General features: G+C 33.6%; 7 protein-coding genes and 1 long non-coding RNA gene across 11 annotated transcripts in view; 2 read left to right on the forward strand and 6 right to left on the reverse strand.

The window, feature by feature from the left end:
• The window catches only part of LOC133290814 (CBL-interacting protein kinase 2-like), a 3454-nt gene extending 2271 nt beyond the window's left edge, over positions 1 to 1183 (reverse strand). Inside the window, exon 1 of the mRNA XM_061488929.1 lies at positions 970 to 1183. The gene's annotated coding sequence lies outside the window, so the exon portion shown is untranslated. The remainder of the gene's footprint in view (positions 1 to 969) is intronic.
• Positions 1184 to 2547: 1364 nt separating this feature from the next.
• Positions 2548 to 6934, reverse strand: LOC133290813 (uncharacterized). Its single transcript, XM_061488928.1, has 6 exons — positions 6846 to 6934; positions 6232 to 6330; positions 5117 to 5262; positions 4502 to 4696; positions 3761 to 3820; positions 2548 to 2895 (listed from the first exon to the last, which is right to left on the reverse strand). The coding sequence occupies exons 2-6, from the start codon at positions 6323 to 6325 to the stop codon at positions 2731 to 2733; spliced, it is 660 nt and encodes a 219-aa protein (XP_061344912.1). The 5' UTR covers positions 6326 to 6330; positions 6846 to 6934; the 3' UTR covers positions 2548 to 2730.
• Positions 6935 to 16539: 9605 nt separating this feature from the next.
• Positions 16540 to 19153, reverse strand: LOC133290810 (WEB family protein At2g38370). Of its 3 annotated transcripts, XM_061488927.1 has the most exons (3): positions 18972 to 19153; positions 18040 to 18257; positions 16540 to 17940 (listed from the first exon to the last, which is right to left on the reverse strand). In XM_061488927.1, the coding sequence occupies exons 1-3, from the start codon at positions 19137 to 19139 to the stop codon at positions 16737 to 16739; spliced, it is 1590 nt and encodes a 529-aa protein (XP_061344911.1). In that variant the 5' UTR covers positions 19140 to 19153; the 3' UTR covers positions 16540 to 16736. The 3 variants fall into 3 exon arrangements, with proteins under 3 accessions (XP_061344911.1, XP_061344910.1, XP_061344909.1); XM_061488926.1 differs by having other exon boundaries at positions 16540 to 18254; XM_061488925.1 differs by having other exon boundaries at positions 16540 to 18257.
• An 18231-nt stretch (positions 19154 to 37384) lies between these two features.
• On the forward strand, positions 37385 to 37921 carry LOC133290808 (uncharacterized). Its single transcript, XM_061488923.1, has one exon. It carries the CDS (start codon positions 37385 to 37387, stop codon positions 37919 to 37921), a length of 537 nt encoding a protein of 178 aa, XP_061344907.1.
• A 1333-nt stretch (positions 37922 to 39254) lies between these two features.
• On the reverse strand, positions 39255 to 45194 carry LOC133290809 (aspartate aminotransferase, mitochondrial-like). The gene is made up of 10 exons (XM_061488924.1): positions 45027 to 45194; positions 44827 to 44915; positions 43612 to 43818; positions 43429 to 43534; positions 43042 to 43146; positions 40222 to 40394; positions 39858 to 40017; positions 39659 to 39754; positions 39455 to 39549; positions 39255 to 39351 (listed from the first exon to the last, which is right to left on the reverse strand). Exons 1-10 carry the CDS (start codon positions 45192 to 45194, stop codon positions 39255 to 39257), a joined length of 1296 nt encoding a protein of 431 aa, XP_061344908.1.
• Positions 40480 to 42814, forward strand: LOC133290812 (uncharacterized). The gene is made up of 3 exons (XR_009748742.1): positions 40480 to 41053; positions 41826 to 41916; positions 42437 to 42814. It is a non-coding gene; the product is annotated as an uncharacterized LOC133290812 (long non-coding RNA).
• Positions 45195 to 47730: 2536 nt separating the features above from the next.
• On the reverse strand, positions 47731 to 50149 carry LOC133290806 (cationic peroxidase 1-like). Its single transcript, XM_061488920.1, has 3 exons — positions 49934 to 50149; positions 49407 to 49601; positions 47731 to 48279 (listed from the first exon to the last, which is right to left on the reverse strand). The coding sequence occupies exons 1-3, from the start codon at positions 50147 to 50149 to the stop codon at positions 47731 to 47733; spliced, it is 960 nt and encodes a 319-aa protein (XP_061344904.1).
• Positions 50150 to 53803: 3654 nt separating this feature from the next.
• LOC133290807 (cationic peroxidase 1-like) lies at positions 53804 to 59801 on the reverse strand. 2 transcript variants are annotated; one of them, XM_061488921.1, is made up of 4 exons: positions 59779 to 59801; positions 55433 to 55622; positions 55084 to 55278; positions 53804 to 54352 (listed from the first exon to the last, which is right to left on the reverse strand). In XM_061488921.1, the coding sequence occupies exons 1-4, from the start codon at positions 59799 to 59801 to the stop codon at positions 53804 to 53806; spliced, it is 957 nt and encodes a 318-aa protein (XP_061344905.1). The 2 variants fall into 2 exon arrangements, with proteins under 2 accessions (XP_061344905.1, XP_061344906.1); XM_061488922.1 differs by lacking the exon at positions 59779 to 59801 and having other exon boundaries at positions 55433 to 55716.
• Positions 59802 to 72089: the final 12288 nt, after the last annotated feature.

The following is a 72089-nucleotide window of genomic DNA, read 5'->3' on the forward strand; positions in this document are numbered from 1 at the left end:
TTTATTTTGTAATATTTATAACTCCCTTCAGATGCCATTCTTTAACAATCTCAACCGCAAGAGACTAAAACAAGTGGTAAAAATCCAAAAACCAAAAAGTATTAAGTGCATCAATTACAGTTCTCTCAAGTAGTCTAGTTGTTTATAGAGATTTTACCAATAAATGGTTCATGACAAAGAAAAAGAAAAACAAGTGAAAACAAAAGTGGAAGCATACTTCACTTGTAAAAAGGATAAAAACGTCCCATCAAGCAAAATAAATTCAGAATTAAAGATCTTTTCCATTTCCACTGTATTACCTCATTGTTGTCAATGTGATGGTTTGTGATATGCCCTTAATTTTCTAAAAATGGGAGAAATATTCTACGAGGTTGAAAACAGGCAATATAACTATAACAGGGTTGGCAAACGTTTCTATAAGCATGTCATTCCACTTTCCATTATAATCATGACATAGGTTTGGCAATCTATCTAGCTATTTTCATGCTTTTTTCCCATGTAATAAATGAAAAAATTAAATTAAACCAAAATCCTCAAACGAATAAGATGAAAAAATAAAAATGAAAAATGAAAAATATAAAACACCCCCACACAAAAAAAGGAGAGAAATAGATGCGAGATTATCACATACTAACTCATCAGAATAACAATCATCCAACTAGTTATAACCAATAATGTTTCATGCATGATAAAAATCATGACTTTTTTTTTTTGTCTTAAAGATGAACACATCTTAATTTTCAAGAACGTATCCAAATCCATATTCGAAAAGCATAAAATATGAGGCTTAGATACAGTGGTGAACGATTTTTCTCGGGAAACAAATCGCGAGAAAGAATTCAGAAATAAAGTTCAAAACTTTAAGGCAATCAAAATATGGGTATTCAAAGAAAGAGAAGAATAAAGATCCAAAAAAAAAAAAATCAGAAAACATGCAGAAGAAAATTGATATGGGTATTCTCAATTTACCTGCTAAATGACTCGAGATGTAATTTTGTACTCGGTGTTCTCTGTTTGTGAGTGCAATGAAGTGGAAGAAGACGTAACCAGAGTTATAACTTGAAACATGTAAGAGAAGAAAGACAATTTGCCATCGAGTTTTTATAAGAGTGGAAATTCGAGAATAAGAGAATATTCTAACGCTCTAAGCTCCTTCTTACAACTCAAATGATTAGACGCAATATTAATATAATACAAGGGATTAATGATTATGTAGGCAATAATTTTGCTGCTTGATTGGTCAGAGTTGTTGGGACATGGGACAATGAATCTGAATTTGAAAAATGATGCTTCGCTGAACATCATTCAACCTTCGAACGACAACAAAGCATAATTGGTTTTCTCGAGAGTTCCAAATTACCCAATGACGGTGTTACACGATGCGTTAGACAGTACCATCTCCGCTAACTAGGTACAGCCTTCCCGTGTTACGTTCGTAAACAGGTGTGAGATTCATTTGTGACCGGACACGTATGACGTTATGATTAGTGGTGACGCTGGACATGTTCACAGGGCGGGGACCACGTTATTCTTTTGGAATCTAGCAGACTGGAATTACCGATTCGCCCTTAGTATCATGCATGGGCAGTCCCAAATAGGTGCACCGTGCACGTCTTTTCATCATTGGAATATTCTTTTTCTTTTCTTTTTTTTTAATTAGTTTTTCTTTTTCTATTTGTCTTTTGGAATTTTGACAGTGTTGTCTTGAGAAAGAAGAGAGAAATGGACGTGTTGGGGAGAAAGTGACCATTTTGCCACGCTTCACCAAATTATTTACCAGACTGTCACGTGAACAGTAAAAATTCCTGAAATGCCACGCGGCATAATTCGCTACACTGTGCAGCGAATTATGTTTGCAAATAATTCTCTACACAGTGTAGCGAAATATGCAGTGTCAGGCTGCACAGTCAGCAAAAATGACACGTGTCAAGCTGGCAGCATAACAGACATAATTCGCTACACCCCAGTGAATTACTGTCAGCTTGACACGTGTCATTTTGCTGACTGTGCAGCCTGACACTGCATAATTCGCTACACTATGTAGCGAATTATTTGCAAACATAATTCGCTGCACCGTGTAGTGAATTATGCCGCGTGGCATTCCAGGAATTTTTACTGTTCGCGTGGCAGTCTGGTAAATAATTTGGTGAAGCGTGGCAAAATGGTCACTCTCCCCGCGTTTGGTACTCAACGAGAAAAAGGAATAAAAATAAATAAATCTTAATACTCAGAGAATAAAAGGAAAATGAAAAGAAAAGAAAAAGGTTGGTTTTCACTTCTTAGATGATAGCAAAGAAGAAAGAAATAAAGCAAAGAAATATTATTTTCATATATAGTTAAATAAAAAAATAAAATAAAAAAGATTTCTTATCATATTAAACCATGAACATATCACTTTGGTGATAAAATTATTATGTAGTTATTATTTCTGATTTATAATAGTTTTAATTAAAAAAAAAAAAACTCCAGTACATAAGACTCTCTAAATTTTTTAGGATTAGGGATAAGGGTTAATTATAAGTAACTTTGCCTATACAATTTTAAAAATGAAGAAATACATATAATATAAAGTTGGCATTTCAGAATTATAATCTTTGACATTTAATGAGAGTAGCTGTTGTAGAGCAACTGCACATATAGATACAAGCTCTTTGATTTTTTAATAGATATAGCAGCAGCACAACTAAAGCAATAAGCCTCAATAAATCCTTTAGAACTCTTCTCCCATGATTAAGAATCAGAAAGCAAGGGTTTTTCCTCCATGATTGAGGCTTCCTGGCTAACTACAGTGGGAGCTGGGCAAGCATGTAATTCAGTGCATATATCTGCTGTCTTCAGGAACTTCTCTGCATTAACAAGGAACAAAGGTCCATACTCGAAAACCATCGTTTTGCACTGCAAACAATTTGATTATTATGAGAAAATCTTATATAAACATGGAAGAATTGGTTATGAAAATTATGTTTTCATGCACTTTCCATATGGCACTGCAAAGTTTCTCTTTGTTGTACAAGTGTATTAGCCTTGTAGGGAAGAAGTAGCTCAAGTGGCATCAAGTCTATTTGGAGATTGTTTGATCAAGGGAACTAATATCTTATCCCTCCTACATGAGATCTTAGACCTCTATTGTAAAGCGCAAAGGGCAAAACCCAGTGCACAACTTTCCCCGACTTGTAAGGATAAGGATGAGTGTCTATTGTAAGTTGTCTTACCCTCGCATTTTTGCAAAAAGACAGTTTCCAAGGCTCTATGTTGGGGTTCCATTTGCAAGGTATGAGACTTAGAGTCCCACATTAGTTGTATGGACAACTAATGTGGAGTTTATAAGATCTTGGGCACTCTCACCCTTTGAGCTAGCTTTTGGGGTAGTGCATCTCAAGGTCTCATCACTCTACTGTAGCACAAAAAAATAAATAAATAATACCCTATCCAATTCCTACAATGAGGTTTGTCCTAGTATCTGCAATAATTGTAGTAGTACGGTTTCACCTCCAGATGGTGCACAGAGAATAGAGTCATAAATTTTCACACTAGAGTTCAAAATTATTGACTAGGTAAGGATTCTGCCCATGAGGACTATTACTACAAGAAAAGTAATGTGGGTCTAACTATGATATTTTAGTCAACTGGATAAAAGTATGAAACTTCATTTTATGGAATCAAAGGATAGATTCCATGCAACATGATGTTTAAGAATGCAAGAGTAATTCAATAAATAAGAGAGGAAAAGAAACATGGGAATTTCTCAGATTTTTCTCACCTCCTTCTTTAACTTCTCCATGGAATTGCACATCTTCAATAGTGTCTCCACTATCTCTAGCTGAAGTTTTATAACAAATTGTTAGTTTTATATTCAACAAAAGGTGATCAAAACCAAAGGGAGGAACTAGGATTAAGTCGTCGGAGAGGGGCCAAAACAAAAATAGTAGGAAGGCTTTTAAGAAAAACTGAAAGTTTTGAGGGTCGTGCCAAGTGTTCATTTTATAAGAAATAAACTAAAGCCCACGAAAACTTCATAGACTTAAAAAATCTTTTATGGGGGGGTAATGTAGGTCCCTCCCCAGGCTGCAAGCCGAGTCCTTCCATAAAACCATTAATTACACTACTAGTAAATAGTTCAAGGAAGATCTTTCACTATATTTTCAATTCAAAACTCAAACATTGATAATAGGTCTCTTTATTATTTTTGCAAATCCATCATTCTTATAACAAAAGATGGCGGAAATATTCATTACATATTGTATATTAAAATATTGTGCCTATGATTCCATATGCTACATCCATACCATACCATAATCAAATTCCTTTTTCTGTTTGACAGCAGACCATAGGCTTTCCCAAAAAAAAAAAAAAAAAAGTCTAATTTGCAGGTATATGAAAAGTATGCAACAACCATTTGGGGTAGATGAAAGTCAGGTGTGGAACTTGAAAATGTATAAAAACTCTCTTCTTATCAAGGAGGGATAAGATATCTTTTACATCAGCAGGTTAAATTACTAACCTTAGTGTCAGGATCCTTCAATTTAACTAGCAAGGCTGAAACAGCATCTTTGCAAAAGCCACAGCTATTTCCTTGAACTAGTGAAGGAATATTTGCAGATCGACAGAAGTTGATCCTTTTGCATAGTTCTCCAGGCTGAGCAGAAGCTATTTCTAAGAAGAATTGGGGAGCATAGTAATCCACCAATTCTATGCACTGTGCAATACAGAATAAACAGAGATAAGTAAATAGGGTCTGATATGTTCTGATTCACTCACATTCACATCAACATCAACATCAACATCAACAACACCTTTATCCCAAATTTCACTCACATTCACATATACTCTAAAAATTCCTATAAAGTGCTGATAATTGTCCCACTATTATGTCTTAAATCACTCATTTTTCCATGTTTCACCAAAGAAAGTTCACGGTTCAACAAAAACTGGGCTGTGTTATCGGTTTATGAGAACTAAAATATGCATAATTATCATATTTGTAAAAAAAACTTTGCCCAAAATGTTGGTATAATATTAAACAGCATAACAGGAAATTAAAGTCAATTTTTGCAACAACTGAGAACAACTACACCATCTAAACAACTTCACAACAGATCCAGGAAAGGAGACCAACCTGATGCTTGAAAGAGAACAGCGTGTAGCAAATATTGTGAAGGGCATCAATGATCTCACTCTGGGTCTGGTTATCATTTAGAAAATCAAGTGCCTCAGCAGTATATTCCTCACAAAGTGCACACACATCTGGTTTTCTCTTTAATTCTGCATATGGAAGATATGTCAACAAGATAAATTACTGATGCTGAATTTGTATTTGAAAATTCTAACTGTAATCAACAGAAATTGTTCTTGTAAGTAAAAGTGTCAAGATTTACGCATGATGTTCAACCAAGCCACATTTTTGCTTCAGTGGTCTAATGAAAACTAAGGCATAGACGTTATATTTTTGACAAAATTGGGACCCTTAGTACTAAACTTAAGAAAAGTGCTTGAATTTGAAAAATTCATCTATATTTCATTCATACTATTTTATCTAAAGGAATGGTAAATCTATGAATTTGACACTCATTAGTAAAGCTTAAGGGAAGAAATGCCATGTTAGGATGGGTCTTCCTTTCCTATCAAATGAACATAAGAAGCTCTGCAAATTAACCAGAGCAATTCAACCAACTAAGTTTGATGAACATAAATGTTCTATACAACCAGACAGAGCCCAGATTGGAGGAATACTGGGGTGACAGGCCACACCCCAAAAAAAAAAGAAAAAAGAAAAAAAGAAAAAAGAAAAAAAGAAAAAGAAAAGAAAGATAAGAAAAGAAAGATAAATGTTTTCAAAAAAATAAAAGAAAGATAAAAAAACATCAGAATAGATATTAGGGACAACATTAGCAATCTATTTCTATTCCAAAGCAGATATCATTTTAACACTGGATATTTTGGCCTGTCAGAATGGCTCATCTGAAAGGTTTGTACTACAATAATATTACATTATTATTCTTCATCCCATTCCTTTGGCCACTCCTCTCATTTTACAATACCTACTAATCATAATGCCATGTCTCAATCCTTAAAAACTATAAATTTTCCACAACACTCTTCAATTCAATACAAGCTAAACTTTTACAAATTACTAGTAGCCAGCATTTTCTTTTCCTTGTTTTCCATTTATGGTTAAATAATTTATAAACCTTCTAAGATTGATGAGAACAATTTCAGTCAACAATATGTTACCAGAGTTTGCTGTGTTTGCAGCTAGCTCTCTTGCATTACAAGCCCAAGCAGCACCCAATATAATGAGAAATAAAAGCCCCCTTCTTTCCTCCATGGCACCTGTAACAAGCACTCCAAAAACCAATGTTAACTTCCATCAGAGAAAAGCCAGGAACCAATAAAAATTCAAGAGCTATTCCAAAGATATATATAGTGAACTTTGAACTGAAATGAATACATGCACATATCTTCAACAATATGATAGAAACTTATGCAAAACAATTAAGAGATTTATCAATTAAATATTCTTCATTTAGAGATTTATAATAATAATATACACCGAGTTGGAGTATACGTTAATGCAAAACACAATGATAAAGCACGCACAAAGATAATAACGTGTGGACAGAAACTTATCTGAAAGCAATACCAATTAAGATAACAACAGAAAATAAATCAGTGCAATCACATGATCAGCAAAAAAAAAAAAAAAAAAAAACCCATTTGTTCATATTGAAATCAGAAAGAGAGACAGAGCGAGATATCAATTCTAATAATGAAAAAAAAAAGGTGGCAAAAGTTATGATTTATAGTAAACGACACATGAATGAAGAAGAAGAAGAAAGGAAGAATACCTCTTGGAGAAGAAGAGAAGAGGAGGGTAACAAAGAATGGTGGTTCTGACTCCCAATGTCGTTTTTATTTTTATTTTTTACCTTTTCCCTGTTCCTAATCGGTGTTTCCTATATTTTATTTTGAAATAGATATTGTTATTTGTTACTATTAATCTCATCATTATATCTTAACTGATTTTTTTGATAATCAATGGTTATCATTTATTATGAATTAATAATTGATTCATGAAAAAAATAATCATTGGTTCGTAAAAATTAACAGTAAAGAGATAATAATAACATTGATAATAACAATATCTTATCTTTTTTACTTTTAGTAAAAATTTCACATTTTTTTTAAATTATCGTGCAATTTCAAAATGATATTATTTTGAAACTTAAAATTATTTGTATTTTTCTTTTACTAAACTTTAAAATGATATTTTTTTATCTTTTATTGCATGAGAAATATTATTTTTGAAAAAAAATCATAAAATAACTAATATTTGAAATGACATAAAGTTATGTAGGGGTGGCAATATGGGTTGAGCCCGGCGGGTCAACCCGCCAACCCGCCAAAACGGGGCGGGTTGGGTTGAGATTTTCAACCCACCAACCCACCTCAACCCGCCCCGCCTAGAAGTGGGTCAAAACGGGTTCAACCCGCCGCGGGGCGGGTTGACCCGCCGGGTTTTAAATTTTTTTATTTTTTTTTATTTTTTTTTATTTTTTTACAATTAGGTAGTATTTCATTAGTATTTAAATTTTTGTGATATTCAATTTTTTTTTTATCTTAGTACTTTCTAGAAAAAATAAAGAATAACTATTTTATTTATGACAAATGTTATCTATTTATAAATTCCTAAAGAATGTTTGACAAATATTAGTATACATTTAAGATTGAAACTAAAAAAAATATAGAGAAGTGTGAAATAAAATAAAATAATATTAAAAAAATTCATAAAATATAATTTATTTTTGAATTTTAATTAAATTTTTTTTAATTGGCGGGTTGGTGGGTTGACCCGTCAACCCGCCAACCCACCATAAAACGGGGTGGGTTCATTTTTACAACCCATATTTTTTGGCGGGTCAACCCGTCCCGCCCCGTTTTTGGCGGGTTGGTGGCGGGGCGGGGCGGGTCGGGGCGGGTCAACCCAAATTGCCACCCCTTTAGTTATGTCATTTAAGAAAGCGATAAACACAAAATAATTTTTTTTATTTAAAATTTAAATTAAAAAAACTATTCACTTTCTCTCTCTCATTATTTCTATATTTTTGTGTCTATCTCTTTTCTACATAACTTATGTCATTTAAAATGACAAACACCAAACCCTATATATATATATATCCAAAAACTCCTCCAAGATAACTCTAAAAAATTTAGGCCTGTTTGATTGTGTTATGATTTATTTGTTCTTAAAACTGTTTTGTAAAATAATTACGAAGATAAGTGTTTTCTGTATTTTTTTATTTTAAAAATTAAAAATCAAAATAAAAACAATTCAGGTGTGTTCTCAAATTTCATTTTAAAAATAAAAAATAGTTACAATTTTTTTTTTCTAAAACAGAACTTATCAAACGGGTATTTTTATTTATTTTTATTTTGAAAGTTAAATTAAAAAAAAAACAATATTCAAGGCCCATTTATTTATTTTTGTCGGTAATTTCATCGATTTGGATGAGATTAAGGCTACCACTATTTTACATTACGTTTGGAAGAAATATATTTTACATACCACTATTTTACACCGACACGGGATATAGGATATGACACAACACGTTACTTCGACACATTAATTTTAAAAAATATTAAATTTCGACACGTTAGGACACATTTTGATATTATATAATATTTTAACTGTTGTAGTGTATATTATATTTAATATTCAATAATTTAATAAAAAATAAATCTAAACTTATAATACCCATCAATTTTGCAAAGAAACATAAGATATCAAAATATTTATATTAAACTCAATAAAATAGTAATCGTAATCTAACGAATCTAATAGTTTGAACTCAAAATACAACTCAACATAATTTTTGAATCTTTTTTGAGTCTTTGCAACGAGTATTGGAGTGTCGGGAAGTATCGGTGAGTGTCGGACACGATACGTCAAGAATTTTGAAGTGTCGATGCTATTCATTTCACATATTTTTTTCGTTTTTAAACAACTCATCTCAAGTATCCAATCTAACCGTGAGATTACACGGAAATAAATAGGCTTTTTGACCCTTTTGCCCCTAATTAATTAATTAATAATCAATTTGCCCCTGATCAAGAACTATCCACCAACCTGCCCCCTTTTAGTCGACTACCTTGCTGTTTTAGTCGAGCAAATGGTCAATCTTCAGAAAGTGGACTACCGCAAATTTAGTCGACTAAAAAATCATCTTAATCGACTACATTTTTGGGATATTTAGTCGACTAAGTAACGATATTTAGTCGACTAAATATCGACGGATTTGTTTTTTAAAAACACCCCATTCGGCAGAGGGGGAGTAGGATGACCTAATCGACTAAGGAGGCGGCCCAAACCCCAAATCCGCAGGAGCAGCTGAAGAACGCTCCAAACCCTTCCCTTAGGCGTGTGGATTGCCCCCAAATTTGGTCCAAATCGTGAAATCTGAAGGATAGGTAAGGTTTCTTAACTTGCATTGTGTTTTAGGTTTAGGAATTTTTTGTATTTGTTTGTTGTCCGAATTTGTGAACTCTAATCAAAGCGTTTGTTGTAGGTTTTGTAACCCTAATCTACTAAGGTTTATTTTTTTGCATTGTGTGAATTTTTTTGTTTGAAAAGTTTGTATGTGGCAAAAGTTTGCTTTTGGTTTACAGCGCTTATGTTGCAAGTTTTCATTACCATCATGACATGTTTCATATAGTTAAATGCTGACATGTTTCATTGTAGGTACCCTAAACAAATGACGAGCCGCAGAAGACCAAGCGATGAGGGCAATGAGTCACTTGAGAGACGCACCAAGCATAGGCAAGAGCGGCCTTCTTCGTCAAGGCGACAAGACGAAGAGCCTGATACTGTTGACCTCCCGTATGGGTATCTGTTTGAGGACGACCCTGCCGTCCACGCTTCATTCGTACGTGACCATTTGAACCGGCCGTTATGTGCTCCAAAATCTTTGGATACAGCCTTTTTTGATAAGGAGGGATTTGAAATTGTGGGGGTGTTGGAGGCGGCACATCTGAGGGTGTTGGCCGAGACCCTATGTCCGTATTCAGAGCTTATGGTGCGGGCCTTCTACCATAACCTCAGCTACGTACAGGGCGAGCTGAGGTCGAAGGTCTGTGGAATAGAGATCATCATGACGGCACCTGCATGGTTGGAGATACTCGGCTATGATTTTGACTCTTCTCAGACTGTGGTGTATGACGCTGATAGTGGTGTAGTACTTCCAGGATATGTACGAGAAGATGCCGTGCAGGAGCAGAGAAGAGTCCGTGGGGAACACTTGCACTATACGGTGGGGTTGCTTTCTGTGGAGTCCCGTATACTACACTATGTCCTCACCCACGTTCTGTTTCCGCGATCTTTTAATCATTCCAGGGTGTTGGAACATGACATTCCCATTATGTGGGCTATCCGACATGCCCAGATGGTGAACTGGAGGCATTATATCTGTTGGTTTATGTTTAAGGCCAAACATAAGGGTCATCTTCCATACGCCTGTCTGGTACAGAGGATATTGGTTCACTTTGGTGTTCCCATGGAGACTGAGCTGTTGAAGAAGACCACGGGCTATAATTGCAAGTTCGGAAAGCGTCTATTGGAGCAGTGCAAGATTACTAAGAACACGAGATCGGGTGTGTGGGAGTTTAGTGGTATGCCCCAGGTTGAGGTTCCTTATGTTGCCCCAGATGACCATATTGTTGAGCCAGAGGTGGAGGAGGAGGAGGAGGAGGAGGATGTGGCTGAGGTTGAGGAGATAGCTGAACCTGAAGGTGGATTTTCACTGCGTGATGTCATGAAGGGCATAAATGCAATGACAAAGAAGATAGGAAAGATGGCGCTGGCACATAAAAAATGGAGAAAGAAAGGGAATGAAAGGTTTAGACACATACAGGGAAGGTTTAAGGGTGTGGAAGACAGGCTTGCTCGTCTGGAGCTTGCAAGAGGTGGTGAGGTAGCTGAGGCAGCAGGGGATGGGGGTCATGTGTCAGATGAGGACGACTCGGAGACGGACACAGACGGGGATGACGAGTAGATTTAGGGTGTACATCATGTTATTATGTTTTGTTCATGTATTTCCTTTAAGTCGTTGATGTAATGTAACTTTTTTTAATGAATGCAGAATTGTTATGTTTTTTGGATCTATGTTATGTTGTGTAATGAATTTAATTCCATTTCAATATTGTATAACTTATGAATGGAACCTTTTTAGCAATTTGATCATCACGGCACAAAACAATATTGAACAGGTCACATTCGTCCATAACACATCACAGCAAATCAGTACATGTGTTTAAAAAGACTACATCTTGTATTGTTAACCGTAAACAAACGTTATGACAACATACGACTTGGTTTTAGGAATTTAATGTCCACATGGGTTTTTTGACTCGGAAATTATGCTCCCTAAGTCACACTCCCTTAGTGGATCAGTGTAGAGTGGAAACCTAGGGCAAAAAACATGTGTAATTCGGATTTGGGGTCCTAAACCAACAATTTAGTCGATTAACCTGTACTGGTTTAATCGACTACATACCAGGGACATCCATCATTATGGTGTCGACACTTCATCACAAATCTATGGTCATCATTTTTTGCCACAACGGCAGTACGGTGAGCCTTCATACAATATAATTTGACTGCATGTTGCATTTCAGATTTGCTACGAAACTCCTGATACAAATATAAAGGATCCCCTAATTGCCAGCCACCGTGATCATCATCGTCACCATACAATATCTCTGTCTCATCATTAGGGTGGGCCCAATTAATGAAGGTATAATGTGAGCTTTCATTCCAAAATGGCTCGACCTCAGAACCTACGGATGCATTATAATGCCACCGTCAATACCATTCATAACAAAAAAAATAATTGCTAAATTAAATCTTTAAAAAACAAATCTTACCACTGCTAACAGGGTCAACACGAAGTGGTCTCATAACCTGCGAACCCGGGGATGGTGAGCTTGTGTCAGCGTCGAAATCACCTTCTACGTCAGTATCTGACGTGTCACCTAGCGGAATAACACTCTCAGGTTCACCGTCCTCATCGCTGTCCATATCGGCATCCTGTTCATCCTCATCTATTTCCCGCAGTGTTATCTGACTTATGACATGTGCAGGTGCAGATAAATCGACTACTCTTTCTTCATGACCAAAATACGGTTCACTTCTTGTATGCATGGGTGCAGATGAAGATTGACCACAATCTAATTCAACATATATCTCAATAAAATTTTGAAATTTTCGGTCAACAATTGCATCTATGACACATTCGACATCTTCATCATCACATATATCGTTACCAATGTAGTAAATAACATCCTTACCAACTGTTGTCTCTACCCTGGCAATCATCCGTTGAACGCATTTGCTGCTTTGCAGACCCAATTTTTGCTGAATTCTCTCCTTTAACTCATTGTATGTAGTGCCCCGTTTGATTCTCAACATTTTCGTTTTTCCTTCAAATTGAACACCATTGGGGCCTTCATAATGCTTTCCATCATAGTAGATCATTGTCACATACATGTTTGGACTTGTGCTCATCTTCCTCACGAAATTGGGACTTGGGTTCTGAAATTGGGGGTTTGGGTTCGGATTTTGGGGTTTGGAATTGGGCAATGACAATGATTTCACAATATTAGGTCTGTAGAGATGGTGGGATGAAATACAATCGGATTGAGAGGATTACACATGAACAAAGGGAGCTATTTAGGTTTACACAACAACAACAATCGAAATGAGACCGAAAACATGGAAAATATAGGGTTTCAGTCGACATTTAGTCGACTAAATATCGTTACTTAGTCGACTAAATATCCCAAAAATGTAGTCGATTAAGATGATTTTTTAGTCGACTAAATTTGCGGTAGTCCGCTTTCTGAAGATTGACCATTTGCTCGACTAAAACAGCAAGGTAGTCGACTAAAAGGGGGCAGGTTGGTGGATAGTTCTTGATCAGGGGCAAATTGGTTATTAATTAATTAATGAGGGGCAAAAGGGTCAAAAAGCCGAAATAAATATGGAAAAGTTGGATAATTCTATCTTCATCGGAATCATGGCAAAGAAAAAACTCTTTATCGCTCTGACAAAAATTAAATATTTAAAATCAGGTTTGGAGATAAATTGTAGAATTAATAATTAATTTGAAATCATATTTAAAATTAAGATTTATGTTTTGATATATTTTAATGAATTTTTTCTAATTAGTATTTAGTAAATTTTGACGAATTATTTAATTTTATATTTAATATATTTTCATAAATTTTTTTTTTATATTTAGATGACTGTATACATTAAATTTTTTTAATAAAAAGTACAAAATAATCCAATTCAAATGGACTGAAATTGGATTAGATTCAAAGTTTAGAATCAAACCAATCAGATAATATATAACACTAATTAGATTGGATCATAGGTTGTTTTTTTATAAGTGAAAATTGAACATATAACCTAATACAATTTATCCAAATCTTTAAGCCACTGGGATTAATTTAAGTGGAATTAGTTTTTAAGCCACTGAGATTTTTATTAATGGTGAGGGATTTATATAGTTTCAAATTGCATTGCACTTTGAGTATTTTGTGCATGGTTATGATCTTCATTTCATGCTAAATTATTTGTGCACATGTAAGGTTGGAGGGATTTGGTTTCGAAAGTAGAAATATGATGACTTTACTTGTTTTGTGTTTTGGGTATAAAATTCTCATGAGTCTTGATGAAAAATTAGAGTGATCATAATTTGAATGTTGATTCTTTCATAGGAATAAAAATTATAGTAAAAATGAAAAAAAAAAAAAATTGGATTAAAGTTATTCGCTAACAAAGAGAAGGTCTTCGACCAAGGTATTAGACAAACAGACATAAAGATAAAGCAAAGATGATATAACATATAGGGAACATGCATGATTGTGTTTTCCTGTAAAGCTATAATAAAGTATGAGAAAAACTATTCTCATGTCACATAAGACAAGTTTTCTCTCCTACACACCATTCGATAACTGTGCCACTTTTTTCTTTTCTTTTCTTTTCTTTTTTCAGATGGTGGAGCCCACTAGTTTGTCTCTATGACATGAGATAACTATCTCCTTTAACATGAGATTAATAAAATCATAAATTATTTACTATTGTAATTAGTTACGTTGCTTTATTCTGCAAACAGGATGAAGCCATAAGTGTGACAATTTTTTAAATATATAATTTTTGTTTTTATTTTTTGCCGTATGAAAATTTAGGGCCAGGGATTCAGGGCAGGATGGAAGGCCATCGAATTCATCGAGCACTCTCAAATAGCTTACCCAACAACGGCCCAAACAAAGATTTAATAATAATGACAATAATAAACGTTAAGGTTTGCTAAGTTATATATAAAAGTTGTGTAAAACTAATTAACCAAAAAAAAAAAAAGTTGTGTAAAACTATGTTACAACACAAGTTTTAAGTGGATTTAACGATATAAAAATGCATAAATTTTCATGTGTAAAGTATTATTTACACAGCATTGAAAATTAAATTTAGTATATAATTCTGAAGTCGTAAAATGAAAATGAATGAAATGGAATACGAAACACTGGATGTTAAGAACGAAAGAAAATTTAAACGGTAAATGTTAACACTCAACATTAAAAGACAATGTTATTAAACTTGGACGATACTCAATTGGGGTACCGGGTCAATATATTATTGGTTGATTCGCTTAAATTGAATAAAGATGTAAATAAATATATAAATAGAAGTAATATCACAACCAAGTTATTTTTCTATCAGAGGAGGTGTACACCAAGTTCGGCTCTAAGTCCTTATCTCTTTACCTTAATTATGGATGAACTAACAAAAGATATTCAAGAGGAAGTGTTATGGTGTATGCTTTTTGCATATGATATTGTGCTTATTGATGAGAGCAAAGACAGTGTTAATAGATAACTTGAATTGTGGAGAAGCACATTGGAATCTAAAGGATTCAGGTTAAGTCGGAGCAAGACTGAGTATCTGAAGTGTGAGTTTTCTCTGGTAAGAGATGTAGACCAAGATCCCGTGCATCTAAGTGGTCAAGAGGTACCCGAGAAAGATGCTTTTAGATACCTGGGATCCATTTTGCAAAAAGGTGGAGAGATTGATGAGGATGTAAATTATAGAAACAGAGGAGGGTGGATAAAATGCCGTAGTGCATCTGGATTTTTATGTGACCGCAAAATCCCCCTTAAGTTAAAAGGAAAATTCTATAGAACAGCAATACGGCCTGCAATGCTATATGGAGCTGAATGTTGGCCAGCACGTAGACAACATGAACATAAAATGGGAGTAGCAGAGATGAGGATGTTAAGGTGGATGTGTGGTTATACGAGGATGGATAAGATAAGAAATGAAGATATTCGACGAAAGGTAGGAGTACTACCGATGGCTGAAAGATGAGAAAACATAGATTGATGTAATTTGGGCACGTAATGAGAAGGCCCCTGGATGCTCCCGTAAGAACAAAAGTCTGTTATCAAGAGCTCAACACAAAGAAAAGTAGAGGTAGACCGAAACTTACTTAGGGGAAGGTAGTAAAACAAGACTTAATAGAGTGGGATATAGATTGGCGGACGATGTGCCTTGGAAAGGAATGGAGAAGAGCTATAAGCATAGTAGAGGGTTAGACCCGTTGTTATTCCTATGTTCCAGATAGTCCCTTTTTAGTCCTTTTTTTCCCCCTCCCCCCTCTTCTTCTTTTCCCCTTCTTTTATTACTTTTATATTTAAATATATATATATATATATATATATATGTATATATATTATTACTATTTTATTTATTTATTTTTATTTTTTATCTTTTTTCAACCTTTTCGTATCTTTTATTTGGGTTCATCTACCCCCGACCCCAATTAATTTGGGATAAAGGTGTAGTTGATGTTGATGTTGATCACAACCAAAGGTTTAGCATTTCATTACCCTTCCAATCAGTTAGTGGTCCAATTCTGGATTCAACTGGTCCAATGGCTGGGTCGGGTCGGTTTTGATAACACTAGCAAAAGGATTTAATATTTCTTCAACAAAGGTAAAAAGAGACAAAAGTAATTTCAAATATAATTCTTAATGAAAAGTTTCAAGGGAAAGGGGAGGTCACCATTTTTTTCTTACCATTACAATCAATATTGTTATTGTTGGATCAAAATCAAATCAACGGTTACAAAATGGCATGAAGTGAGAGCCATTAATTTAATTTTGATCAAACAATAACAAAATCGGGTGTAAGAGATTGTAAGAAAAAAATGATAATAAGTATAACATATCACTAAGGCAAAAGCAAAAGAAAACATAGTATGGTTTTCTATAATTCTATCCCCACGTTCAAGTGATTCAAGACTAAATTTCTGTCAACATTTCCCCCTCATTCTGATGCAGTTCATAATACCAAAACACTAGTGCGAATGGTATCCACTCCCACATTTTTTCCGTTTATTTATACTTCCTGCTAACTAATAGCACAATTGCAGGTACAAAAGTATCATGTATTAAACTGATGAAAATTCATGCAAATCATCTCTACAAGTAGCATAGCAAGTCATGGACCAACATTAGTCAATATACAAGCAAGGACTGCAACCGAAATAAGGTAAACAACACAAACAAGAATCTAGCCAAGCAACCACACTAAGAGGAAAAGATAGGAACAGATAGAAGATGCGATTATAGTCTCATTCTTGTCAGCACTAGATGCAAGAGGAAAATGATCAAGCAAGCCATCACCTCAAGTTCAAAGTTGGCCTCTTGTTCTTTTGTTGTTTTGTCAAAAGAAGGGAGAATCGAGCAAATCCAAATTTCTTTCTCTTTGCAGAAAACTGCTTCTGACCATCTTTCTCAACTTGCCTGTCCAAGGATGGATCATTGTTTTGTTTGCCAAGCATCTGACCCAGTGACACCTTCCGTTTCACCGAGCTTCTTTCTCTAAGTGTCTCAGCTTCAAACTCTTCTGGCAGCATCAGCTTCCTGCTCAGTATTTGTCCTATGGATAGGGTTGGTTTTAGAACTGGATTGGCTTCATCATTCACCAGATTCAGCCCATTTACATCAAATAACCGAGAATCTCTTCGATGGTGAGAGGGGTAAGAATTTTTAAACTTGGTAGAGTTATGTATAGAAGAACGTCTTTTGTGACCCTCAGACCTCCACTTCCTTAAAGCCTCTTCAACTGCCAGCTTTCCTCTATTTGCAGCCTCTACCCTTTCCAGAGCTTCTTCAAGGGCCTTCTTGCTGGTTTTAACTTCATCTGTAGCTTCCTCTACCCTTTTTAAAATGTCCATTTTTGATAAATTTGCTTCATCAATTTGAAGCATAGCATCCACAATTCTCTTCTTAGAATGTTCCTCCGCATCTCGAGCTTTGCTGGTCAGAGCCGCATACTCTTCAAAGGAAAGAGTAACTCCATCATGCATTTGCATACAATCCCCATGTGAACTCTCATGATGAGATAAAGCTTTGATTTCAGAAAGGGCAGAAGCTTCAGCCGCTCTAGCAGCTTCCTTCATTTTTCTTGCAGCAACCAACCTGATTTCAGCAGTTGTTATCATAGCTCTCGTTTGTTCAATCTCAGACATTGCTCTCAAGACTTCTGATTTTGCAGCTACTCCCATTTTTTTGAAATGCTCTGCCTCGGAACTCAATCGTTGCAGTTCTCTTGTAATATCCGAAGGATCATCCAAACCACCTTTAATTTCAGCATCCTTCACCACTTGCAGTTTCAGTCTTGTCTGGTTTAGCTCCTCCTCAAGAGAAGACATTTTTGAAGAATTCTGAGTTAACCTCTCACGGGTTTTCTCAAGTGAGATTCTTTCCTTCTCTAACTTCTTATTAAGTGATTCAACAGAAGCTCGAACGTCAGCTATGTCACTCGTAGTTCTGTTCAGGTTCAATTTCGCTTGCTTCAATTCCATTAATATTACACCTGGACTCGATGAAGGGTAGGGCATACAACCTTCCTTTGGATGCTGAAGAACAAGATTCACTTGGTTTTCCTTATCTTCTTCTTTCTCTTTCTCCATGACAGACAACATATTATTATCATCACATACACTCATCTGAATATTTAAATTTGCTTCAGCTTCTTCAGCCTGTAGCTTTGATTTCAAATTTTCCACAAGCTTTTTGGTACTTTCCAACTCTTTTAAGACATCAAGAGTTTCCCTTTCTTTCAGGATGAGCTCTTTCTCCAATACTGCTGCTTGCTCCTCCAGTTTTATAGGGTCAATCTCTTCCGTGTGGTGCTGCTAAAAAAGAGAGAGAAACTTACAATATTCAACTCAATACAAATGCTTAAAAAGAAGTATGATTCAAAATGAATACTACAACTACAAGTCTGCACTAGAGAATGATCTTGTCTAGAGGATTCTCAAAAAACACCCAAGACATGAAAAGATATTAGAATGAAAAAAAAAAAAATTCCATGAAACCATACTCATGACAACAACATTTTGATAGCATTTTGATAACATGAAAAGATTTTGAAGATACATACTCATCTACTTCCTACATTTTGATAGCATTCACAATTTATAAATTATATTTTAGACTAGAGGTCTTCAGATCCAAGCAAAATAACACAATCCAAACAAACCCTTAAATCATAACCCCCACAAGCAAAATATGGAGAAATAAATTACAATCACCAAAAATAATAATAACAACAACATTAATTAATAATTAAAACTTTGGACTGCAGTGCAACAAAACCCTATTAAATTAATAAAACAAAACAATAATAATAAAAAGGAGAACCCCATTTCTTGTCATTCATTACACACTCTGCGCATAACACACAAAGAGTTCGCACGAGTAAAATCAACAGAAAGGTACAATCTTTTCTATTGAAGAGTTGTGGGAAAAGCAGAAAGCTATTGAAATTGTTCCATTTTCACTAGTACAATGCTGTTATCAAACGAATCACAAACCTTTCAAGAGAAAAATGGAGAAAGAGAACTTACCTCATTGTGATTGTGAATGGGTTTCCAGTAACCAACACCGCCGAATCGAGTCACGGCTTCCTTCACCGATTCAAACGGCGCCGAAGTATCAATCTCCGCTCTGAAACCATTCTCCTTCTTCACCGAACCCGGTTCGACCCGGTTCACCGCAACATTAGGAACTTCCATTGAGTGAGAAGAGAGAACGATGACCTACGAAGTCGAGGCGAACCCAAAAAGGGAGAATTTGAAGGATGCAAAAGAGCAAATAGTAAAACGACAAGAAAATGTTGGAGTGTGTGTTCCTAGTTCGTAGTTTGTTGAAGTGGAACTAATAAACACAAACGGTCTTGTCTAAGTCGTGTCGTGTGGTTCCGTGTACCCGTAAGTGGGTCCGGGCCCATTCAACGGTAACAAACACTTATTAAAGTTGAAGTTTGGGAATAAAAAAGAGCTTTGAAAAGGATTACTCATGTCAGTGATTTCTGAGTTATTTAGTAGTTCTCTGGCATTCGAAATGTGAATGGGTTTATATATAAAAAAAGTTGTGTTATATTTATAATTTTTTTCATTATAAACGCATATAAATTATATTATGTATTTAGAGAAATATACATTTATTTATAAGAGTATATCACTCCTTTTATTTTTACATTTTATTTTTATTTATAAACTAGTGCAGTACCCGTGCGATGCACAGAGGAAAAGGATTAAAAATTTTGTCGGCGTCTGTCGTCGCTTAATCGCTATCTAGGGAGGTGAAAAAGCTACAACACTCATATAGAACTTTGTAAGTATCTACCACAAACAAAATTTTACAATTAAGAAACATCAATTGTTCTGCAAATAAAAATAGTTATGTACTCTATAATTGATTATTTTCATATACAGCAATGCATACAACAGCAAAAGTGATGAGATACATATTGTCCTACCAAAGAGAAATCATCAAAAAAAGAGGAGAATAACAATTCTTTTCGATATGAAGATACTAGAATAATGCAGGATCCACACAAAGCTGGATTCCAAACAAGATATTTATTCACAAGTGGAAGCACGACCATGAGATAATAGCAATTCATGAAGAAAGTCAAGAATGTGTTCGATCAAGGTCAATGACGCAACTAAGGGTGTAAATAGGCTAGGCTAAGCTAGGCTTTGACTTAAATAGGTCGGGCCTATGTAAAAATATTGGGTATGGCCTGACATATTAGCCTTTGTAGGCCCCAACTTACAAGTCTGACCTGACCTGTATTTAAAAAAATAAAAGTCTTGGTCTGTTAGTCTATTTAAGCATATTAAACATTCAACAATTTAAAGAATAACTAAAATAATATTATTTTATTATTCAAAAAATTTAATAATTTTATTTATTATATTTTAAATAAATAATATGATATAGGCTGGCCTGTAGGCTTATAAGCCCAACATGTACAAAAAAGCCTATGGCCTATTTTCTAAATAGGTTTTTTTTAAAAGTCTAGGCATGTTCTATTTTATCATTTATAATAGGCTAAGCCTGGCCTAATATAGACGAGGCCATAAGCCCATGTAGGTTGTCCTAGTCCATTTACACCCCTAGACGCAACACATCTGAAAAGCATGCGGTTTTTAGTTAGAAAAAAGAGGTTCCAACAATATTCCACGAAGATAATACTGCTTGCATAGCTCAATTAAATGGAGGATACATCAAAGGTGACAGTTAAGTGTTTATACTTCTCGAAATAAATAATATAATTTGTAAGACTTTATAAACAAAAAATTTATAAATATAATCGTCCTAAAAAAATAGTAAGGGTTGGAAGATTAATTAATTAAGTAGGTAATATAATCATACATTAGTTTATATAATGGAAAAATTGTTTATCATGTGACTGGATATAAGGTTATGTCAAATCACATATTTTTTAACTATGTACTACGAGTAATACATAGTTATACTATTAAAGTTATCTTTTTAACTATGTATTATGGGTAGTACATAGTTATAATATTAATGTCATTTTGTACTATTCATTATGGGGTTTGCATTTGTCATTTAACATGACACAACAAACTTTCCTACACACACAACATTTTGTGGGGCCCACACTTTTTGAAGAAAAAAGAAAATTACGGCATGCAAAACGAATCTCTATAACATTACATAATCATTTTTCCTACAACATAACTCTTATAAAACACATTCATAATACATAGTTATAATTTTTTGACCGAATAACTATGTACATAGTTAATTATGTATTACCCGTGGTACATAGTTAAAAAATAATTTTAATATTATAACCGTAGTGCATAGTTAAAAAAATAACTTTAATATTATAACTATTTATTACCTGTAATACATAATTATAATTTTTTGACCGAACAAACTCTTGTATCCAATCACTGTACATTTGCTTAACCCTTATATAATTATTTAAAATAGTCGGAATTCTCCATGTTGAATTGAAAGCCGATGTCCTTAATTGAAATAGTCTATATAATTTCAAACATTAACAATAAAAATAAATTAAAACCATAAATCTATTCATAACCGATAAAAAGCTGAACAAAAACATAAAAATGTGACACTGTGTAATTTTAATGTGATATCCTTCACATTTGTGCTATGTAATATTTTATAAATGTTCATTGGGTTTAGTTGCATATAAAATGAAAGTTTTAAGCCATCAAAATTGATCTAGTAGTGAGGGGTAAAAAAATATATGAAAGTTTATTAAAGCTTTTGTTTTTTGTAAAACAAAAAATTTAATTGAGAGGAAGGTTAACCATAAATTGAAGGTTGTAGCGAAATATTAACTGCTTCGTCGACTTACAAGCTTATTATAATAAACATTCTTGCCTATTAGCGTACGATGGTCAAATATACGGGAAAGTTTATGGTCGTCAATAATGAAGGTTTGTGATGAGAGATGAGATATTCAGTATTTGCAAAGATATTTTGAATTTTGATAATTGCTCTTGTATTTAGAGCGTAAATAAGGTTGTATTCAAAAAATAAAAGAGCGTAAATAAGGTTCGGTAGGTTTTTTGACTACTGTAGCTCTTATGTAATAATTAATTATCAAATTACTCTTGATTAGAAATTATTTTGAAAAATTAACCCTTCCAAAAAATATAACACCAATCTGTCCCTGTTTGACCGTTTACCATAAAGCTTATCCGAGTATTTTTTAAAAAATTTACCCTACCTGGATAGGGATGAGGATACCTGGGTATATTTCATAAATCTAAGAAAATGCTTGAATTATTTACCCGGGTAGGGAGGGGCTACCCCGGTAAATTGCGCAAATAGGATTTTTTAAAAATCAAGCAGCCCCCATTTGGAAAACTCACAAAGGGGTACCTGGGTAGAGCTGCTGGTGTTGTGCAATACCGCGATTCCCACACCAAATCTTGCTGAAATTCTTCCTTTATGTGATCATTTGCTATGAAGCACCGATACGCGTTTTCGATACGTTATTCGATGATACAGGATGTCGATTACCAAACAATACGTTTCCGATACGCGTATCTGATACGTTGAAAAAAAATTTTAAGGAGTATCAATGCTTCTTAGATCATTTGTTCGCGCAAGTTACATTGCTGCCTTCTACCGAGTGAAATCCATTGAAGGTTAATTTTTTTTTCCTTTTTATCAATTTGCTTCTGATTTTGATATGTGTCTCAGTTGGTATCCAAAAATTATTGCATTTTTGGAGTTTGCATGGTTAAACTTTCGATTATGACCGATTAATTTTTAAAATTATTAACTGTATCCCTAACCCTAACCCTAATCCTATCTCTAAACGTTTTCTGATTTTGCCTTTTTTTTTTCAGTTTCATAGTGTAACGCAATGGCTTCTAGACGTGGAGGTGTAATGCCAATGTCCTTCCAAGATTAAACTTTTTGAGATGATGAGTTGAAATATATGTGTGATGATTCGGAATAGAGATGTCAAGGGAGAGAGATTTGGGGGAAAAAAAACTTTAACTCGCAACAATGGCCGAAACCCATTGATATTAGGGTTTCTGACCGACATTTACCCGGGTAGCCCCCTCCCTATCCGGGTAAATAATTTAAGCATTTTCCCAAATTTATGAAATATACTCGAGTATTCTCATCCCTACCCGGGTAGGGTAAATTTTTAAAAAATACCCGGGTAGGAAAGGGATACCCGGGTAAGCTTTATGGTCAACGGTCAAATAAGGGCAGATTAATATTATATTTTTTGGAAGGGTTAATTTTTCGAAATAGTTTCTAATCAAGGATAATTTAATAATTAATTATTAAATAAGGGCTACAGTGGTCAAAAAGCCAAGGTCAGTAGTCTATCAAGATTTTATTTGTTGGCCTCCTTCACGTTAGGTTTGACCTAGCTTCAATAGTAAATTAAATTATGCATGAAATAGAAAAAAAAAGTCTAGCTAATATTTAGGCTATGAGTCCATTTTAAAAAAAATATTCTCAAAGTCTATAGTCGCCCCTATGATGTTTAAGGATAAATTCTTAGTATTATATGGTGTTCTAGATTGAATATTCAAATTTGCATAGATAGAATTATCTTTCTTTGACTTCTCATAGAGAAATACTTTGAAAAGATTAATTGGTAATCATAAGAGTTATTTTTGTTTTTTATCATGTTTAAATATCTTAATTAATCCATGTTTAATTTATTACAATTGAAATTATAGTAGGCATGTGATAGGTCTGATCAAGTTTTTAATTTTTTAAATATATATTACACCAAACCTATAATTTAGTCTATATATATATATTAGGTTAATAAGTCAGATTACACTTAAATATTCTATATTGATTTGACCTATTTAGGCTAAAGCTTAATCTAACAAAATCTATTTAATAAGGGGCCTAAAGGTCGACTATCCTGACCTTACCTAAATACCAAAACAGAGTGGGTATGTGCTAGGGAAAAAAAATCTACTTAATAATTAGCCATAAACCTATTTTAAAAAGTCTGTTCTCAAAGTCTAGAGTCCAACCTATAATTTTTTAGGATGGAGTTTTAGTATTATATGATAGTGTTTTTTCTATTTAAAGTGGTCCATGATATGTTAGGTTGATTACTCAAATTTGCAAAGATAGATTTATTCTTCCTAAACTTTTCATAGGGAAAGTGTTTTGAAGAGATTAGTTAATAGTAAGAGTGGTTGATCATGTTTATTCTTGTGTTATAATTTCTTAAGCAATTTATATTTGATTTATTACAATTGAAATTATAGTACTCCCGGTAAACTTGGTTGGTCTTGTCGGCTTTATAGGTCTGATTGCATAGTTGTTAAAATTTTGATTTATCACTACGATCTTACATTTTTATAATTTTTTCATCAAAACGATTTTATCAATATTCTAAACGTTTTTACGTTTTTATGATTTTTTACGATTTTTTGCGTTACGATTTTACGTTTTACGATTTTTTAGTATCTTTTTGATTTTACTTAAAATCTCGATTTTAACAACATTACCTAATTAGCAAGGCCAGATCTATAATTCAAAATGTTATACATAAACCTGATCAATTTAAGTATAATATAACCTAATGCGTAGAGTAAGAATATGAGCAAAATGCATAATAAGAGTTGCGCCTCTCATTAATAATGGGGAAGAGATGGTTCATTGCCAATAATTAAGAAGATGATATCATTGGAGGAAATCTAGGCGGAGATTGTGGAATTCACCATGGAATATTTAGGAGTTATGGTTCATTGCACTGGACCATGCAAAAAGTCCAAAGACTCCAAACTATAGGCTCGGAACAATAATCAAGTGAGTTCCAGAGTCAAAAGAATAAATATATAAAGAAGTAAATATACTCGTAATACCCTTCATTTCGATGTGTCCTCATACAAGGACTGTGGCCCCTGGTATTGGATTTGACTCTTCTAGTATAAATGGTTCACTTTGAAAAGAAAAACGAATAATTATAAAAAGTGATTGAAAAATTAAGATAATAAATTTTACATATACATATATTTAATAAGAAAAATAAAAAATTTCTCCAAAAATCATTATTTAGGTATACTCCTCACTTTAAAAGAGCATACTTTCATAATATATATTAACGGTTTGTATATGTTAAAAATATACCAATCCATGATCTCTCAACTTGATAATCTAAATATTTACTAATAAATATTAATAATTATAAGTATACTTTTATTAAGAGATATAATAAATCATGTATCTCCCCGAATTCATCCAACTATTTAAGTTATTGAGTATATGAATGATTTGTGAAGCTAGGTTATTTTGACTTGTAAATTGTACGATTCAGATGACGTGCAACTATTGTCTACCAGTACTATTTATTCATACACACAAACTCTTTGTTATATTAAAATAAGGATAATACTTTTCTCATACGAGAGAACATTAACAAAAAATATAGAGCTCATAAATTAAAAAAAAATGAAAATTATAGACACATTTTTTTATATTTCTATGACATGAGATAATTATCTCCTCCAGTTAGAGAAAATAATTTCCCTTAAAATAATAGAAAATGTACTTTTCATATATTTTTTTGAAGCAATTAAATACAATTATATTTTACTGGTAAGTTATAATTGTAATTTAAAAAAAAATTCTCTCTTCGTAAGATTGTCGATTCATGTAGCTCAGAAAAAATAAATAAATTTAATATCATAATAATATATTGTTACTATATAAAAAATTTTCTACAGTAAAAAAAGAAGTTGGGGATCCTAAAGAAATATTATCACAAAATTGTAGGTTCGTTCTAGAAGGGTTAAGATGACACGGAGGAGCAAAAACAGTTAAAGGAAAATTGAATAAATTAGTTTTGTTAAAAAAAATAAATTTAATATTTTTTATATTATTTTTTATACATATATAAAAGTATATGGGACCATGAGAGTTCTAATAACAAAAAAAAAAAAATATTAGCTCCACATATTTTTATGTGTATATGACAAATAAATTTATTTTTTATAACCAAAAACAATAAATCCAAAAGAAATTTGATTACATGGAAAACGCAAAAAAAAGAGAGTAGTAGGTCGACCGCCACACCTGCCTTTTAAAAGTTAAAAGTTATAACCATACCATAATGATGTAAGCTTAGGTGAAATAAATGAATGATAACAATTATGTTATAACCGTTACACACAAAATGATAATCCCCTAAAATCAAGGACACTGGCGTGGCTCTCCCTGCCCCTGGTTTTGAATTTCAAAACTCTGTACCTGCTGCTGCTATTATATTCTTTTTCCTTTTCCTTGCTCGATGGAGGAGAGTTGTTCTTTTCTTATTGTGGGTTCAACTATTGTTGCATCTCCACTTATCTCGACCAGCCAATTGGTTAACATATTAAAAATATGAAAAAAATTCAAAATTTATATTTCCCATAAATGTAAATGGGTATGAAATACCAAAGAGATGTAAAAATATTATTAATTAATATTTTTTACAAATAAAATGAAATAAAAAATTATCCTAATGGATCAACTGATCCACGAAAAGTTTAATTTATTTTGATATGTTTAGGGGTGTTAACGGGCCGAGCCAAGCTGAGCTTTGGTGGCTAAGCATTTGTTTAAATGTGTCAACCTGATCAAGCTTGTTACCTGTTATGAATATAATTATCAGCATGTGGCCTGACTTATTTACAAAAAATGAAAGCTTGATTTAGCCTGTTTTAAAAAAATAAGACAATAAAAATTTATCCAAACAAAATGTAAAATCAACAACACTAGTAATTCTATAAATATTCAAAAATTCAATGTATATCCAAACAGCATAATATAGAACAAAATCATTCAAAAAGTCTGTTTAACCAATAAAATAAGGTGAAATGGATTGAGAAAAGAGGGAGGGGGCTATTACAAGTAGTATAAAGAATATAAAATATAAAATAATAATAATATACTAGGCCAGCCTGAGAGACTCTAGGGCTGAGTGTAAGAACTCACACCGTTAATTAAGGAAATTAATTAATAAATTATGTGAAATTAAGAAATAATTCCATAATTGACCCTAATAATTATTATGAGGCTTAGATAATTATAGTAAGTGAGTAATAATGTTGAAAGTAGCTTTTCGGACGAAAAGTGCAGATACCGGTTCTTCTACTCGATATAAATGCGTACCGGTGAAGTATCCCAGAAAATTATAAAAAGTGTGTATATGTCACTAGAATAATATAAAGGACTATGATTTCAAGTTTCAAGTTAAAATAATGAGAACTGGTGCCAGAACTGATACTGGCTATGGAAAAGCGCGTACTGGAAAGGTGCTGCGAAAAATAAAATAAAAATATAATAAATCTTAGAAAAATGAGTAGGTTCAGAATCCTAAATTTGGGATTAAATTGCTAAGCGAAGCAATTAGCGCTAATACAGTGCGATTAAGACTTAAGTGGCCTATATATAGCCTTGGCACATGATCCTAGGTCTATTCTTGTACCTCCAGCGTTGGAAATTTCTGAGTTTGTGACCAGCCACCTTCTCCCCTCCATTGTAGCTCCAAGAGAGCACCTTTTCACTTGGTGTCTTCACCAGAGTTGCTTATTAGAGTGTGCTCTAGCCTTGGGTGGGTAAGTGTTCAGCCATTTCTGAGTTGTGAGGGTTGTGGTGAGTGAGAAAGTTTCTGACTTGGTGGTTAGAGTGGTGAGAGCCTTTGGTGATGGCACTTTGAGCTCCAAGAAGCCATCTTTGTTGTGAAAGGGCCAATATGAACTTAAAAGAGTTAAATAATGCATGCTTTAGCATTGGAATGGGTTAAAAACCCAACCTTTGGAGTGATATCTCGCGAAATGCAGAAACTGCATTCTGTCACGAAATATCCGAATATGGATATCCGGATATTGGAAGAGAGATATCTGGATATTGATATCCGGATATGCCCCCGACGAATATCCAGATATTCTGGGCTTTTGAAGAACAGTAGCTACACTATTCATACATAATGCTATTTTGGGTTTGTGGACCCATGATTGGCTATTGGGGACTTCTGTAATGATTAATGTAAGTCAGGATCTAAGTGATTAAGGGCTTGTGGCTTTGTGAAAAGCCTAAAGACATAAAACGTAAAAGAAAGACGTTGTCTTTGTGTCTTATGCTTGTTAAGCATGATTATTGATATATTGTTGGTCCGAAACAGATTGTGATTCTGCTGTGTCTGGACTTTGAGTTAGTGTGGACTCTTGGCAGTGGATAGTTAGCTTGCAAGGTAAGCTTTTGTGTCCTCGGTTTAGCCATTGTTGGTTCCACCATGTCCCATGTGGGAATGGTTTATATGCATGATGTTGTTTTCATGTATTGTTTTGATAAATGTTGTTGAGCTGTTATATGCGAGTGCCTTTATGATATGCATGTGGTGTTCCACCTATACGGTAAGCCTGAGTATGTGGAGACATACAAGATGGTGAGGCTGTGGGTGAGGTGCAAGCAGTGTTCCTTGTACTTATTGTGGGGTTGTAGACGTACGTCATGCATTTCTCTGGCTAGTAGAATAGTTAAAACACACATGGCATGAATATCTGTTGCATTGCATAGTTTTGAAACTTATAATGTTAAATAATTTTGAACTTATATTGCACGTGCAAGTGAGCTTGGGGTGGAAGATCCTTGAGGACCTCTTGTCTTACTGAGATTTCTTTTTAGAGATCTCACCCCACGTTTGGGGCACATATTTCAAGTTCAGGTAATGCGGGGGTTGAGACCTCGGGCGGCAGGAGGCCGGAGCTGAGTTAGATGTTTGCTGTTATGATTATATGCTGGATGCTGATATGTTATATTTATGATTATGTTGTTATTGTTGAGACTCTGTTGGGCCTTGTTGCCTTATTTGGTGAGCATGGGGATTGTCCATGCCACATTTGATTATGTATCTTTGTTTAGACTTGAGTCGTATAAACTATCAGGGTTGGTCCGACCTACATGTTGTAGTGTCGTGACTAGAGACACGGTTAATGATTTATATATATGAGGTTATTCAGTGTAGATAGTTGTCTTTTGCAATTTACATACAAGCAATGTTTTGGAAATGAATTAAGTAATTCAACTTGGTAATGATAATGACGTCATAACTGAACAGAAAAAGATATTCCGTATTTTAATTAAGCGTGGCTTAATACGATGACATGTTAACAAACCGGGTATACACGAGGTGTTACACTGAGCTTTTGAATTGAAGTCTGAGGCCTTTTTATTAGACGAGCTTCTATACAAGTTCAAGCCTTGTTCCAATAACCAATTTTAGGTATACAAGCTCAAGCCTTCACGAGTCGAACCAAAGGCCACTGGTTCATTTATCACTTCTAGATTTGTTCTTATAAAGGGTGGGTTCAACTAGGTTGGAAATTTCAACCCAACCAATCATATATAATGTGTTGAATGGGCATACTCAACAAGTATTTTGCCATCCCAATGGACCCCTTCCAACTAAAACATAAATGTTATATGAAATTATCTATCAATTTTCAAAGCCGAAATTTTCTAAAATCAAGTAAGTTAGTATATATTTAAATGGGTTTATTTTGTATAAAAAAGCAATTTATAATAAAAAAAAATTGCTTAACAAATTTCATAAGAACAATTCTAAAATTTAATTCAATCCAAGCGTAACCAAGACTGATGAATTGTTAAAAGTAGAGAATTATTTGACATGAAATTTGTCAAATGTTGTTCACTTTTGAAATATTAATATTATGCTCTAAGAAAAAAAGGAAATTATGTCATGTTTTCATAAATTGGAAACCTCCTTTATATAATTTTTAATTGAATTTTTTTGCCTACAATCATAGGCTTTTTGACTACTGTAGCCCTTATTTAATAATTAATTACCAAATTGACCTTAATTATAAACTATTTCAAAAATTTAACCTCTCCAGAAAACATAATACCAATTTGTCCCTATTTGACCGTTGACCATCAAAAAAGCCTACGCGGATATCTCCCTTCCTACCCGAGTATTTTTTGAAAATTTTAAAATACCCGGGTAGGGAGGGAGATACCCGGGTATATTTCTAAAAATTGGAAAATGCTTGAATTATTTACCCGGGTAGAGAGGCGGCTACCCGCGTAAATATGCCAGTGCCCCAACACAAGAAGATGTGACTCGGTGTGGTCATCTATGAAAGTCGCAAACCTGCGTGCCCCAAATATTTTCCCGTGAATAGGGAAGATTCAATTGGTGCTTCAGGTTCAGTGAATTTTCTCAGAGCTGTTCCTATAGTTTTCAGTGACTGGCCATATGAAACATAAGCAGCTGCTAAAGTGCAACGCCCATCAAGTGCTTGCCTAACAAATTTCTTCCTTTCACGGCACAGTTGGAGTGACTTATCATCATCCATTTTGGAGCTTGAGGCCCCCATTAGCCCAGACCTTGCCTTAAATTTTGGTCTAGGACTTCTATCTGCAAATTGATTCAATATTAAATATATTACGGATCCAATAAATTGATTATATACAAGTAGTAAATACAAGAAACCCACTAACAACAGAAAAAAAATTACAGCTCACAATGCATCTTCTGAAACATTATAATATTCACTAGCATCAAGTGTAAACAAATGAAGAAGATGTTATAGTTATAACTATGAAATGTCTCCATCAATATACATCTTGACAAAAAAGCAAATAGAAATTAATCTTACTAACAAGCAATTTTGTTCGCTTATCTGAAAAAGGGGAAAGAAGAAAGATAACATGCTCCATCAATGCTGCCTTTACACACTAAAACAGATGACACTTTGTGTATCATCAGAAAGATTAAAAAAATAAAATAAAAGTAGAACACAAAAGTTGGTGGCAAAGAGGCAAAAAAAATCCCATGATTATTCCCATAGTCAAACTTCACCAACCTACCTGGGTAGCCGCCTCCCTACCCGAGTAAATAATTTAAGCATTTTTCAGTTTTTTGAAATATATCCGGTTATCTACCTCCTTACCCAGGTGTTTTAAAATTTTCAAAAAACACCCGGGTAGGAAGGGGATACCCGGGTAGGCTTGATGATCAACGGTCAAATAGGAGCAGATTGGTGTTATGTTTTCTGGAGAGGTTAAAATTTGGAAATAGTTTATAATCAAGATCAATTTGGTAATTAATTATTAAATAAAGGCTATAATGGTCAAAAAGCCTACAATCATATGATGCAAAGATTAAAGCTATGATTAATTTAGTTAATTCAGATCATTTATCATTATGTTACTCATATTAGCTTATTGTTGAATGATATTTTTGTCAGTAAAATAATAAAACACATAAATATACAGCTTAAAAAAAGGCCGGCAATTTGGTTTCCACGACCATTAGAGCCGGTAAAATAGGCTCAGCTCGGCGGGCCAACCCACCCCTCCCGCTAAATGGGGCAGGGTGGACTAAGTTTTTTAACTCATCTCAAAAGCGGGGCGAAATAGGCTAGCTCTTTATTTGACAGAGTGGGGTGGGGCTGGCCGCCCACTTTGCCACCTCTAACGACCATCACTAAACTAGTTGCTTGGAGGCATTAATAGTTTGTTGAAGTACTTCTATCTTAGGCGACAGGAGGTGAGAAATGCTTCCTAAAACGGTGGAATTCTTGAGGTATATCTCTTGTTGGTTCTCTCTCTTTCAAGGTAAATTTGATACTCTCTATTTGTGTTTTTGGATAAATGAAGATAAAAACTACGGCTACAATAATTGGATGTTGGTAGAGGTGTTCATCAACCGATCCAAACCGATTCAAACTACGGTGACCAAATCGAAAAATCGATAACCGAATAAATCAAAAATAAAAAAATCGAAAATCGAAATTTTTTTGCAAATTTTAATTGGATTGGATCGATTTTTGGATTGGTTGATGAAAACCGATCCAATCCAAACAGATCCAATATATTAATTTTCCTCTACCTACTTGAGCCTTTCCCTAATCATAGCCCAAAAATTTCTAAACCCAAGATCCATTAACCCTCAACTAGATCCAAGAAAAAACCTAGTCATATCTCATCAACAAAATTTCATCTTTGTAGAACTTCATATCTCATTGCCCAAAAAACAAAAACTAATTATCGTTTACTGATGCTTTTGTATTTCAAATTTTTTTTACAAAGCCAATATATACAAAAGATGTTATTTGCACAATAATCATGAAACAACTTTTAGGATTTTCAAAAAACCGAAAACCGATTTAATCCAAACGAAAAAAATTGAATTGGATCAGATCGGAGTTAAAAAAATCCAAATCGAATAGATGATTACATGATCAAATCGATGGGATTGGATCAGATAATTTTTACTTCTAAAATCGATCCAATCCAGGCCGCGAACACCCCTAGATGTTGGACCTTTTCTAACACCTTAAAATATCAACGATACTTATTGGTAAGATATGTATGCTTTTTTTTCTTTCTGCACGTTAGGATACTTCTAAAAATTTCTTAATTTGATTTTTTTTTTTTCAAACAAGGGATTCTCCACTAGAATTGCATTCAATAAACCAACTAACTACTACTGATAAATAAATTATTACATTCAATAGACCAACTAACTAATTACATTCAATAAAAATTGGAAAAAGTATTTCTCTCGTCACTAAAGATAAAATTATTTTTAATGAGCTCAAAACGACGTCGTTTTGTGGTTATAAGATTAAAAAATTATAATGATAAAAATTAATATAACCCTGTAATATATTAGAATTACAAAAATATCTTGATTTTAATCTCAAAACGATATTATTTTAGACTCACCGGAGATAACTTATCTCCATTTGACTGAAGAAGTACTTTACTCAAAAAATATATATATACAAATTAAAATCCAACTAATGCTAGTTAAGACAGATCAAGTGACTGCAAATTGATCCTCATGCTGGTCTGGTCTGTTGGGCTTAGCAGGAAGTAGAATGGGCTGAACAGGAACTGAGTTGGGCCCGTTTGTTTCACCTAATAATGGTTCAATAGATCCAATGGGTTATGGCTTGTAATTAATTATGGAACAAGGAATATAGTTGATTACTGCATTGTAAAAGCATTTGAAGTTAGTAAATAATAACAAAATCACTTGTAGTTCATCTAATATGTTATAATCAATTAATCAGGATATATTTTATGTTCTTACTCACTTAAAAATAAACTTAAATAAAAGTATATGAACCCATTTCATCTGATATTTTATCTTAAAACTTGTCTGTAGAATGGCCATTGGTCTTCAAAAGCATGATGGTTTTATATAGAACTGTTACCCTCTGTAATTTAAATTATAGGGTAAGATATTGTAACAACTAATTAGTGTTACTACTAATCAATTTCACCGTTAGATCGATTATGTTGATCCAATGATTATATTTATTTTCATCTTTGTATGGTTATGATTCCCCGTATTTAATGTGAAAGCATTAAATATGGAAAATCATAATCATACAAAGGTAAAAATAAATATAAAATATTAAATACAAAGAATCATAACCATACAAAGATGAAAATAAATATAACCGTTGGATCAACATAATCGATCTAACGGTGAAATTGATTGGTAGTAACACTAATTGATTGTTACAATATCCTTCCCCTTAAATTATTAGATCCATCAACTTTTAATAAATTAAATGTGCCTAGTTTACCAAAAAAATAAATAAATTAAATGTGCCTAAGAATTACCATGACATTCGTTTTAACATGGTGTTTAATGCTTAAATTATAAAATAGAAGTAAAATAAAAAGATTAAAAGACTAAATGATTGTACACATTAACCACTTGTAAATTGAGAGTTTGAACAATTTATCTAAGATTATAAGACATAATTATTAGATTGGGGACGCTGGTTGGGATGTATTAAAGTGTGAAAATGAGGGTGGATGAAATGTTTGCATCATGCATGAGCACGTGTTTCTCCTACCTGATCGATGCTGATAATCCAACTACCCACAAGCAAAAAATTAAAATTAAAGGTTAATTTAACGTTTCATTAGAAATTAGGCTTATATAGGAAAAATATTGCTCATTTTAAAAGACATAAGTTTGTATCATTTTCAGTGAAACTATTGTACTTTGGTATATATTTAGTGATTTTTTATAGAAAAAATATTTCTACTTTTACTGCAGAAATAATTTCTATACCACACTCATATAAAAATGAGTGAATCCCATAGTAAAAAGAAGACAGAGAAAAAATAGTGAGACCAATTCACTTTTATGTGAATGTGAAAGAAATTATTTTCTGCAACAGAAATAGAAATATTAAACCATTTTTATATTATCTCCACAAAATTAGGAGAAAAGAGAAAATGAGAGTATTGTGGACGAGAGAGAAGATCAAAAACCATCAATCACATAAAATAACACAAACTTGTGTCTTTAAGGTGATAAATATTTTTTCCTTAATTTATATACGAAGAGTGAAATTTCAATTTTAAGAGAATGTTAATCTTAAATTAAAGGTGAATTTGTTTGAGGAAGTGAAAATTATAACATATGAACCAATTATTTTCTGAACATGATACAATTTAAGCACTCAAATGTGTAGAGTGTTAACATATACATATATATAGTTAAGACACAGTCAGTCTCTCTCTCTCTCTCTCTATATATATATATATATATGAATATCTTTTTTTTTTGCCTATCTTTTCATCACTATCCAATACCGTTAGATCATAATATCAACTATCTTTATTATTTCTCTTTTCTATTAAGATTATGATCTAATGATGTTTAAAAATAGTAGGCAAATGTTGGCGGAAAAAAAGAGAGCAAAATAATCCATTTTATATATATATATATATACACACACACACATAAATATATACTATTTATAATCATCTAGTATTTAATTATTATTTATTTTTATTTTTTAAATATAATAATTATATTAATTTTTAAAAAAAGGTGAATTTGTAAAATCATAAAATTATCTTATTAACCCTTCAATTTCTCCCTTACCATTTTTTACTCCCAAACAAAGAAAGAAAATACCCTTCAATTTTCTTCCTTTCCTCCGCTCCCTCCCCTTTGGATCTCATTCTTTTTCTTTTCTTCCCCTCCAAACTTCCAAACAAAACCTAAGTAATCTAGATTCAAGTTAGATGATATTGTACATCATCCATATTCAAGTTAGATGATATTGTATATTTCTCAACTTTTATCTTATATTATTATCATATTGTATATTATTATCAAATTAATTATTTAAATTTACATTAATTTTAATTAGTAATAATATCAATTAAATTCTTATAATTTTTTGCATATAATTTTTTTTCCTCTTTTTTATTTTATATCCTCATCTAATGCATTTATAGCAAATAAATAAAAATAAATTTTAAAAAATTGAATTATTTTTATTATGAAAAAAAATTCAAATCAAATATTATTTTATTTTATCATTTTTTACCCGATATCGTTATAAAATTCTCTAAAGAAAATGAATATCTTATTTTGATTATACGTATTTAATTTATCTTAAATAATAGTTTTTTAATTTTAAAATATATTTTTAAAATAAATTAAAAAATTAAGATAATGTATGAGTTAATTTTAAAATAAATAACTTTAAATAATTTTTAATTTAATATTTAATTATTAGTTTAATTCTAATAAATAAATATTAAATTAAAAATATCATAATTATATAAAATAAAATTTAGAAAAAATAAATAGTTTTATATTTATAAGACCAAAAGGGGTCTAAGTGATATAATTTTGTTATTACTAGGGGTGGCAATTTGGGTTGACCCGCCCCGACCCGCCCCCACCAACCTGCCAAAAACGGGGATATGGGTTGTAAAAATGAATCCACCCCGTTTTATGGTGGGTTGGCGGGTTGGCGGGTCAACCCACAAACTCGCCAATTAGAAAAAATTTGATTAAAATATAAATTATATTTTATGAATTTTTTTAATATTATTTTATTTTATTTCACACTTCTCTATATTTTTTTTAGTCTCAATCTTAAATGTATACTAATATTTGTCAAACATTCTTTAGGAATTTATAAATAGATAACATTTGTCATAAATAAAATTGTTATTCTTTATTTTTTCTAGAAAGTACTAAGATAAAAAAAAATTGAATATCACAAAAATTTAAGTACTAATGAAGTACTACCTAATTGTAAAAAAATAAAAAAAATAATAAAAAAATTTAAAACCCGGCGGGGCGGGTTGAACCCGTTTTGACCCACTTCTAGGCGGGGCGGGTTGAGGTGGGTTGGTGGGTTAAAAATCTCAACCCAACCCGCCCCGTTTTAGCGAGTTGACCCGCCGGACTCAACCCATATTGCCACCTCTAGTTATTACAATAAGTGTAATCAAAAATTTGAAATCACATGAGATTAAATGATAAATTTTTAAGTACAATGAGTCTAAATAACAAGTTTATAACTACATAAAATCAATAAAATCACAATTGATAAAAATAAAATTTTCCCTATAATATAATAATGGATATGGACCGTAGGGTAGGTCATCCCCCCTCTGACTCATTTAGTTCAGTCTCACTCTGTGTCATTGTACCATGTCCTCGTATCTGAGTCCTTTTAATACTAAAGAAACCATATCAATTTATTCGGTCTTCATGAATGGAAGCTGGATGTGCGGGTAGCATTTAAAACAAAATAATCACAAAGCAAGATGAAAGAAAAGTAGTATCCTTAATGTACTACGTGTGTCCCATGTTAGCTATCTTTTTAAAATGGATCATCTATGTTAAAATGTGATATGATCGTGAAAATTTGATATTTATCTCTTTATTTTATAAGATATTTACAAATTATGATTGCATCCCCCCCAATTCAATATTTGAAAAGGCACAAAATCCTTAACGATAATATCATATCAAATTTTGACATAGTTCTCTTCATAAATAACTATTTCTAATACTACTTCATAAAAAAGTTAACAAAATAAATCCTCATATATTTCATTTTATCATGACTACATCATACAAAAAATTTCAGTAATTCATTAATAGATGACTAATTTAAATAATTATTTCCTATCTTGAGCACAATGCACTCCTTCTCGTGTTAAACTTTTTTATTTTATTTTTTAAATATCCAAACCCTATAATGATACGGTTCTCCCAACTTTATTTTCTCCTGGTAAACACTTTATTCCTTCATAAATGTGTGGGGCCAAACCCAATATACTAGCTAGAAAACAAAGCTAGCATGGACCTCACATTTTCTCTATTGAAATTAAAAGTAAAATATGCTGAGAGAAATGGTCAAAACAGTTAAGTACCAAAAATTGGAAGCTTAGTCATTTAAAGTGAGTTCTAATACCAATTGCCATCAATTATTAAGTTGCATGGGTTGACTACAGTGTTGCATACAAAAAGATATGCAACCTATGATGGTGACTTCATTTGTAGTTGGCACTCTTACTTAAACCAGAAACCAATATCAAACCTTTTTCTTATCTCCTTCTCTTGCAAAGTGCAAACCCATTCAGAGTCAGTGAAACTTAGTACAATTCCAATCAAACAAACATGTTTAATGCTAAACCTGAGTTACCCCAAAAGAGTGTCCTTCAAATCAAGCAAGATGACAAGTTCTTCTGCAGGCTACTTACAAAGGAAAGTTCCATGTCTAACTCATCTTTCAGAGTGAACATTGGTGTCCCATTTATGTGGGAATCTCAGCCTGGTAAACCCAAGTACACATTCTCTGAGGACACTCTCCCTCCTTTAACTCCTCCACCTTCCTATCATTTCAACACTATCAATGCCTGCAAAAAGCCACAGAAGAAGAAGAGTTCAAGATCCAATCTTTTGCTTGCATTGCTCCCAAAAATGAATCTTAAGAAAATCATTATGTCATCATCCTCAACTTCCTCATTGTCATCCTCATACTCTTCATTGTCATCACCATCATCAGATTCCTCTAAACTTGTTTGCAGAAGGAGTAAGATGTTCTTAAGCTTTGGATCATCTTTTGATTTCAGGGGAGTCAATGAAGAAAATGGTGCTACTTCACCCACTTCCACCTTGTGCTTTGGTTTTCCTCGTACCACTGGTGGTAATTAAGACTTTTCTCTGAAAATCTTTCTACCTATGGTCTTAATGTTTAGAGGGCAATCAATTTTCTTTTGAGTAGAATTGTTCTTGAGTTTGTTCTTCTCAAATAACAAGCCTGATTCTAAGGTGTATGAGTGTATCTTAAAACATTATATGCAGTTTAAAAACGATCATAGTTCCTTTTTTTTTGTGTGTGTATAGAATGTGCCATAGGAGTGCTGTTTATGTATCTTCATTCTCAAGAAATGCTGTATTATGTCGCTTTAAGCATTTGATTGACATGACATGGTAGACTGTCCTTTTACTTGTGGGGAAGGGAACAAGAAAAGACTTAATCAGCATCTTTGACTGCTGCTTTATATTTTCCACAATAGATTGTTCTATCGGGTGTTCGCTTTCTCTTTCTCAGTGATTTTATTTATTGCAAAGAGCTTTATTTTGGTTAACCAAAGTTTATTGAGAGAAAAGGTTTCATAATTCCAAATTAAGGATATGCCACAAGTTTGTACTAACAAATGGCCTACTAAGCTAATGTTACAATCACGCTATCAATTTGGCCTGAATGGCTTGTTGCTGTGTCGTGTAGGCAAAGGAAGATTATATATACTTTTGTGTTATTTTCTGGTTTAACATTTCCCTTGTGTCACGATCAAGGATTCATATACAAACTATCTCTACTCATAAAGGGACATATCTTCAGTTTATGCAAATAATTAAAGGACTAAAAAGCTATTTGCACACCACTTCTTGTTCAGAATGTGCAACACTACTCAACTGTTTTTTTTGTCTGTTTACTTTAAAGAGGTGTACGTAAATGGACAGGTCATAACCAATTTTACAACGTATTATGGTTCATAAAGTTAGCAACATTAGTTAACATCTCTGTACTGACATTTCAATATGATGCAAAATTTAGTGATCCCGGTTAGATTTTTAAGGGATCGAAGGAGATTGCTGAGAAGTCATCAACCTCAGTTTTAGATTTTTATTTTCCATATTCACCAAAAAAACAAAAAAGAGATTACAAAGGAAGGAAAATAAGCCAACTGGGCCAAGAAGAAAAGCAATGTCAAAAGCTGTCGTCAGTTAAGATGCATAACTGTTTAATAAGGCATAGTGTTTCTATAAGTAAATCTGCGATTTCATTCATCACTTAATACGTGGCTGTGTTAATAAAATAAATTTTTTAAATAATGATCACAATAATCCGATAATATTGACTTTTATATTTTTACCAAATTGGTATGTTGTATGCCAGGTATATAGAGAATTACATGAAGTAAAACCAAAAATGGTAAATGTATCTTTGGATCAAAATAAGGCACAAAAGATCAATTAGTGCTTATTGTTCCATGAACAAGGCTTCTTCATTGATTCTGGTCACATGATGTATTGCATTTGCCACATAATTCACATTGCTTGTCGTCACACCAGCCATGCTGCAAGTATACCATGAAGTTATAGGAAGAATATTCTCTAGCGCAGCCGTAATTATCTAATGAAATTATGGTTGAAATTGCTAGTATTTCCTTTAAATTTCACCTTATTCTTCCATCAGGAGTCAAGTATATATGGAACAGCTTCTCCAGGTGTTTAACCTGATCAGGGGTTAATCCTGAAAAGCAGAACATACCAACCTGCATTTGTATATGCATTAAAGAGTACCATTGTGCGCTCAAGTTATAAGATGTTTTCTCAAGCATAAGGTAACTGCATATACAGAATACAAAATCAAACACTGTAAACCTGAGTAGTTATATGCTCCCAATTGAAAGATGAATCCAAGTTCTCAAGACAATGTCGCAGAGTAGCTCTCATTGTTTGAATTCGATTAGCCATGACCTTCAAACAATGATATTGCCATCAAGTGTAATTACAGCCTAAATCAATTTAGAAAAAGAAAAAGGGCACAAAATGTTTAAAAGCTGTATATATATTATATTACCTTCACTTCTTTCCTCCAAAGTGCTTCCATAACTGGGTTACTTAATATCACATTAACTAGTAAAATACCACGAAATGGAAGACCACTATACATTGAATGGGCAATATGCTGCAGTTGGCTTTTCATTGCAGTTGCTTGCTTTATATTCCTGCACAAAACACTATTATAGATTTTAATGTAGATTAGTAAAGCTGAAAAGAACATAAGAATCAAAACAATTAAACATATTGGCAACATTAGTACAAAATTGAGCTTCAAGATATATCATCAAATCATGTACTTAAGGCCTTGACATATAACTTCTATTCTAAAGATCATAGCATTTGCTATGCCTCTAATTACTAGCATATAGAACTTTTCTTACCTAAGACAACCAACTTTATGTTCTAATAATCCCATATTCTTTGCAAATGACTGAGCACAACCTATCAAATGCCCATCTTCAAGGAAAATTTGAAGTGCTATGGCATCCTTGTCAAGATCCCCACTTGAAAAACCTTGATAAGCCATGTCAAAGAAAGGAAAATGATTTTTCACCTGGAAAATAATAAATGTGTGAATATTATAATTGATTTAGACTTGTGGTGTATAATAACCCTTACTAGTAATTGTGGATATAATATCGAAGAATAATTAGAAGTAAAAGAAATAAAGTCACATTTGGTGAAAAAGGAGTTAAAATGACAGTTAAGGAGTAAAAATGCGGGTAAATAAAGTTACCCGAAAGTAAAAAGTAAAATTATAAATTTTAGCATAAAAATATTCTGGACTAGTGTGCAAAGTTTAGTAATGAATGGAGGTGTGTAGATAGATAAACCTTTACCCAGTTAAAATAAGTTAACTTTATAAAAGCCATAACTCCCTTTAAAGTTCTCTCTCATGCGTTGCTTTTCTTCATTCTTCTCGTCATTCCCGTGGTTGTCTCACATGGAAGGTTTGGCTTAGGTTTCATTTTGTTTTCTTTCTTCCTTCCATTCTCACTCATTTGATCATCAAAAAGCTTTATGCTACACATGAAACTCATAGGAAAAGGTCCAATGAATCCATTCCCACCATTAGTTTGAACTATCATTGTTTGTGTGAGGAGATATTCTCTTCCCCCTTTGCGTGGCACTATTCATCAAGAAGGCAAAATGGAGCTTTTGATGGAGATTCTCTTGGTGAATGTCTTCTAGGTTTTGGATAGGTGATTAGAGGTAACAAAACTCTAATCCTATGATTTTATTTTGTGATCTATGTTTTGAATTTGTGAGCATGTGTGGGTGAGAAAGAAAGTAGTATAAAACTTGAAAATTATGATAGCTTGTTTTGTATAGGAAGTCTTAGTGTAGAAGAGAAACATCAACATGTGTTAAATGAAGAAAAATTCCCTTGGTTTGCACTCCCCTAAGTTCGGCCATGATAGGTTGAATAGGGACCATTGGGCAAAAAATTTATATGATGTATTAAGAGAGCCTAAGGTGCTTGAGAGAGAATAGAATTGGTGAAATTAGTGAGAAGGCCAAAAGGGAAAAATCCTATGTATTTTGGATCCTACACTTCGGCCTTGAGGTGTTGGGAAGGACTTGATGTCCAAACATTAAGTTGAAATAATAGGGAAACATACATTTGTATGTGTAAGTTACATTAATTAAAAAGAAAAGAACCCTTGCCTATTTCCTTATAGTGTTCGACCTATAGGGTATTTAGGGATATATTTTGTACATTTTATTTTAAATAAAATGTGTTGTAATAAATTGTATAAAGGTGATGAGTTTTGAAGAAAAATAGCATGATTTATGTTGAAAATTCCTAAGGGAATGGTTGATTAAATTAAAGAACACCAACGGTTATAAAGAGGTCTAGACTTGTGTATTGGCATAGGATTGTCAAAAATGCAAAGAAAGGAAAATAAGCGATAAAATGTATGCTTACGAAATAATTATGGTATTGCATCATTCTATTGATGCATTGTAAATTATTCTCTAGGTGTGCCTAGGGATTGAGAAGGATCGGAAATCTCTTGAAGCGATAAAAGTAACTTGTTCCACAAGTAAGCGTATTGGTAAAGCTTCAAGAGGTAAGCTCTATGTTTAAGGAGTCTTTTCCTGCTTGAGTGCTCCACCATGGTTAGTGAACTATGGTTGGACTGTATGACTGTGATTTAGATGCTTTGTATAGATGCATTCATATAGAGTTATTTGATAACATGATATGTTTTGCTCTGATATGACTTCTGTAATATGATTTCTGTAACAATCTCTGGCCATTGATTGTATAGTACCCGGACGTCCGCTTTGGGGTCCTCCCTCGGGACTGATGGTGTACTCCTCTGATATGTCTGGTTCCGCTTTGGGGTCCTCCCTCGGGAACACGTGCGTTGATTTCCGCTTGGGGTCCTCCCTTGGGAATGACGGCGCACATCTCTGATATGATATGGATATATGCTCTGTTCTGTTATGATATCTGTTATATGTTGTATTTGTATACTCTGTATCTGACTTTCATGCAGGAGTGAGCCAGGGGTATGGAGAATTCTCTATAAACCTGGAGCTTATTGAGATTTGTAATCTCACCCCTCTTTGGGGACATATTTTCAGGTGCCCAGATTCCCGGTGAGTCCTCACTAGGCAGGGACACGACACGTGGCTGAGGCAGTTGACAGATTGGATTTTGAGTGGCTGTAGGCTACTACCTTTTTGGAGTGTTTGATGTATTTTAGTATTTTCGCATTTGATGGATCATGATATTGATCCTTTATTGTGTATATGGCCTGTATATGTTTTGTACATGTCTGTCGCTTTGATGCATGTACATTTGGGTATTCAGGCACGTTATATGATGAGGTAGTATTCAGATATGTTTACGTGTTGGATTGCATGCTGTTAGATATAGTGGCACTGAGCCAAGTTATGCATGCGCCCATGGATGGGCATTTGATTATATTTGTATAAACTGTTTATCAGGAAATGCTTCTGTGAGGGATTGGAAAATCCCCAGTTGTCCGATTTATAGAGGAAACTCTGCCCGATTTTCGTTTACGACGAATGAGAATTTAAAAAGAAAAAAAAGTTAGCTCGTATTTTCAGAAGTTAAGTCTTCCGCTGTTTTCTGTTTTATCATATGTATGTTAATTGAACCGGCTCGAGACAGGGATGTTACATGGTGTAAAGCAATATTAAAGCATCTCATTTGTCATCATCACCTTGAACTGGTATGATATTTCTCTCCATTGTTCCTCAGTGGGGTCAACCCCAGTTGGGTTATGGGCGCATGGATGAAGCAAGAAGAAAGAACAATCTGGTGCATTCTGAAATCACCAATAGAAAATAAACAGAGAAAATTAAAGGTTCTTTATACCACATTTGTATTGGAAAATATACCATTGTCAACTTAAATTGCCTTTCAGCACAGTATGTTCAGCAACCAAAAATATATTTCATTGTTTAACATTAAATGCATCTATTCTACCTTGATAATATCCAAAATCCAAGAAGCATGGAATGGATGCCAGAGCTTCTCTCTATTCTAAATAGTAAAGTTAGCATGATCCTCAACATCATGCATGACTTTGATAATTAGATTCTTATACCTTGACATCATTTATGAGGGCAGGAAAATCTAAACCCCTTGTATCTGGATGGTAGTAGTGGAAGGTTTTGACCGGAATTTCAGCTTGTCTCCATATGTTGTGGTGACTATGGCATACAAACATAGTGTGTTAGATATGTTGAAAGAAGAAATATCAAAGAATAATGCACTGTGAAGGACCTACTTTGACCATGTAGGATCTGGTAGGTAAATTTGAGAATGAGGATAGAAATGCCTTTGAAATTCAGCAAAAAGCCTACATGCACCAGTTCCAGACAGAGATGGAACTCCAGCAAACAATCCTTCTTTGATTACATATGAATCCTTCCCATATGCCAACTTTACACTCTCCTCAACAAATTTTGAACTTGCTGCAGAATAGTTTGACTCCCTGTCAATACCCCATATCAAACTCGTTTTTGAGAAGGCAAAAATGTTCATAGAAGCATAATTGTTACTAGAGTATGTTACATAAAATCAGGAGAGACAACACAATTATTTATGAAGAACAACATCATCCGTTGGAGAGAGGGCTTTTACAAAATTAACAGTGCAATAAATCTGCAACTCATAAGAAAGTTTTATTCAATATAATTGGGATCACAGTTTAATAAGAAGGAAATTTGGACTCCACTATTAATTCATCCTTGAGGGAACTTTCTCTATCTTAATTCTCATTTGTTGAACCAAGAGATGATACAGAGCACAGACTATGTAAATTGTTATAAATGTTTGCGTGAAATAAATATTCTGCACATTGTATAAGATATGTATTGTTTTGTTGTACCAAATTATTTATGGTATCTACAAGCTTTTAGTGCAGATAAGCACCAAAAATCCTTCGAGCTAATATTTTAGAAGGTGTTGTTTCATCTTATGTATTTCCATGTATTGTAAAAACCGTAAGTTTAATACGGTCATATTTCAGATAGAGTTATATGGGACTAATCCCTAATCGCATGATAATTATTCAGCTCTGGCCCTTTTTCTCCATGATTGAAACCCTTGCTCTTTTGGCTGTTCATCCATCCCTGAACTCATATTGTCTTATATCGGGTTGCCAATGACAAATAATAATAATAAATTAAAAGCCAAGCTAGTTGAGGTTATCATATACTTGAGGAGTAATTTTGTCCAAAATATTTTCTAACTAGAGAGTTTAAGTTCTGTATACACAACCCAACTTATCTGGCTTCAAATATTGTGATCATGATTTGACATCAACAATAACTAATGCACATATTGTGATCATGATTTGACATCAACAATAAGAAGCAAGACATTACAATTACAAGTAAGATAGAATCAATTTCTGGAATAAGAAACGGTTTAAGACCATAAACAGTAGTGAAACCAACAACACTGAACATGAGTACGAGAAGGAAAATCTAAGACTCACTCGAATTTAAACCTCGCTTTAATCTTTGTTTCTGCATCACGAACGCACTGAGGAATGAAGGGTTTGCCATCATCATCCCTGTAAGTACCCTTATAAAGTACACAGAAAAAAGGGATTAAAAAAAAAGTGGTGATTAGATATAAGCATTTTTTCTAGCAAGCTGAAAACAAGTGATAAAGGGAGAAGAAGAGGTTACCTACCATTCCAAGATTGATCTTGTGGGGAAAAGGGTCAGCAAGAAAGGCCTCATTTACACTAACAATGGGGTCCTTTGGTGCTGGTCTCACATGATCCCACCAGCCACGTGTACTAGCAGAAGCAGTGGATAAAAATCTTCTAGCAATTCTTCCATTGATGCATCTCCACATGATGTTAGTATCTTACACACTCTTATATATAGAATAGATGTTCTATGCTGTGAAGCCAGTAAAATGCTGCTTCATTGGGTTGGAGCAATTAAGTTGAATGCTTTTGAATGCTATATAAGAAGAAGAAGGGTAGTGAACTTTCGCTTCCCATGGTTTTGTTGTTGGTCTTTTCAAAACCAGTTTCTATGTGCTCCTTTGGTTTGTTTATGCTTTGCATGGAAAAAGGTAAAACATGGGATCGTTGTTTTGACTTGACTTGAGTGTTACCCTCAGATGACCAAGTGTCATATTGTAAAATGCTATTGTGATTTGTGACTGCACCAAATAATTCTTAATAAAAATATTAAATATAAATATCAAACCAAACACACCCCACACTTATACTTTTCATCATATCCTAATATGATTTAAGAAAATATAATAAAACTTAAAAAAAAAATCAAGTGCGTTTAATTTTTTTTTTACTCTTATTCTATGTCATTTAACATGTGTGTAATTTTAAATGTAATATTTTAAATGTTATTAAAATAGAACATTCAACATTTTTCTTACTTAGAGACCACATAAATATTTCTTGATTCTAACACTTTTCTCTCTCCCACCGGATCAAACCCATATTTTATTATAATTAATATTTTTTATATTATAGGATATAATTTTATCTCTTACACATACATAAAAGTGTATAGGATTCATATTTTCTTTTTATTTCTTTTCTCTTTAAATGGCCTCATATTGACCCCATATACCCTCGTATACTTTTGTGTGTGTAGGAGATAAAATTATCTCTTATAATTAATATGAGAAACATTAATTCCCAAAATAAGGTATTAAAAGATAAAAAAAACTTTTGATGCGATAATAATGAAAAATGCAAAAATGTTAAAATTAATTGCCAAACAAATCGTTTGGACAGTATAAAAGTTGTGTTTTATACAAGGATACCTAAGCAAATTTGAGTCTCGATTATTCAAAGTTCAAACAGTCAATTATAAGATTAATTATTTTCTTAACAATTATTTTGTCAACTTAAAAATTTACTTTTGGTCATACTGGTATAATTCATGCGGTTTGACCTGGACAATGAATTGAGACATTGACTAATAATCTTAAGGGTAAACTTTAAATACTTTACATCAGGTTTACTTATTTAAGTTATTATCATTGGTTCAAAATGCAAAGATATTATTTACCTTAGGTCTTGAGTTGAAACTTTAGAAGAAAAAAAAAGATTTTAAGAGAATCTTCCCAAATATAAATCCAGTTGTGCTCAAACCAGATTAAGTCAAGTAATGGATAAATAAATTTTTTTTATTGAAAATTGCATAAACTATCATTTTTTCCCTTATCAACTGTAAATGAATAAAATTATATTGGTAGATTGTATTATTACTTAATCATCAGTTTCTTTTACCAATGATAGACGAGGTTCAGATGTTTTTTTCGTATAGGCTTTGCGTTAAAATCTTCATCTCTAGCAGATATATTTGTGTCCATTTCACGTACAGCCCAACAAGGAAACTTTCAAAATTAAGTTTTTTCTAGATCTTACACAATTTCATGCTTGGCTAGCTAGATTTTTCTTAAGGTTCCAAATTTCTCTCAGGTGCGATAATAATACACTTTTACTGGGTCGTTTATTAGTATTTTTTCAAAAAAACAAATCCTATAAAACTATAATTTTTTGTGAGAGAATGAGTTGGTATTATAATTGACTTTTGTGGGTCTCCATTCTCTCCTCCAAAGTCACTTAAACTTTTCGAAGAATAATTGGTTACATAACATTATATTTAGAGGTTATGACCAGGTAATCTATAATAATGGATCTTTACCGTCGGAATTTCCTTATAAAAACAAGTTAAATTTAAGCACAACCTAAACCAAAAGATGGGTTAATTTGTGAATTATCTACTCTTCAAAGCCCGGCCCAAATAACTTTTCATAAATGTAAAAAGATATAATAAAACAGTTCACAGGGCTTAAAACACCCACCTTTTTCACAAATTCTGCTAAATTTTGTATTTTTGTTTTTTCAGTTGTGTAGCTTTGCTCACGTTTTTATTTCCTAGCTTGGATCCGCTTTAACTTAACAATCGTCTTTTTTCTTTTTTTGGCACATGTGTGCTCATGTGGAAGGCAATCTTATCCGGGGCTTTAAATTAATCCTTTCTAAAAATAATATTGGAAAGAGGATCGAACACATGCTCTCATTTTCACTTGCTCAATTCTCATGATCCAACTAAGCTATTATCATTTGGTATGGAGACAATCATCTTTAATACAGCCAAATCCTATCAATTAATATTTATTTATTTTGCCTATGTTTCATTCATAAAAGAATAATGATCCGGAATTGTATTTCTTTTAAAATTCACACAAGCATACATTGAAAGCACTCCATGTATATCATAAAGGATACACATCTTATTTTTACATATATAAATGCACAATTATCCTTGGCGTATAGATTTCCAGTATATAACTAATTATCTAGTTATAACACATAATTATTCCTTACCTAAATTTTCTTAAGGAATTAGTTCACTGTCCTGCAGTTAACACGAATTTCACCTTGATCCCCAGTGAGGGGCTGAATATTTCCCATCTTAATCATGGAGTTTGGGAAGTCCTGGTAGAAGGCTGAAGAATCATAGCTATACTGTGTAACCAATGCATCAGTAGAACCACCATTGAACAGTTCCTGATCAGAGTGAAGAAGCCCTTTCTTTTGAACTAGATCAGAGAAGTAGGCTACATCAAATTGCGCAGGTGTTGGGTCCAAAGGAGAAAGGTTGAAGTCACCTCCATTTTTTGGGCAAATGTATTTAAGCTGTTGTGCATAGTAGGGATTGATGTCAGAGTCATTGTAGATATGGTCTCTAAATGTAACACAACGTGCAAGTCCAATTGTGTGGGCTCCAGCAAGAACAACAAGGTCCTTCTCATCTAGACCATGGTTCTGGAAGTTGGTAATAAGTTGAGAAAGGCTGAAAAATGGTGCTGGAATTTCAGCATTTGCAGCATCACGACTTGCTGTTGTTGAGTCTCTTCTCCCTAATTCCACATCCCATGTTGGGCCCCCTAACTGCATGGTGCATGCACATATTTCTTAATCTCAATTTTCGTTCATGTTACTAAAAATGATGTTAAGTTCTCTTAAAGGCTTTATATCGAGTCATGATTATTTTACATCAGTACATGTAAGTTACACTATTAATTTTGATCATTGATCTTATTTATATATAATAATTTTGATTTATTAAATATTTGAACCATCAGATGTTAGCAAATCAATGATTAAAATTTAATATAAAACTTCTTATTTTTACACTGGTGTATGAGTATCCTGTATATATATTCAAATTTCATTTGAGTATGAATCAACCCACCGTGGCTTCAATCTAAAAACATAAATGAAATAAAACTTATCTTGACCATTTGGGGGAAGGTTTGAGAATCCAATTTTAAATATTCAAATATTATTAAATGTTTACTAAGTCAATGAGAGACAAAGAAATATATATATATATTTTTTTTGTAAATACAAAGAAATATATTTCATTAGAATATACACTACTCAAAATTACCGCACGTGCTATATATCACCCAAACAGATAAACGAAATAAAACTTTTGTCACGATTTATGGGAGATGTTATAGTTACTACTTTTTTCTTACTACTTATTACTACCAAATCTTAATTGTTGATTTTCGTCAATCTAATGGTTATAATTTATTAGAATTAATAATTAATTAATAAATATGACCCAATAAATTATAACCGTTAAATTGACGGAAATTAATGGTTAAGATTTAGTAGTAACAAGTAGTAAGAAAAAAAGGTAGTAACTATAACATTTTCGACGATTGATTTATATATGGGAGGGTTTAATCTGAGTATTCAGTTTTAAATATTTGAGTCTTACGCATGTTTACTAAGTCTGTGAGAGACAAGGAAGAAATAAATTTATATTATGTCACATTTTGTTTTCCCGCGTTCAGGCAAAGTTTTCCGTGACCAAAAAAAAAAAAAACAAAAAAACAAAAAAAGCATTTCATTAGCTTATGTCAACTCATATATTTGACATGGTAATGAATGGTGAAAATTTAGCTATAGACTAACTCAAAAAATAGAAAACTAAACGTAATAAAATTATAAAATATTAAGATCAACATTGAACATAGCATTTAGGAATAACTGGTATTACTCACCGCAACGACAGAGTCTCTTGCGGCTACAGCTAATATGTCTGCGCAAGAAACAACTGGTTTTCCACATGCTTCGTCCACTGCTTGCTTGATCTCATCGACTACTTCAAATCCTCTAGCAGATTGGAAATTAGGGTTTGCATTCTTTTCGCTGTCAATGGTGGGTGAGGGGTCTAGAAGAATTGAACCATCACAACCCTGAATAATGACCATCACAGAATCAAGTTATTTATCAGACAAAAAAACTAATATACATACATATATTTGGAGTCCCTTTTTTCTTATATTACATGAATTTGAAATTCTCTGGCAAATTATATTTTTTTGAAAAATATATAGTTATAATATAAGAAAAAATAATCTTTAATATTATAACTATATCTCTTCAAAATATATAATTATAAGAGGTATGAATTTTTTTTTTTGTAATATTATAATCATTAGTTCGTAAGAGATTTCTAATTCGTGCAACATCACAACCTATTATCCCATATATTTATACACACATACATAAATACAAAATGTCTTACGTTAACAAAGCAATCATGGAAATGCAAGCGTAGCAAAGAAGCGCCCATACGGCGCTCTTTCTCTACGGCAGCATCCACGACACTTCTGATGGTGCTCAAAGCATTAGGGCATGAGTAGTCATAGTAATTAGGTGACAGTTGTGAGAATGCTGTGGTTGCAAGAGATGCAAACACAACGACTTGGAAGACAACAGAGAAATATGTATGCGAGACCATTCTATTAAGGAATGAACCAAAATTTATTGGGTTATGGGAATTTGTTTGGATTGCTGCTTCTACATTGTATTATTTATAGAACTTCTGGGACGTGTGAAATGGAAAAAGTACCAATAATTGCACTATATCATACCTAGAGAAAAGATCATTTCAGACGAAAGAAACATTCGTAATAGATTTTAATAAGGAATTAAGGAAGTACTTAACTTCCTAAATTAAGTTTAGTGTGTAATAATTTGTCCGTGATTGATTTAGTCCATTGGAGAGTTGTTAATTGATAATGACGTCAACCACACGACGAATAGAGACAAATTCATGCAAATGGGAACATACATGGAATACATTCCTTTCGACTAGATCAATTCCGTATATTACGAATCCTATTTAATCACGTTAATTAGTTGTACCCAAGTTATATATTTGTGAAAAATACTTACATTATATTATTATTATTATTATTATTAATATTATTATTGCTGTTCAAATGTGATGTAAATAATAATAATGAGTTTGATATATTTACGAAATTTATATTTGGAGTTAATATATTACATAACAATTAGTTTTGAATCTAAGACTTCAATTATATATATTTAAAAATCTCATTCAACCACTGGGTCTTTGTTTACATTCAATCCATGAACTCAACCGAGCAGCTAAGGAAGTAGCAAATAATCCGCTCGTTGTTTTGTATTTTTTTAAAGATTTTTTTTGATTAAAAATATATTTAAATTTTTTTGATAGTATTTTTTTTAGAAAAAGAAATATAAAAAGCAGTTTTGATACTTTTCTAAAAAATTAGGAAGAATAATTTCTTAAAAAATCTAAAAAAGATATATTCTTTTAGCCAACCTTATAAAAATTTCCTTTCTAAAAAACTATAATTAAATTATAAAAGTGTATCTTTTTTTATTAAAATAAAGCAAATTACATGATCAGTTGCACGCACTAATGACAAATTTGTTTCTTGGTGCAACATTAATTCTACTAGAAACTCAAATTCATATGCATTCTATATGCTGCTTCGCATATGCTTCAATTTCAACCGTGAAACTAATAATAAATTGGAATTCGTTTAAAATATTGATAATTCCAAGAACCTAATATAACATTATGTAAACGATACGGATTGATTTATTGGTGAATAAGCATGTGATGTGGGGTATGTTTATAGTAATAAGTTTAAATATTAACCAAAACAGTTACTTGAGATCACGTTGTACTAAATGTCATTAACCAGATTGGAAAGATAGAGTAGTTGAAATAAGTATAATATGGCCCCTAATGTATCGAGCTATATATTGGTAGTCTTTTCAGCAAAGAGACAAATACTTACTCAAATCCTACTCAACCTATCATCTTGAATAAAGTTTCTCTTAAGGGTGATCCAACTTGAGGGATTAAACTTCCCTATCTAATTTTTTTTCCAGAAAAATATAACGTTAATTATCACATTTTATGTTGTTACAAAATTCAACTTTAATTTAAAGATTTATTTTATTATAATTTATTTTTATTAATTTTTAAGAAGAGACGGCCGAGAAGCTTTCAGCTAGAGAATCCAAATCAGAAGGTGGAGAAAGAAGTATTCTCTTTTATTAGGTAGTAGTTTTTCTCTTTATTAAAAAAAAAGCATTACAAAACCTGGCTTCCGTAAGCACCAAACTATTTCATTGCTCTATGAAGGTAAGACATTTACTTTTATTTTGTTATGATTGAGGAAGTATACATCATATTATAAGTGGTGCTACTTAGTGAGAATAATTTGCCCGAATTTAAGTTCCCAGAAATAGGGTATTTACTTGCCACAATAAGGTATCCAGTGATGTTGATGGCCATATTTAATCTCTAATTGTATTTAATTACTGTATAATTAGATTTTTTTAAACAAAAATAAATAGGGACTTAGATCCAGTATTTTTTCCCCTAAATCCAAAAACCAACCCAACACTTACACAATCCTACCTATTTACAAAAAGCATGTTTCTAGCGTAGTGGTTATTAAAAATTCAATTTTTAGCTTATTTTTCTTCGAAAACAAAATACCAAAAACTAAGCAATAAGGCCCGGCCTGGTGAGATATTTAATTTAATTTTTTTTACGAATCAACCCTCCGATATAGTTTACTATATTTAGAACTTAAATAATATGATTTTATTGGGGCTGTTTTTCTAAAATATAAATATATATATATATATATATATGTGTGTATATATATATATATATTTAAATCCTACACAACCATTTTTTTTTTTTTTGCAAGAATAAGTTGGTATTATAATTGACTTCTGGATAGATAAGGGGTGCCCATCATTTTCATAAATTCTGACTAAAATTTGTCATTTTTTTAGTTGTGTAGCAATGCTATTTTTTTTTATTTGCTTTGCACGCACGCTTGTTGATTCAATTTACTTCCCAACAACTCGGTCATGTATAAAAAAATGAAAATACAAGATAATTAGATTTTTTTGGACAGAATTCCTATCAAGATGATTTGTACTTTGTTGAATATCAAATAAATAAATAATCTTTATCGATCTCAGTAACTTATTGTAACACTCAAGCGGTATTGGTAGAAATAAAATAAGATTATACCTGACATAAAGAAAAAAATAATGACGAATAAGAAATTGGAAGAAGTATTTATTCACGGCCAGTTAACGGCGGTATTTATATTGGCACATAATTAATGATAACTGTGATTTGCTGGCTGGAGCGTGAGTTTCAATCACGTGACGGTGTTTGATCATTGATGGTTTCAATACTTTGTATGGTGTGGTGGACTGGTTTCAATACCAATCTTTGATGGTGTGAACACAGGCCCTGACATGCATTTATTCCTATGCATGTATTATTGAATAATATTGATGCGTAATTATTATTTGATGTTTTTTTATACGAGAATTGAACACATAATTTATATAAATTATCCAAACCTCTCAGACCAACCCCAGTGACTTAATTTTTTTTTTTTTTTGTATTAATTATTATTTCATGTTGAACGTACATTGATACTTGGAGAAAGGCGTGAAGCAAAATACCTTTTCAATGTTTGATAAAAAGTAAAACACACGGTAAAATGGAATTTGAAAGTCAAAATAGTGTTATTTTGTGCATTTGATGGGTCATGTACAATAATAAATTTTTATGTGAATGGACGGTTTGGAATGATATGTATTTGAATGGTAAGTATTAATGGCATGGATTGATTATGATACAGTTTCAGATGGGAAATAATTAATTTTTGTAATGTCATAAAATTTCTGTGTATTATGATTTAATAATTTAGGTAAATGGCAATTTTTTTTCTTGCCCATATATAATGCACCACGTGATAATGATAAAACGGTATAATATTGATTATTGTAGCCAAATGTGGTAATGCATTCAATTATGGTTGTTGATTCAATTTACTTCCCAACAATTCAAACATGCATAAAATAAAAAATGAAAATACAAGATAAAAAGATTTTTTTTTTTTACAGAATTTCTATCATAATGACATGGTACTTTATTGAATATTAAATATATAAATACTCTTTATCCCTTGAGCTTATTGCACAAAGATGCTCAGCCTTTAGATTTCCATTATGTATATATGTATGTACATATAATACATACTTATTCCTCAATTCACTTAATTTTCTAAAAGAATTAGTTCAGTTTCCTGCAGTTGACACGAATTTCACCTTGATTCCCAGTGAGGGGCTGAATGTTTCCCATCTTAATCATGGAGTTCGCGAAGTCCTTGTAGAAAGATGTAGTATCGTAGCTATATTGTTTAACCAATGCATCAGTAGAACCACCATTGTACAGTTCCTGATCAGAGTGAAGAAGACCTTTCTTTTGAACTAAATCAGAGTAGTATGCTACATCAAATCGCGCAGGTGTTGGGTCCAAAGGAGAAAGGTTGGAGTCACCTCCATTTTTTGGGCAAATATATTTAAGCTGTTGTGCATAGTAGGGATTGATGTCAGAGTCATTGTAGATATGGTCCCTAAATGAAACACAACGTGCAAATCCAATGGTGTGTCCTCCAGCAAGAACAACAAGGTCCTTCTCATCTAGACCATGGTTTTGGAAGTTGCTGATGAGTTGAGAAAGGTTGAAAAATGGTGCTGGAATTTCAGCATTTGCAGCATCACGGCTTGCTGTGGTTGAGTCTCTTCTCCCCAATTGCACATCCCATGTTGGCCCCCCTAACTGCATTGGTGCATGCACATATATACTTGTTTAATAACATTCATAACAATAATTTTTCTATTTGATAGATAAAAGTTTAATATATATATTTAACGGACAAGATTATATTTATAAATTTTTTGTTTACAAATTCCTTACAAACTGTACTATGTTTGACCGGTAATACACTTTTGAGTAGAGTATTACTGGTCAGACATAGTATAATTTGTAAGTTTGTAAATAAAAGAATTTGTAAACAGATCTTTTTCTATATTTAAATTAATAGCTTTTAGAAAAATATAGATTTAAAAAATATGTATTCAATTAAAATTTATAACTGAATCAAAACTTCATATTAACAAATAATGCAGTTTGACTGCTATTTATTTAAAAATTTGAAAAATAATTATAAAAATAAAAATAAAAAGTTAAAAGAAGTAGAAAAGTCAAGATATGATGGAAGGATAAGAATAGAAAGTCAAATAAAGAAAAAAAAATTAAATAATAATTTAAAAGAATTAAAAAATAAACATTATATATATATATATATATATGTGTGTGTCAGTCAGTGCCAAGAAAAATTTGTATTGCCTAAGTTTTGTTTGGCTGTTCAGTTAAAGTTTTCCAATAAAAAAAACGATGGTAGTGATTGCGTATGAAAATTTAACTACCGAATAATTCAAAAAAAAAGTTATAATAATAAATTAAGGAGTATAAAGTTGTAAAGTATACATATAAATAGTATTACTCACCGCAACAACAGAGTCTCGAGCTGTAACAGCCAATATGTCTGCGCAAGAAACAACCGGTTTTCCACATGCTTCGTCCACTGCTTGCTTGATCTCATCCACCACTTCAAATCCTCTAGCTGATTGGAAATTAGGGTTTGCATTCTTTTCGCTATCAATGGTAGATGTGGGGTCTAGAAGAATTGAACCATCACAACCCTGAATCATCACCATCACAAAACCCATGTTATTTATCACACTCAAACAATTACATCAACTAAGAACTAATATATATATATATATATATATATATATATATATATATATATATATATATATATATATATGCACACATAAATACAAAGAGTCTTACGTTAACAAAGCAGTCATGGAAATGCAAGCGTAGTAAAGACGCGCCCATACGGCGCTCTTTCTGTACGGCAGCATCCACGACACTTCTGATGGTGCTCAAAGCCTTAGGGCACGAGTAGTCATAGTAATTAGGTGACAGTTGTGAGAATGCTGTGGTTGCAAGACATGCAAACACAAAGACAACAGAGAAATACCCATGCGAGGTCATTCTATTATGCAATTGTAATCAGGAGAGTGTATTGTGCTAGATAGCAAAATCACTAATAATGAGCAATGATTAAAACCAATATTACTTGGGTTAGTGGAATTGATTTTTGTTGCTATTGCTACGTTGTATTTATAGTGTCTCTGGGACGCGTGCGGCACAAAAAAAAATACTAATGACCGACCTCATATAATGCCTAGTGTGGTTGGTGGACTGGGCCTAATGATATAGACCATTTCACTCGAAAGAACCATTCATTATTGTTGTTAATAAGAAATTGACGAAGTATTTAACTTCCTAAAGTTAACTTTGTCTAAGAAATCGGATAAAAGATTTGGTCCATTGGGTTTGTTAATTAATATGTCAACGACAGCTAATAAGGACAAGCTCATCAAAAAGGGAGAAAATACACAGAATGCATCATTTTGGACTAGATCAATGGATAATTTTATTTTTATTGGGCGGAATTCTATGTTGTACAGACATCGACACAGAATATGGGATATAACATGACAGATATTTTGATATGTTAATTTTAAAAAATATTAAATTTTGATACATTAGAACACGTTTTAATATTATATAATATTTTTAATTTATGCAGTGTATATTATATTTAATATTCAATAATTTAACAAAAAAATAAAGTTAAACTTATAATATCCATCAATTTTGTAAAGAAACATAAGATATTCAAAATATTTATATAAAACTCAATAAAATAGTAATCATAATCCAATGAATTTAATAGTTGGAACTCAAAATGTAACGCAACGTAATCTTTAAATCTTTTTTTAGTCTTTGCAATAAGTATTGGAGTGTCGGAGTATCGAAAAGTGTCGGACACGACATGTCAAGAATTTTGAAGTGTCGATGCTGAAGATAGGCAGAATTTACAAACAACATCAGCTATTGATATTTTTAATAGTTGGATAGAGAAAACGAGCGAGAAAAATGGATGTTTCCATGTGGGTTTTTGTGAAATTTCTAACAACATCTATGCGCGTAAAACTTCTCGTAGATCAATTCTCCGAATAACCTATTAGCACAGAAAAATCAGGAAAAAAAAGAACAATTATGATTCCTAGTAAATCTAGTCATTTATACTCATTTTATGATATTTCTTAAAAAAAGCATTTATATTATTCTAAGATTCAAAATCATACAAGTATATCATTTGACGCAAAAGTAAAAATATCAATAAATCACTTGTTACATGTGATATAAGCCATGATAATAAGTTTGACATATTTATGACATTTAAATATGGAGTAAATTACTTTTTCTGGCAACAATTTAGTGATTTTGAAATTACACATCTATCATCTATGATCTAACAAAGTTTTACTTCCGCTTATGTTAGTTGTGACTTAGGATCGATTCTCAGTTTTTCCTTTGATAAATGATATGTAATCTCTCTTTAAATTCTCAATGTGGTGGGTTGTCTTTCTTGATCACGTATAGGGGATGCCTTCCTCTAATCTAATTTTTTTTTGGATAAAAAAAAATCATATTTTGATCCGTTTATTAAGAATGAAAAATAAAATCTAATTCCTTCATACATAATGAGTTTTGGGGTGTGTAGAAAATCCAAAAGAACCGAATCAGATTGGGAACCAAATCAAACCACTCCAAAAGATATGTACTTTTTTCGAACTGGTTCAAGAATTGAACCACTTTATGTAGAATTAGTTAAAGAACTGAACCACTTTGTTCAAACTGATTTGAAAACCAAAAGAACCAAACTGATTATTTATCTCTAAAATAATTTATTATTTTATTATACAATACCTTTATGAATGAAATATAAAGGGTTTTAAATATTTTTAAAGGAAGAGACGACTTAAAATAGAGTTAGGTAATATTTTTTTTGCTTAATTATTTATATTGATTCTAATAATATTCGAGAAATGATTTGAAAAAATCATGAATCTGACAATCTCTTTATACTTTTAAAGTATAAGTGTTTGAAAGGTCTTATATTATTGTTTCATTGATTTTGAAAGTATGAATTTTCAGCATAAATTATGTTTCCATCTGACAATCTGACATGGATTTTATGATGTTGAGAAAGGTTACAAAATGATATTGTGGAGAATTATTTATACTTTTATGTTTGAATATTTGAGAGACATTGTACTATTTGTGAATTGATTTATGAAAATGTGATATGCTTAAGATTGGTTTTGACAAATGTATATATTATTGTTTACGTTTTTGAAATTAATTATAGGGAATGGCTTTATAGAACACTATATGCTAACCACTTTGTTCAACATTGTATATGATTATATTTTTAGGCAGGGAGTCTGGTATTGTGATTACATCATTTTTTAGGCAAGGAGTCTGATTAGGCGAGAAGTATATGATTGATATGTTGCAATTCTGTTTGAGTATATTTTTTTTGCATTACATGGGAATTGAACACACACCCTTACACTACGTACTGTTTGAGTATATACTCCCACTGGAACACCTATATTATTTTTGTAAAATGAGAATTTTTGTTTTATAAATATAAATTGATTTTGTTTGCATATTTAGTTTTTGAGCTTTAATGTTTGATTACAACAACATTTTTTGTGTGAATAGTATTGAATTATGTTATATTTATTAATGTTTTTGTGTAAACATTAATTAAACAATTTCTGTAATTTATCTTCAAGTTAAACATCAATTTTATAGGTTGGCATGTCCCGCTTGTTATAGGTTTTATTGTTTATCAGTGAGTTGCATTGCAACTCATCTCAATCTTAATTATTTTTTTAAGGTAAATTCATATAATTAACTTTTGATTCTGCTCCTCCGGTTTGATCATGAGTGTCTATTTGATTATCAATGGTGAACCCAACACATCATTTTGTACGAGCTAGGTTTGTATATTATTTTTTGTTGAAGATTTATAAATTTGATTGTATTTTGATAACAATTAGGGTTTCCAGGCTAACCGATGGTTTATAAGATTAAGTTTAGTTTGTGTGCTTCTCATGGACCCAGATTTGGGTCGTGACAATTATGAATATTTATATTCTAGTTTTCATTTTGTCATACAATGGCTTTATAAACGAAAAGATGCAATATTATTTACTTAATCATTGTCAATGAACAAAGTTACGTGGCTTTCTTTGTTTAATGGTTTTTATAAGATTTATATTGGTTATGATGCTATTTGATAAATATCTTGACTTAGATGGTATTGAGAAATGCTATGGAAAGGATATTATGAATTTTGTGAATTGAGCATAATTTTGTAATAGAATATATACTTGAGGAATGTTGCAATATTCATGAATTTTATATATATATATATATATATATATATATATATATATATATATATATATTAATTTTAATAGTTTAAATTAAATATTAATTTTATATATTGCCATGCATGTCCTACTTGTAATAGTTCTCGTTATTTTCTCCCTGGCTTATATTACAACTCCCCAAAATTATAGTATATATTTTTTGATAAAGGCAATGAGATAATCTTTGAGTCCACTCATCTAATTTGATTGAACAAGTTTTATTTCTTCTTGGTGGGGATCTTGACATTTTGTTGGTGTGAGCAAAAGTTTAAATAATAAGTTGTTAATATGTATTTTGAAGGTTTAGGGTGTGCATGATAACTATTCTGTTTTCTGACACTGTTTCTGAAAAGAAACAATTTTTTTTTTCTATTTCTGTACCTTAGAACAGTTTCTGAGAAAAAAATGTGTTTGATAACATATTCTATTTTTAATCTGAGAATGAGAATTGCGTTTGATAACACAATAAATAATATAATAAAAAAATTATATGAAACATAAATTTTTTTGGATTATTACTTTCCTTTCCATATGGTGAGGTGGCGGTGGTAGTGGTGGCGTGGTGATGGTAATGGTGGTGGTGGTGACGATGGCAGTGGTAATGGTTGTGGTGGCGGCGACGGCTGTGGTGGTTCATGACGGTGGTGGTAGTGGCGACAATTATGATGATGGTATGGCGATGGTGGTGACGACAATGGTTGCAGCGATATTGGTGGTGGTTGGTGACGGTGGTGGTGATGGTGGCAATGACGTGGTGATAATAGTGGTGGTGGTTGTGATGGCATGGAGGTGGTAATAACGACAGTGACTGCAGCGCTGGTAGTGGTAGTTGGTGACGGTGGTGGCGATGGTGGCATTGTGGTGGTGGTGGTGGTAGTGATGGTGGTGACATAGTGATGGTAGCGGTGGTAGTGACTGTAAGAACTCACACCGTTAATTTAGGAAATTAATTAATTAATTATGTGATTAATGAGATAATTCCATAATTGACACAAAGAATTATGATATGGCTTAAATAGTTATGGTAAGTGATTAATAATGCTGAAAGTCGCTTTTCTGACGAAAAGTGCAGATACCAGTTTTGCCACACGGTATAAATGCGTACCGATGATGTATCCCGAAAAATTATAATAAGTATGAGAATATTCCTAAAATAATATATATGACTGATAAAACAAGTTTCAAGTCAAAATAATGAGAACTGGTGCCACAACTGATACTGGCTATGTAAAAGCGCATACCGGAAAGGTGCTGCGAAAAATAATATAAAAATATGACAAATCTTAGAAAAATGAGTAGATTCAGAATCCTAAGTTTGGGATTAAAATGCTAAGCGTGGCTATGAGCGCTAATACAGTGAGATTAAGCTTAAACCGGCTATAAATACAACATTTGGCACTAAACCCTAGGCATTATTCAGTTTCTACGTGACTTGGTGGCTGGTCAGCTCCCTTTTACTGTTCCATTGCCTTCTGTAAGAACCCGCACCGTTAATTAAGGAAGTTAATTAATTAATTATGTGAAATTAGGAAATAATTTCATAATTGACCCTAATAATTATGAGAAAGCTTAAATAATATTGGTAAGTAATTAATAATGCTGAAAGTCGCTTTTCTGACGAAAAGTGCAGATACCGGTTCTGCTACTCGGTATAAATGTGTACCGATGAAGTATCCCAGAAAATTATAATAAGTGTGGGAATATTCCTAGAATAATATATAGGACTAGTAAAATGAGTTTCAGGTTAAAATAATGAGAACTGGTGCCAGAACTGATACTGGCTATGGAAAAGCGCGTACCGGAAAGGTGCTGCGAAAAATAAAATAAAAATATGAAAAATCTTAGAAAAATGAGTAGGTTCATATTCCAAAGTTTGGGATTAAATTGCTAAGCGTAGCAATTAGCGTTAATACAGTGCGATTAAGTTTAAACTGACTATAAATACAAACTTGCACTAAAACCTAGGCCATATTTCAGCCTTCTATGTGCCTCATTGCTGAAGCTTGTGTTCTCCATCAGCCACCATCTTCCTCCCTTCACTTGAGAGCCAAGAGACTGCCTTTCTTCTTGGTTCCTTCATCAAACCTCCTTGTGTGTGAGAGATAAAGCCTTGGGGGTGGTTTAGAGGTCTTGTTTCTGAACCTTGGGTCTCTGTTTGGGAGTTTAAGGTGCTGTGTTGTCTGAGTTGTGAGGGTGAAGCCATTGTCTTGGCATTTTGAGGTCCAAGGAGTGATCTTTGGTGAGAAAGAACCAACCTTTGGTGTGCCATTTTCGTTTGCCTTCAAGTCAGAACTGTAGAGGCAGTGTGGTGAGCTCCAAGAGCCATTGTTGCTATGTTTGAACCTTGGGTAAGTGTTACCAACCTTTGATCCTGAGTTTTATGGTTAAAGCTTGAGTCTTGGCATGTAATACGTTAAAATGAAGTAACCAACATGAACATAAATATGAAAGTCTATAAAAATGCATGCTTGGACGTTGGAATGGGTTAAAAATCCAACCTTGGAAGTGATCTCTCGCGAAATGCAGAAACTGCATTGTGTCGCGAAACATCCGGATATGGATATCCGGATATTGATATCCGGATATGGGCTTTGAGATATCCGGATATGATATCCGGATATGGGATATCCGGATATTCTGGAAATTTTGGAACAGTAACAGTACTGTTCATACAGATTGTCATTTTGGGTTTGAGGACCTATGATTGGCTTATGTGTACTTCTGCAATAACTTATCTAAGTCAGAATCAAGTGATTAAAGGCTTGTGGCTTTGTGAGAAGCCTTAAGACATGAAACGTAAAAGAGAAGTGTTGCCTTTATGTTTTATGCTTATGGACTATGGTTGATGATATGGTTGCTGGTCCAAAACAGATTGTGATTGTATTGTGTGTGGACCTTGAGCTTGTATGGACTCTTAGCTTGGATAGCTAGCTTGCAAGGTAAGCTTTCGTGTCCTCGGTTTAGCCATTGTTTGTTTCACCATGTCCCATAGGGGGATGGTTATATGCATGATGTGTTTTCATGTATTGTTCTGCTATTGAGCTGTTAAGTGCAATTGCTTTATGATATGTATGTGGTGTTTCGCCTAGACAGGAAGCCATGGGGTGGTCTTGTGGGCGGGTACAGCATGGGCGTATACTGTGTGGGTAATAGACGTATTCCTGCACTTCTCTGATCAGTAGAATAGTTATAACACACATGACATGATTATCTGCTGGATTGTACTGTTTTGGAACTTATATTGTTAACTTGCTTTTGAACTTATACTGCATATGTAAGTGAGCTTGGGGTGGAAGATCCTTGAGGACCCCTTGTCTTACTGAGATTTCTGTTTAGAGATCTCACCCCACGTTTGGGGCGCTTATTTCAGGTTCAGGTAACCCAGGAGTTAAGACCTCTAGCGGCACGAGGCCGGAGCTTAGCTGATGTTGCTGTTTATTTGATGATATGTTTGGATGCTGGATTATATCTGCTTATGATATGCTTTTAGCTTGTTATTGTTATGTTGCTATTGTTGAGACTATGTTTGACTTTGTTGCCTTATTTGGTGAGCATGGGGATTGTCCATGCCACATTGATTGGCTATGTCTGGTTTAGATTCGAGTTGTAATAATGTATCAGGATTATGTCCGGGCTACGTGTTGTAGTTCCGTGATTTTAGATACTCACATTTATTTATATATTGAGGTATTTCAGTTAGCTGTCTATTTGCAATTTACATACAAACAATGCTTTTGTGAGATGAATTAAGTAATTCCACTTGGCTAATGATAATGACGTCATAATTGAAAGTAAAAGGTATTCCACATTTTTAAATTAAGCGTGGCTTAATACGATGGCATGTTAACAAACCGGGTATCCACGGGGTGTTACACCTTCCCTTCTCCATTTCATGAGCCAAGGAGCCATTTTCTTCATGAAATCTTCTCCTAAACACTTGGTGTGAGTGTGAGTTATCATTGGGGGTGTGTTGCTGATCTTGTTCTGAGTTGTGGCCTCTGTTTTGGGGGAGTCTAGGGGACTGAGTTTGAAGTTTGGGTTGAGAGCTATCTTGTCATGGTGTTTTGAGCTTCAAGAAGCCATTTTTGGTGAGAAAGAACCATTGTGGTGTGCCATTTTCGTGCACCTTCAAAGTCAGAACCTTTGAAGCTGTTTGGTGAGCTCCAAGAGCAACCTTTTCTGAGTTTGAACCTTGGGTAAGCTTCACCAACCTTGATCATGAGTTTCATTACTTAAAAGTTGAGTCTTCGCATGTAATATGTTAAAATGAAGTAACTAACATGATCATGAACTTAAAAGTAAATAAAAATGCATGCTTGGACGTCCTTATGGGTTAAAAGAGGAACCTTTGGAGTGATATCTCGCGAAATGCAGAAACTGCATTCTGTCGCAAAATATTCGGATATGATATCCGGATATTGATATCCGGATATGGGGTCTGTAGATATCCGAATATGGATATCCGGATATGACATCCGGATATTCCCCCGACATATATCCGGATATTCTGGGAATTGCGAGACAGTGTCTGTACTGTTCATACAGAACTGTGTTTGGGGTTTGTGGTCTCTAGATTGATTAAGTCGAACTTTTGTAAGAATTAATCTAAGTCAGAATCTAAGGGATTAAGGGCTTGTGGCTTTGTGAGAAGCCTAAAGACATGAAACGTAAAAGAGAAGTGTTGCCTTTATGTTTTATGCTTATGGACTATGGTTGTTGATATGGTTGCTGGTCCAAAACAGATTGTGATTGTATTGTGTGTGGACCTTGAGCTTGTATGGACTCTTAGCTTGGATAGCTAGCTTGCAAGGTAAGCTTTCGTGTCCTCGGTTTAGCCATTGTTTGTTTCACCATGTCCCATAGGGGGATGGTTATATGCATGATGTGTTTTCATGTATTGTTCTGCTATTGAGCTGTTAAGTGCAATTGCTTTATGATATGTATGTGGTGTTTCGCCTAGACAGGAAGCCATGGGGTGGTCTTGTGGGCGGGTACAGCATGGGCGTATACTGTGTGGGTAATAGACGTATTCCTGCACTTCTCTGATCAGTAGAATAGTTATAACACACATGACATGATTATCTGCTGGATTGTACTGTTTTGGAACTTATATTGTTAACTTGCTTTTGAACTTATACTGCATATGTAAGTGAGCTTGGGGTGGAAGATCCTTGAGGACCCCTTGTCTTACTGAGATTTCTGTTTAGAGATCTCACCCCACGTTTGGGGCGCTTATTTCAGGTTCAGGTAACCCAGGAGTTAAGACCTCTAGCGGCACGAGGCCGGGGCTTAGCTGATGTTGCTGTTTATTTGATGATATGTTTGGATGCTGGATTATATCTGCTTATGATATGCTTTTAGCTTGTTATTGTTATGTTGCTATTGTTGAGACTATGTTTGACTTTGTTGCCTTATTTGGTGAGCATGGGGATTGTCCATGCCACGTTGATTGACTATGTCTGGTTTAGATTCGAGTTGTAATAATGTATCAGGATCATGTCCGGGCTACGTGTTGTAGTTCCGTGATTTTAGATACTCACAGTTATTTATATATTGAGGTATTTCAGTTAGCTGTCTATTTGCAATTTACATACAAACAATGCTTTTATGAGATGAATTAAGTAATTCCACTTGGCTAATGATAATGACGTCATAATTGAAAGTAAAAGGTATTCCACATTTTTAAATTAAGCGTGGCTTAATACGATGGCATGTTAACAAACCGGGTATCCACGGGGTGTTACACCTTCCCTTCTCCATTTCATGAGCCAAGGAGCCATTTTCTTCATGAAATCTTCTCCTAAACACTTGGTGTGAGTGTGAGTTATCATTGGGGGTGTGTTGCTGATCTTGTTCTGAGTTGTGGCCTCTGTTTTGGGGGAGTCTAGGGGACTGAGTTTGAAGTTTGGGTTGAGAGCTATCTTGTCATGGTGTTTTGAGCTTCAAGAAGCCATTTTTGGTGAGAAAGAACCATTGTGGTGTGCCATTTTCGTGCACCTTCAAAGTCAGAACCTTTGAAGCTGTTTGGTGAGCTCCAAGAGCAACCTTTTCTGAGTTTGAACCTTGGGTAAGCTTCACCAACCTTGATCATGAGTTTCATTACTTAAAAGTTGAGTCTTCGCATGTAATATGTTAAAATGAAGTAACTAACATGATCATGAACTTAAAAGTAAATAAAAATTCATGCTTGGACGTCCTTATGGGTTAAAATCGGAACCTTTGGAGTGATATCTCGCGAAATGCAGAAACTGCATTCTGTCGCAAAATATTCGGATATGATATCCGGATATTGATATCCGGATATGGGGTCTGTAGATATCCGAATATGGATATCCGGATATGACATCCGGATATTCCCCCGACATATATCCGGATATTCTGGGAATTGCGAGACAGTGTCTGTACTGTTCATATAGAACTGTGTTTGGGGTTTGTGGTCTCTAGATTGATTAAGTCAAACTTTTGTAAGAATTAATCTAAGTCAGAATCTAAGGGATTAAGGGCTTGTGGCTTTGTGAGAAGCCTAAAGACATGAAACGTAAAAGAAAGGCGTTGTCTTTATGTCATATGCTTGTAGAGTATGATTATTGATATGATTATTGGTCCAAACAGATTGTGATTGTGCTGTGTGTGGACTTTGAGCTTGATTGGACTCTTGGCTTGGATAGTTAGCTTGCAAGGTAAGCTTTCGTGTCCTCGGTTTAACCATTGTTGGTTCCACCATACCCTATGGGGGAATGATTTATATGCATGATGTGTTTCATGTATTGCTTTATTGAAATGTGTAACACCCCGTATATATCCGGTAATGTTATCATAATATCGTATTAAGCTGCGCTTAAATAAAATGCGGAATTACTTTTTCTTTTCAATTATGATGCCATTAACATTACCAACTTGCTTAATAATCAATTAATAAAACATCGCCTGTATGTAATTGCAATAAAACAGCTAATTGAAATACCTCATAACATAGATGATATAAGTGTGGCTCTAGTCACGGAACTACAACAATGCAGACCGGACCATCTAACAGTTTATACAACTCCAATCTAAAAGTACTAACAAAAGTGTCATGGACAATCCTCATGCTCACTCAAATAAGGCAACATGCCCAACATCAGTCTCAACAACAACATATCATAAATAGCGGAAAACATAAACAGCATCCCAAATCCAGTCATGCTAACATAAAGCAGTAAAACATAATCAGCTAAGCTCCGGCCTCCTGCCGCCCGAGGCATCAGTACCCATACTACCTGATCCTGAAATAAGCATTCCCCAAACGTGGGGTAAGATCTCTAATCTAGAAATCTCAGTAAGTCAGTGAGTCCTCAAGGATCTTCCACCCCAAGCTCACTTACATGTGCAATATAAGTTCAAAAGCATTTTATCATTTATCATTTCTGAAACAATGCAATGCAGCAGATAATCATGCCATGTGTGTCAATACTAATCTACTGGCCAGAGACAGTGCATGTATACGTCTATCACCTACACACCGTGCAAGTACCACTTGCATTCACCCCGGTACACCGTCTTGTATGGCGCTACATACTCGGGCTTCCCGTCAAGATGAAACAACATATGCATATTAAAAACCATTACATGTAAAGTTCAATCAGCATATCAATTATTCAAAAGCATGTACACAGCATGCATAAACCATACCCCCATGGGACATGGTGGAACCACAACATGGCTAAACCGAGGACACGAAAGCTTACCTTGCAAGCTAACTCCAAAAGCCAAGAGTCCACAGCTCAAAGTCCAAACACAGCAGATTCACAATCTGTTATGGACCAACAATACATCAACAACATGCACCACAAGCATACAATATTAAGACAACACATTTTCATTACGTTTTCAAGTCTTAAAGCTTCTAACAAAGCCATAAGCCCTTAATCCCATGATTCTGGCTTAATCCATTAAATACAGAAGTTCAACTTCATCAAACTAGGGTCCACAAACCCCCAATAGCCTACTGTACACACATCACAGCTGCTGTTCTGCGAAATCCCAGAATATCCGGATATCTCACTGTCCATATCCGGATATGCAATATCCGGATATACAGATTCACATATCCGGATATCCAATATCCGGATATCCCAAAACCACGTATCCGGATATCCAGTATCCGGATATCAGTTCGACAAATATCCGGATATTTCACGACAGAATGCAGTTTCTGCATTTTCGTGAAGATATCCCTTAAAGGTTCCCTTTTTACCGATTTTAAACACCTAATCATGCATTTCTAGATGTGTTAAGCCTCACCCAACAACAAGTTATCATCTTTTAACCTTAACATGCATCAAGCTTTCATTTTTAAGCATTAAACTCATGATTAAAAATTGGTATACATACCAAAGGCCAAAACAGAAGAAGAGGTTGCTCTTTGGAGCTCACAATCAGTCTCAAGCTACTGTCACAAGAGGATGCACGAAAATGAACACAAGATGACTCTTTTACTCAACAAGAAGACACCTTGAAGCATCAAAATGCCAACAAAGGTCACACCCCTCAAGAACAGCAAACACAGCTCTTCAAACTCCCTCACACAGGTTCTCTAACTCAGAAACACCACCCCAATGTAGTCCCAAGGCCAACCCTCACCCTCACCAAGTGTATCCCAAGTGAAAGTGTGAAGAAAAACCAAAAAAGGAAGTGTCTTGGACCCAAAATGGAGAAGAAACCCCACAAGTCAGCCAAGCTGATCAGCCACCCTCACTCTCACGTTCAAAATCTGTTTTCTAGGGCATTGTGCCCTTAGAAATGAGTATTTATAGCCCAAGCCACTTAAACACACAGTGTTAACTTTAATTGCTACGCTTAGCATTTTAATCTCAAACTTTGGATTATGAAACTACATAATTTTATAAGATTTATCATATTTTTCTTATAATTTTCTGAGCACTTTTCCGGTACGCGCTTTTCCAAGCCAGTACCGGTTTCCAGCACCAGTTCTCATTATCTGGACTTGAAACTCGTTTTACAAGTCCTACATATTATTCTAGTAATTATCATGCACTTACATTAATTTTCCGGGATACTTTTTCGGCACGCATTTATACCGACTAACAGAACCGGTATCTGCACTTTTCTTCCGAAAAGCGACTTTCAGCATTCTTAATCACTTATTACGATTATTAAGCCTCATAAATAATTATTAGGGTCAATTATGGAATCATTTCCTATTTTCGCGTAATTTATTAATTAAATTCCTTAATTAACGTGCAGGTTCTTACAAAATGCTTTTGAGCTGTTAAGTGCAAATGCTTATGATGTGATGTTTCGCCTAGATGGGATGATAATCATGTGGGCAGGTACGACATGGGCGTGTACTATGTGGGTAATAGACGTGTGTAAATCTTGTATTTCTCTGGCCAATAGAATAGTTAACTCACATGACATGATTATCTGCTGCATTGCACTGATTTTGGAACTTATATTGTTTAACTGCTTTCAGAACTTATATTGCACATGTAAGTGAGCTTGGGGTGGAGAAATACTTGAGGACCCCTTGCCTTACTGAGATCTCTTTTTAGAGATCTCACCCCACGTTTGGGGCTCTTATTTCAAGTTCAGGTAACCCAGGGGTTGAGACCTCGGGCGGCAAGAGACCAGAGCTTAGTTGGTTGATGTTTACCTGCTTATGTTGATTATGCTTGGATGCTAGATTATGTCTGTTGCTTTTATGTTGTTAGCTTCATTTTGTGGATTATTGAGCTGAGACTTGGTGGGCTTTGTTGCCTTATTTAGTGAGCATGAGGATTGTCCATGCCACATTGGGTATACACGGGGTGTTACAGTGACGGTCGTGGTGGTGGTGACGGTAATGGTAGTGATGGTGGTGACGGTGGCATGGTGGTAGTGATGGTGGTAATGGTGGTAATGGAGGTAGTGGTGATAGTGGCGATGGCAACGTGGTGGTGGTGGTGACGATGACACTGGTGGTACGATGGCCACTACAACGATGGTGGAGGGGGTCGTGTCGGGATGATGGTGGTGGTGGTGATGATGGTAATGATGAGAGTAATTGAGAGAGACTAGTATTTCTCATTTTGTGCCCGGGAAAAAAATTGATTCTTTTTTCTATTCCCCAGCACAAAAAATAATCTGGTTCATCTCGAGAACAAAAAAATAAATCGATTTTGCCAAACGATTTTTCTATCCATTTATGTTATCGAGAACAGAAATAAAAAAAACTGATTCTGGGAAGGTTGTTATGCACACCCTTATTACGTTTTAGAGTTTCTTCATTACTTCTACCTATGAAGCACCGACACTTCCCGACACTCACCGACACTTCGACACTTCCCGACACCCTAATACTCGTTGCAAAGACTCAAAAAGGTTCAAAGGTTAAGTTGCGTTGCATTTTGAGTTCCAATTACTAGAGTCGTTAGATCACGATTACGATTTTATTAAGTTTAATATAAACATTTAGGATATCTTATGTTTCTTTGCAAAATTGGTGGGTATTATAAGTTTAGCTTTATATTTTTGTTAAATTATTGTATACTAAATATAATATACACTACATAAATTAAAAATATTATATAATATCAAAACGTGTACTAACGTGTCGAAATTTTACATTTTTTAAAATTAACATGTCGTCATGTAGTGTCGTATCTCATGTTTCGTATCGGTGTCGGTGCAACATAGACTTCTACAAACAAATTTTGTTGTAGCCTTATTAAACCTTATATATATATATATATATATATATATATATATATATATATATATATATATATATATATATATATATATTGTTTTGAGCTATATATTGTTGTGATAGTTAGGATTGCTAGATTATTTGATGATAGCTTATGCGTCAGTCATGACTCAAAATTTGATTCGTGACAATATTTTATTTAAAATTATAACTTTTAAACTTTTGTAAATAATTTGAACTAAAAACAATTGTATAAAGTGAAAAAAAAAGATGTTTAAAAAATAATTTAAAAAATACATATATGAAATTACGTTATAATAAGTTAATTTTGTCTATTTATATTATTGTTAAGTAAACGTTAAATGTTATTTTAATGAGTTTTAAATTTGGATAGTTTATGAGTCATGAGTTTTATATTTATTTAGGAGTTTTAAAAGTCAGTCGTTATTTAATGTTATTAGTGTTGAAATGTCTTTTTAGTTTCATGTGTTAATTGAAGAGTCATGTCTCTTGGTGAGTTATGAGTAGTTAGTGATGTTATGAGGGTATATGAGACTCTTGATTAGCCTTGTAATGAGTCTCTTCATTAGTACTTTCCATTTTTTGTTTTGCCTATTAATAGGCTTGATGTAATGCACAATTTGTAGAATAGATTTGACAACAGAAAGTTCTTCATAGATATACTTGTGTGGTTGTCACTTGCATCTGTGTGTAGATACCAAATTCTAACAAATTGGTATCAGAGCTATGAAGAGTGTGAGTAATATGGCGTTGCCTAAATTGACAAAAGGAAATTACGAGAATTGGAGTATCCAGATGAAGGCTCTTCTCGATTCCCAGGAAGCTTGGGAGGTCGTCCAGGAAGGCTTTGCAGAACCAGCGACCACCGCAGGATACACGGCGGCCCAAACTAGAACGTTGAAAGAGACACGTGCAAAGGACAAGACGGCGTTGTTCATGCTCTTTCGAGCTGTAGACGAGTCCGGCTTTGAAAAGATAGCGAATGCGGAGACCTCAAAGGAAGCGTGGGACATTCTGGCAAATGTCTATAGAGTAGCCAACCGAGTTAAGCAAGTTCGGCTTCAAACCCTTCGTGCCGAGTTGGAGGGAATGAAGATGAAGGACACAGAAGGAGTATCCGAGTTCATTACTCGTGTTCAAACCATTGTGAATCAATTGAAACGAAATGGAGAAGATGTAGCGGACACCAGAGTGGTGGAGAAGATCTTAAGATCTTTGACCGACAGCTTTGAGAACGTGGTATGTGCTATAGAATAATCCAAAGATCTAGCTACGCTCACCATTGATGAGCTAACCGGTTCTCTTGAAGCGCATGAGCAACGGAAGAAGAAGAAGGAGGAGACTCTTGGACAAGCACTTCAGACCAAAGCAACACTTAAAGATGAGAAGGCTCTCTATTCTCAAAACTTCCGAGGTAGAGGATGTGGTCGCGGTGGACGAGGCACTGACCGTAGTGGTAGAGGCCGAGGCCGAAGTCAAGAAGGTTGTAATGATGAGGTAGGACAATCAATTCAACAAAACTGGCGTGGAAGAGGAAGAGGTCGACGAGGAGGACGATCATATTATTCCAACGTCGAGTGTTACAAGTGTGGCAAGTTTGGTCACTTTGCGAAAGATTGTAACTCAGACAAGTGTTACAACTGTGGAAAAGTCGGACATTTTGCAAGAGAATGCAAAGAAGAGAAAAGGGTGGAGGAGACATCCAACCTAGCCACAGAAGGGGAAATGAAGGATGGTGTCTTGTTAATGACACACAATGAAGGAAACTCAGATGATGACATGGAGTGGTATCTTGACACGGGTGCGAGTAACCACATGTGCGGACATAAGCATTTCTTCAAGGAGATGAGAAAGGTGGAGACCGGACATGTTTCGTTCGGGGATGTCTCGAAGGTTGAGGTAAAGGGTCGTGGTACGGTATGCTTCCTGCAAAAGGAAGGGTTGATTGGCTCAATCCGAGATGTGTACTATGTACTCGACCTAAAAAGTAATATTTTAAGCATGGGTCAATTGATGGAGAAAGGTTACTCGGTTATGATGAAGGACCGAGTATTGTATTTGAAAGATGAGAGAGGTCGGCTGATAGTCCGAGTTGAAATGGGCAGAAATCGAATGTACAAACTGAACTTGAGATGTGTACAGGTCGACTGTTTACAAGCCGAGGTGGAAGACAAGGCGTCACTTTGGAACCTCCGCTTTGGTCACCTACATTACGGTGGTCTAATCGAGCTGGCAAAGAAGAAGATGGTTGACGGACTGCCTGACATCAACTATGAAGGAAAGTTTTGTGAGAGTTGTGTACTTAGCAAGCATGCTAGGACCACGTTTCAGAAGATGGCGAGATTTCGGGCCAAGCAGCCTCTGGAGTTGATTCATACTGATCTGTGTGGTCCAATCACCCCGGAATCCTTTAGCGGTAAGAAATATTTCATCT

This window comes from Gastrolobium bilobum, unplaced genomic scaffold (assembly GCF_033153095.1).
Source record: "Gastrolobium bilobum isolate Gb01-03AN ecotype WA unplaced genomic scaffold, APGP_CSIRO_Gbil_v1 utg168317, whole genome shotgun sequence".
Lineage (NCBI taxonomy): Eukaryota > Viridiplantae > Streptophyta > Magnoliopsida > Fabales > Fabaceae > Gastrolobium > Gastrolobium bilobum.

What these genes read in the sequence shown, in the direction of transcription:
- LOC133290810 (XM_061488925.1), bottom strand. Translation starts at nt 19,139, where the DNA reads ATGGAAGTTCCTAATGTTGCGGTGAACCGGGTCGAACCGGGTTCGGTG. An exon ending in CCATTCACAATCACAATGAG is followed by an intron (nt 18,258 to 18,971) that starts GTAAGTTCTCTT and finishes TCTCTTTTTTAG; the next exon opens with CAGCACCACACGGAAGAGAT.
- LOC133290807 (XM_061488921.1), bottom strand. Translation starts at nt 59,801, where the DNA reads ATGCCACCATCGCCACCACCGTC. An exon ending in CCACCATCGCCACCACCGTC is followed by an intron (nt 55,623 to 59,778) that starts ACCAACTACCAC and finishes CTCGCATGGGTA; the next exon opens with TTTCTCTGTTGTCTTTGTGT. An exon ending in TCCATGACTGCTTTGTTAAC is followed by an intron (nt 55,279 to 55,432) that starts GTAAGACTCTTT and finishes GTGATGATTCAG; the next exon opens with GGTTGTGATGGTTCAATTCT.
- LOC133290808 (XM_061488923.1), top strand. Translation starts at nt 37,385, where the DNA reads ATGTTTAATGCTAAACCTGAGTTACCCCAAAAGAGTGTCCTTCAAATC.
- LOC133290809 (XM_061488924.1), bottom strand. Translation starts at nt 45,194, where the DNA reads ATGTGGAGATGCATCAATGGAAGAATTGCTAGAAGATTTTTATCCACT. An exon ending in TTTGGAGGAAAGAAGTGAAG is followed by an intron (nt 39,755 to 39,857) that starts GTAATATAATAT and finishes CATTGTTTGAAG; the next exon opens with GTCATGGCTAATCGAATTCA. An exon ending in GGGAGCATATAACTACTCAG is followed by an intron (nt 39,550 to 39,658) that starts GTTTACAGTGTT and finishes ATACAAATGCAG; the next exon opens with GTTGGTATGTTCTGCTTTTC.
- LOC133290813 (XM_061488928.1), bottom strand. Translation starts at nt 6,325, where the DNA reads ATGGAGGAAAGAAGGGGGCTTTTATTTCTCATTATATTGGGTGCTGCT. An exon ending in TGCAAACACAGCAAACTCTG is followed by an intron (nt 5,263 to 6,231) that starts GTAACATATTGT and finishes TTCCATATGCAG; the next exon opens with AATTAAAGAGAAAACCAGAT. An exon ending in TGGAGAAGTTAAAGAAGGAG is followed by an intron (nt 2,896 to 3,760) that starts GTGAGAAAAATC and finishes AATTGTTTGCAG; the next exon opens with TGCAAAACGATGGTTTTCGA.
- LOC133290806 (XM_061488920.1), bottom strand. Translation starts at nt 50,149, where the DNA reads ATGGTCTCGCATACATATTTCTCTGTTGTCTTCCAAGTCGTTGTGTTT. An exon ending in TCCATGATTGCTTTGTTAAC is followed by an intron (nt 49,602 to 49,933) that starts GTAAGACATTTT and finishes GTCATTATTCAG; the next exon opens with GGTTGTGATGGTTCAATTCT. An exon ending in CAAGAGACTCTGTCGTTGCG is followed by an intron (nt 48,280 to 49,406) that starts GTGAGTAATACC and finishes TGCACCATGCAG; the next exon opens with TTAGGGGGCCCAACATGGGA.